General features: G+C 37.7%; 2 protein-coding genes across 2 annotated transcripts; both read right to left on the minus strand.

Annotated features, from left to right (window-relative positions):
• Positions 1 to 3,535: 3,535 nt before the first annotated feature.
• XB5809687.L (uncharacterized XB5809687 L homeolog) lies at positions 3,536 to 17,984 on the minus strand. The gene is made up of 6 exons (XM_018246350.2): positions 17,805 to 17,984; positions 11,740 to 12,401; positions 10,158 to 10,298; positions 9,009 to 9,070; positions 7,893 to 8,156; positions 3,536 to 3,866 (listed from the first exon to the last, which is right to left on the minus strand). The coding sequence occupies exons 1-6, from the start codon at positions 17,846 to 17,848 to the stop codon at positions 3,825 to 3,827; spliced, it is 1,215 nt and encodes a 404-aa protein (XP_018101839.1). The 5' UTR covers positions 17,849 to 17,984; the 3' UTR covers positions 3,536 to 3,824.
• A 12,775-nt stretch (positions 17,985 to 30,759) lies between these two features.
• LOC121399919 (transcriptional regulator Erg-like) lies at positions 30,760 to 47,371 on the minus strand. The gene is made up of 7 exons (XM_041581888.1): positions 46,908 to 47,371; positions 39,554 to 39,686; positions 37,258 to 37,422; positions 36,518 to 36,643; positions 33,212 to 33,343; positions 32,058 to 32,213; positions 30,760 to 31,192 (listed from the first exon to the last, which is right to left on the minus strand). The coding sequence occupies exons 1-7, from the start codon at positions 46,947 to 46,949 to the stop codon at positions 31,185 to 31,187; spliced, it is 762 nt and encodes a 253-aa protein (XP_041437822.1). The 5' UTR covers positions 46,950 to 47,371; the 3' UTR covers positions 30,760 to 31,184.
• Positions 47,372 to 72,089: the final 24,718 nt, after the last annotated feature.

Here is a 72,089-nt window from a genome sequence, read left to right on the forward strand (position 1 = left end):
CAGATGGATCTGCTACAGTCCCTGTCTGAGTTTCAAGTGAAGAGTGGGTGTATCCTAATGTATCCTAATGGTCCCTAGTAAGGTTTTTAAAGAAACACAACTTTTTAAAGCACATTCATTCTATATCTAAAAGAGTTTAATGCACATTCTTGTTTTTTACATAATCAAGATGGGTTTGTGTACATTTCCTCTAATTTCTCTCTATCATGAAAAATTCTGATGGTTCTGGCCACAGACCCAATTATTTCAGCCTTCTATGCAGGTCCATTGTTTAGCATTGGGTTGTCGCAAAAATTAGAGCATGATTAATAATTCATTTGATTCACTGGTATAACTAGAAGCCCCTGAGCCTTACAACAAAAATATTAAAGGACCCCCTAAACGTTGGTAATAAGACCATTTTCATAGACATTTCTTGAACTGTTCATTAGTTGATACTTCACTGGGCTCCTTGTACCTTCTGTTCCCCTCCCCCCGCAGTCACATGGTCTGCTTCCTCTAGTTACACCCTTGCATTGAGTCAATCAATTTCACACTGGATTGCGAGACCATTATGTGGAGGAAGTTAAAACAATATACATAAGCTAGGGAAGTCCCTGAAATAAGAATTTCTGTACAATTTCTATAAAATTGGAATTAGTCCTGGGACCTATGTAGGGTTGCCACCTGTCAGGTTTTGACCTGTTTTTTTGAAGGGCTGTCCGTGTCAAAACTGCCTGGCCCATTTTCCAAATTAGGAAAACTGGGCAGAATTCCCTATGATTGATGTGATGATAGGGCAATAGCTGATCGCCACTTCATAGCCCCCCATGTTGCAGCATGGCCCTGCCCCCATTACAACAAAGCCCTCCCCCTGCCGGAGTAGTCAACCCTGGTACATTTCTAAAAATCCTTATTAGAATATTACTTATTTGCAAATTTCCTCTTTTTAAATTACTTTTTTTACATAATACTTTCCCAAAGCACGCAGGTTGGAGTAAGAACACATCTCAATACATCTCAGGATTTCCAGAATTTTACCTTTTAATGTAACATAACTGCCAACCAGGTACCCAGGAAGTTCTGCCGCTGTTACCATGGTGTCAATCTCTTTTACCACTACCCTTGTGCGCTAGACTAACAGGTACACGTATAGGGTTGGGGCTATAGATAATCTATAATAAGTACATATATAGGGTTACTGATTCGGTCATCTCAGAATTACAGGAATGCCCATAGACTCCATTTTAAGCAAATAATTCAAATATTTAAGTATGATTTACTTTTTTCTCTATAAAAATAAAACTGTGGGCTACAGCATTGTACAGATAAACTGAATATCCAAATAGCCAACGTTCTGTATTTTCTTCCACACTTCTTCCTTTTACAGTTAGCAGGGACTGGATTTGTGGCAAGGCCACAAAGGCCCGGGCCTAGGGTGGCAAAAATTTTATTTTTTTTTCTCTAAATTAACATTGCTGTATTTCAGAGCTTTCTGGATAACTGATTTCTGTATAATAGATCTCATACCTGTAATTAAAGGATTGGGCTTAATTGTCAAGCAGAATATAGCTGTGTGGTTTTGAACTGGGCATCAACACTTTAAATCCAGCCAGTTGCATCTAAGTGATGCAATAACCTTGCCCTGGTGTCATAATACCACCAACATCATTGTGCCAACCTCTGATGTTGTCATGCCTGTTCCTACATCACTGTCCCACCCCCAATGTTATCTGCCCCACCCCCCGTGTTTGGGTTTAGCCATCAGCAAAGGTGGCAACCCTAGTCTGTACATTTTCTATACTGAATATTCCTTGATTGTATGTTACAGTGCATATTTTCCATAGAAATTTGAACAGCAAATAAAGTCATAGCATTTAATAAATTATTTTATTTTAAAACAGCTAAATTCAGAGGTATAATGAGAAAACAAAGTCCATGGAATGTAGAGGTTTGAGCAGTGGTGTAAATACCAGCACTGCACCCCCCTTTTCGACAAAAAAACATTTGAAGGGGAATGGTGAGCCCAGCAAACCCCAGCTCTACCACCTGCTCAAGAGTGCCTGTGGGCAAACTTTTCTGTTGGAAAGTGGCTGGGGAGGGGGGATTTCTGTACAGAAGACCCTGGGGTCTGGTCCAATGGGGCCTCCTAGCGGGGTCTGCTTCCTTGATAATTACGCTGCTCGGTATGAGATATCAATCAAAATAATTTTTTAGAAAAATAAATTAAGAAATGCAGTTAAATGCTTAGGGGCAGATTTATCAACGGTCGAAGGTGAATTTTTCGAATGAAAAAAATTTGAATTTCAAGCTATTTTTGTGTACTTCGACAAGGGAATAGTCCAAATTCTATTCGAATTTGAAAAAAATTTGAAAATTCGAACATCAAATTTTATCATGTACCGTCTCTTTAAAAATTCGACTTCGACCATTCGCCATCTAAAACCTGCTGAATTGCTGTTTTAGCCTATGGGGGACCTCCTAGAACCTATTTGGAGTCAATTGATGGACTTTTCTGGGAAAAACTTCGAAACAAATCCGATCGAATGCGCTATTCCTTTGATTCGTATGATTCGAATTCGGCCGAATACGGACCTATTAGATCAAAAACTGACCTATTCGACCGAAAATAAAAAACTTCAACTTCATTTCAGTTGGTCTTTTTGAATTTCGAAGTTTTTTCAATCGAAAATTCGACCCTTGATATATATGCCCCTTAAAGTGCATATGGGACTTATGGCCAGCAGAGGAAAGATTTTACCCAGTTTTCTTTGTGCATCGGTTTGCCCAGTGGTCCTTATTTGCATCTTTTTGTTTCACAAAACTGCCAAGAACAATAATAACTGCCACTAGGCTGCTGAGAATGTATAAATTGCAATGTTGTGCCACTGTCCCACTAATTGTTATGTAAACGAGACATCTCACATGCTCACATTGTCATCTATTCAAATGGCCCATTGGGCAAACATGTGGATTACTACAGAGTATATATTTCCAGGTTAGCCAATGCATCAATGGGCAATAATTAATGAACAACAGTTTCCACAAACACAATGTACAGTATTTGCCCCACATTTGATCATTCCAGATGATCCTGTAGTGGCTCATCCCAGTGTAGCCAGCTGGTCAAGTCTTTATAAGTTTGTATAATTGCCTAATGAAAAGTGCAGCACTCAGAGAACAAACAGCAAAACAAATACATTAAACAAGTGACATCATTATTGCTAACATATTGTCCACTGCAAATTGCCAGGTCCACCAGCTATGAACAGACAAGATAAAGCCTTCACATTTGGTTCAGCAGAAGTTCTTATGTTTCACAATTAGGTCCAGTGTCAGACTGGGATGCCAGGGGCCCACCAGAAAACCTAAAACCGTGAGCCCGCCAGAAAACCTTAGACAGTGGACCTTTCCAAACTATTATTCCTCCTCTACTCACTCGACCTCTTTATTCTCCTAGTCTTTTATATATAATTACAATATTCTCCCATTATTAAGCATTTTTCCCCATAAAGAAATAGGGAATGACCATGAAATAGGCCAAATGTTTAGAGACAAGAGGGCCCACTAACACCTGGGCCCACTGGGAGTTTTCCTGGTATCCCGGTGGGCCAGTCCGACACTGATTAGGCCTCCTGGGCTCCAGGCTGCACACTGGCTCAAGAGTATTTAAACATTTAACATTACAAGAGTAGAAATATTGCACATTTTCCACGTGTTTTGTGCAGACTGGAGTCACATTGGTGTAAACAGAATTTAATCTTGTGCTACAGATTCAAGGGTAGTGTTATTACTCCATATAGCCAATGGGCTCTTTTGATAGGTTAAATCTGATGTCTGTCTTTTCAGTCTGGGCTGATGACATCATCTTGATCAACATTGTTACTCTAAAGGAAAAAAAAGAATTTAATTGCAGACACTGCTTTTTAAATGCAAATTAATTATACAAACAATATGATGATGATGACACTGTCAAATTCAAATGAATTTCTCCACCTTATCCACATAAGCTCTTTTTCACAGGGGCATCATGTATTGGTTATTAATTGTTTTGTATGTTTTCTTGTATCCTTAATAAATACACCCATTTATTGTACAATGCTGCTGAATATATTGCCATCTTATAAATAAATGTTATTATTATTATTATTATTATTATTGTTATTATTATTATTATTACGGTTATGGGACCTGTTACCCAGGGAATCATTTTAAAAAATTAGAATTTTGGGGATAAGATGGAGTCCATGGGAGACAGCCTTTCCATAATTCTGAGTATTCTGGATAATGAGTTTCCGGATAACGGATGCCTTACCGGTATTATTATTATTACAGGTAAGGGACTTGTTATCCAGAATGCTTGGGACCTGGGGTTTTCCAGATAACGGATCTTTCTGTAATTTGGATCTTCATACCCAGTCTACTAGAAAATCATGTAAATATTAAATAAACCCAGTAGGCTGGTTTTGCTTCCAATAAGGATTCCTTATATCTTAGTTGGGATCAAGTACAAGGTACAGTTTTACTATTACATAGAAAAAGGAAATCATGTTTAAACAAATGGATTATTTGTATACAATGGAGTCTATTGGAGATGGCCTTCCTGTAATTCACAACTTTTTGGATAATGGGTTTCCAGATATCGGGTCCCATGCCTTTATTTTTATTATTTCCGTTATCCGGAAACCCATTATCCAGAAAGCTCGGAATTATGGAAAGGCCATCTCCCGTATACTACATTATAATCAAATAGTCCAAATTTTCAAAAATTATTTCTTTTTTCTCTGTAATGATGAAACAGTACATTGTACTTGATCCCGACTAAGATAAAATGAATGCTTGTTAAATCAGATTATTATTTTTTTTTTTAATATTTAAATGATTTTCTAGTAGACTTAAGGTATGAAGATCCAAATTATGGAAAGATGCATTATTTGGAAAAAACCCCAGGTTCAGAGCATTCTGGATAACAGGTCCCATACCTGTATTTTAATTATTATTATTATTATAATTATTATTATAATTAATTATTAATAATAATAATAAAAGTGTGTCTTTTTCAGACCTCTAAAATGTAAAACATTCTAACACAAAGATAATCAACTTTTAACACTACCTGAACATCAGCAACCATTTTAGCTTCCAAATATAAATATGCTACCTAATGAAAACAATTTCTGAAGCTACAGGAAGCAAATAATTTGCTCCACATGACTTATGCCTTACGTTGCTCCCGTTTGATCATGTGCTGTCATTTTTCCTTCATATAATCATCAATGTATTTAGTTAGTTACACATTGTTTACAACCTGAACTAAGGGCTAATTTGTTGCCAGTCTACATTCAACTGCTAATTATACTTCTAATTACTGTTAAAGTAATCATTGGTGACATAATGAAAAAAAAGAAATTGTGCCATAGCCATTGTGCCATTTATATTGTTTAATTTTGATATCTTAGTCAAAGAGGAAATACAGGTTCATCATCCACTTCCAGATTAAACATAAATAATTAGGTTGCACATGCAGAAGATATAACTAGTGGTTCTGTTTATACTGTGCAACACATAACTATTTTCAAGACGTGCCACTACATTGAGGGGGATATTTATCAAAGGTTGAGTTTTAGAGGTTTGCGAGGGTTTTTATACCTCACATTAACTCACAGCTCAAATGTTTCCCTAATTAAAGGAGAAGGAAAGGTTAAAACTAAGTAAGCCTTATCAGAAAGGTCTATATAAATATACCAGTAAACCCTCAAAGTAGTGCTGCCAAAAGAAACACTGCATTTCTTTCCTTCTATTGTGTACACATGGGCTTCTGTATCAGACCTCTGTCTCTTTGTCTTTAACTTACAACATGGCCCATTTTCAGTATTTTAGTTACCATTATCTTTAAAGGGGTGGTATATGTTTAAGTTAACTTTTAGGGGGAAATGTAATAAAAGTCGAAAACGGAAAAACTATTCGCAATGCGAAAAGTTATGCCTTTGCTTTGCGCAAACTTAATATAGCTTTTTCGAACCCGGAAACTGTTTAGCGACCACTTCCAACAGTGGAAGACCATTTGTGAATTTTAAAGTTTTTGCCATTATGCAGTAAATGTAATAAAACTTCTTACTGAAAAAGTCGTTATGTTTGCTACAAAAGATTACGACACTTTTAAGTACTTCTTAAGAGTGTGCAATTAACATTCGCAATGCAACAGTTTAAGGAACAATATTACATTGCGAGATGTGGATTTTTATTCTTATTTTTCTCTTTGCGACTTTAATTAAATTCCCCCCTTAGTAGTGATGGGCGAATTTATTCGCCAGGCGAGAATTCGCGGCGAATTTGCGCGATTCGCGTCCAGCGAATAAATTCGCAAAACGCCAGCGAAAATTCGCGGAAAAAATTCGCCGGCGTCAAAATTTTTTTTTCAAAAAACGGACGCCGGCGTCAAAAACGGGCGCCGGCGTCAAAAACGGGCGCCGGCGTCAAAAACGAGACGCCGGCGCCGTTTCGCGAATTTTTCGCCGTTTCGCGAATTTCGCACGAAATTCCCGAATTTTTCGGCGAAGCGAAACGGCGCAAATTCGCCCATCACTACCCCTTAGTATGTATTTGAATGGCTAATTCTAGGCCATTGCTCTTCATTTTTTTATTTTAATTATTTGACTACTATTATTTGACTACTTCTGACTCTTTCCAGCTTTCATATGGAGGTTGCTGACCCCATCTGAAAACAAATGCTCTGCACAAATGTGTTTTTTATTGCTACTTTTATTACTCATCTTTCTGTTTAGGTCTCTCCTATTCATATTCCAGTCACTTGTGCAGATCAATGTATGGTTGCCTTGGTAATTTTGACCCTCACAACCATATTGCTAAAATTGTAAACTGGAGAGCTGCTGAAGAAATAGCTAAATAAATCAAAAACCACAAACAATAAAAAAATGAAAACCAATTGCAAATTGTCTCAGAATATCACTCCACTCACAGCATCATACTAAAAGTTACTTTAAAGATGAACTACCCCTTTAAATTACCATTTTTCATGTGATAAAACTGGTAAAAATGGCATCCCCCTATTTCTGCACTCAGAATTCGATGCGTCAAAAAAATTCGATGCGTCAAAAAAATTTGGGAGCATCAGAATAGTCGCACGCATAAAAATTTTCTGCGCTGCAAAATTATTCGGACACCCATTGACTTTAATGCATTTGGACAAAATAGGCACGCGTATAAAAATTGTTGCGGGTGTCGGAATTGACACGAGTCAAAATAATTTTGATGCCCATTGACTTCAATGCATTTTGCAAATTTGTTGCAAAGAGCTGCAGGACAAATTCACCCATCACTAGTGGTGATCATTAGTGCAAATAGTGCAATTCTACAGTAAAAGGACTACATTTTATTGTGAGAATGAAAGCACTGCTCTTTAAATACTAGGGGCATATTTTTGCTTCCTCTATTAAAGAGCCACCTGAGGCATCTTGACTCATTAGAGAATCAGCCTATTCAAATGCATCATTATGTCATTAATGACACCGTAGAGTTGGAGATCATATGTGGCCCTCTATCTCTTTGTCTTTTTAACTTTCAAGATGGCCCCAGTCTGTTCTATGGGGATCATTATCATTTTCAGTATTTTTAAAAGACTAATTTTTATATGATAAAAACTGCATAAAAGGTTTGTTCACTACTTAATTGTTGTAGCATTTATTTAATAGCTTTCATTAAAGAAAATGTTTTCTCTTTCCTGTGACAGAGATTCACTCAGAGTCAAGGGCATAGACAATAAAAAGGCAGCTAGGCTGTAATTTAAAAATTGCAGCTAAAATTGAATATACACTTTCCAACAAGCCTTACTGTATATTATCGGAGACAATAAAGGTACAGTACATTTTGCAACAGTTTTGTATTATCCTTACCCATGCTTTTCTGTTGTATGAAGGACACGGAAACGTATCTTGAAGATACTGGTGGCCAAAGCCCATGATTCGATTTACTGGATGACTGGAAATACAAGCCACCTTAGCGGTGAAGTCAATAGAGTATGCAAATTTAATGTCTTCAGGCATCACATCTGAGACTTTGTTTTTTACTTCCTTGTCAACATAAACATCTGCGAGGTGCTTGAATGAGTTGTAGGAAATTTCTCTGAAGAAGGAAGACAGTGTGGGGTCGTCTTTAACCTGTTTGTTTAAAGATTTAGATCAGTTAACCTGAGCAGTATTATCAACAACAAGGCATCTTTCTTCTAATTCTCTATAATAGGAATTTGAATTAAGTCCAGTTTTTTGCAGTCGATTTTTTTGTCCTGAAAAAATGAGCCTTCACCCTTAAAACCTTGATGCATTTCTTAAAGCGATACCGACACATTCTTATAAAAATCAAAGAAATGTGTCCATATCTAGGAGCTGCTACACACCCAAAGCCGCCCCCAGCCATGTGAACCTTCGTTAACCCGACCCTCCGAAAATGTTAACGGATCTTCTGCATTGCTATAGTGACTCTGGGCTGGGCTTCCATAGGCTAATTACAAATGAAAACATCTATTAGCAGTGTCGGAGGGTTGGGTTACTAAGGCTCACAGGGCTGGGGGGCAGCTTTGGGGGGATTTTAGTTAAAATATTCGGCGTGCAGCAGCTCCTAGATATGGACACGTTCTCAGGGTCGGACTGGGCTGTCAGGACACCGGAAAAAAAACCCAGTGGGCCACGGCTCTTGTGGGCCCTGCTGGCCCAGATCCGCACTCAGATTCACAGGATTCTTCCTGCAATAACCTCCCTTTTTTGGCATGGCACTGGGGAGCAGAAGGGGCCCTGGCAGTAGCCCTGGTGGGCCCCAGGGCCCCCCAGTCCGACCCTGCATGTTCCTATGATTTTTATAGGAACATGTCGGTATTGATTTAAGAAATGCATTAAGGTTTTAAGGATGAAGGCATCTCACTTATTCTTTAGGGTGTGTATTTCCCATGCTTGTTACTAATCCTTGACATCACTCGAAGTTTTTAAACATCCTAAATCAGTCATTGCATTCCGTACCTTCTTATTCAGTTCATCTCCTTCTTTCCTTAAGATGGAGACTATTTTTTTAATTAGGACTTCTGTAAAAAAAAACACACAATAACAGTAATCATTTATGTGTACAGAACAAAATATCTTGACTAGTGAGGAATACAAAGCAATACAAACTACAAAGGATTTTTAACCAAGGTTAAAAATGCTATGTACCAAAGCACCCGAGGGCGGTGAAAATTAAAGTGCTTGAAGCAGAAAGTACTGGAAGTTACCCTTCAAAGAAGAAGTTATTGCATAGCCGTAGTCAGATTTCAGCCAGTAATATAACCCAAACGTCCTTGTTACATTTTAAAATCCTTAGTCACAAATTGTGTGTGATAATTCTGTTTCATACTGTATAATTTTTTCCTAAATGCATCTCCATACCTTATACCAGATAACATAGACGCATAATTTGAGGTGCATGTTGATCTAGGTAGTACAGAGCCTGTTGTAAGATGACTATTAAACTATAGAAAATTTGTGTATCTGTAATTTTGTCTAGGGTGGGACAAGGTTGCCCTACAAATAAATTGCATTGATGTTACCGGTAGTGACTGGTGGATATATTAGTCATCGCTAGATGCGGGCATAGAGTGGTGGGAAGCATTGTACCTTTAAAGGAGAAGGAAAGCTCCAAGACAGTTTATTGCCAAGAGATTAGCCACAATAGTGCAAGCTAGAACGCTATATTTATTCTGCAGAATGCTTTACCATACCTGAGTAAACAGCTCTAGACACTGTCTCTGTTTGTTTAGGATAGAAGCTGCCATATAAGCTTGGTGTGACATCACTTCCTGCCTGAGTCTCTCCCTGCTCACTTACAGCTCTGAGCTCAGATTACAGTAGGGATGGGAGGAGGAAGGGAGAGAGGAGCAAACTGAGCATGCTCATGCCCTGCCCTGGAGGTTTATGCTGAACACAGGAAGTCTGATACAGAAGCCCATGTGTACACAATAGAAGGAAATACATGATGTGTTTCTTTTGACAGAGGCTCAGAGCAGCATTACTTTGAGGGTTTACTGGTGTATTTATATAGACCTTTCTGATAAAGCTTACTTAATTTTAGCCTTTCCTTCTCCTTTAAATCATAATAGTATGAAACCCTTTTTCTTAGATGATCAGTTCACTCACCAGGATCCTCTGCTTGCTCGCTGGTTAGTTCACCCCCAAAACTCTCCTTCCTTGAATGTGCAGCCAGGTTGTCGCTTTCTTTAACAATTTGTTCAATCTCATCCGTCACTTTATCATAAAAGTGATCTTTATTTTTTTTACCTTAATAAACAAAACAAAGATAATTAAAATTTTATAGGACAAATAACGTGACTTTTGGTATTATTAATGTGCTTTATTCCCCTTTATTTTTCCCCTTACATTTGTCTCTCTCTCAGACACATTTTCTTTCTTTGAGGATAGTGTGTTGCTTTAATTGTTTTATGACAATATGCTTGGAATAAGCACGTAGCCTAAAGATCATAATCAATTTTATGTGCTTTCTAGTAAATCACGTCGTTTTCCATGTAGGCTAATTTTAGTAGCATGGGCTAAAGTGCAAAGTGCAAGAAATAGGTGCACAAAACCAAGCTTTTCACATGCTGTACTCTGTCCCATGATTAGGGCAAATACCCACATCACTTCAGTGAATACAGCAATGCCTTCCTTCAACAGTGCTGTTTTATGAGGTGCAGACTTGGTGCAGTGTACCCTTTGTGGACCCACTTGTGGGGGTAAATTGGTATGTGTTTTGTACCTTTGGTGTTATGCTTTATATAACTGGGGCAAATTCACTAAGATTCGTAGTTGCGCCAGGTGTAACTTCGCCGCACTTCGCCACACTTCGCCAGACATAGTTTCGCTAGCGCTCCGCAAATTCACTAAAATCCGAAGTTGTGCTCAGGGGTAGCGTAAGGTTGCGAAGTTGCGCTAGCGTTGATTCGCTAAGCGAAGCGAAGTTACGCTAGCAATGGTTAATTTGCATACGGCGCCAAATTCAAATTTCAATGGAGGAATATGTAGCAGCACTTCAAATGCCTGGGAAACCTTCAAAACATCAAATAAAATTTTTATTTTGCCCTACACATGTGCCCACTGTATAGTTAAGTTGCCATGAGTCAGGAAATGTAGGGGGGAAGGAGGGGAGCCCCAAAAATGTTTTCAATCTTTTTCAGCCTATCACCCATAATATAGAAAAAACGCCAGCGTTTTTTGGGATTTAGAAAAAATTTGAACTTTTTTTGAAGCAATCCCTATCTACTCTATTGCGCTTCGCCTGGTCTGAGGTGGCGAAGGAAGTCTAGCGTAAAAGGTAGCGTTCATTACAATGCGCGCGTTAGTGAATTTGCGTAGTTACGTCCGTTGCACAAATTCGCCAGGCGTAAGGGTGCGAAGTAACACTAGCGAATGTATGCCAGCGTTCGTTAGTGAATTTGCGAAGTAACGGAAATGACCAACGCTAGCGAATTGACGCTAGCGTTAGGCTCTTCGGTGCTAAGTGAATTTGCCCCACTGTGTGCTGAGCCCCTTTGAAATTTTTTTGTGAGGGGGCCACGTGCCGTGCCATTAAGCTGCTGCTCATGGGGCTGGAGCAACGGCCACTTAATTATTTTCCTGAGTGATACAAATTTACTCTATACTGAAGAGTTTTGCTTTGTTTGGGTAACTGTAAAGAGAAGTGGCATAGTTTATACATCAGACTTAATATTAAATGAACACCTACTTCCTCGGAATGAAGACGGCCTGCAAATGTTCTGCAATTGAAGGACTGTGGGTCTTTTTGGTTTACTGTTGCACTCGAAATCTGCTTCTGCATGGCTTACATGAACTTCTTCAGCAGCTTTCTTTTTAAAAGAAAATGCTTTTCTGATGCTATTTTTCCTTCCAATAGTTTTTTTGGGTGGCTGAGGACAGACGGCCTCAGAGGAAATGGTTGTGTTATCTTCTGGCACACAGCTAGTAGTCCTCTCCTCTTTTTTGTCATCTTTCTTTTTAAATAATAAACCAAAAAAGTTCTTAAACCAAGCATTTGCAGTGTCTGTGCTTTTGACCAGGTTTGGTTTTGCTGCTTCATCAGTCGTGCTCATTATTTTTACATTTTCTTCTGTCTGTGCTTCTTTAGTTTCAGTCGTTTGTTGTGCAAGTTTGCTTTCCTTCATTATGACACTCAGTGGGCTAGGTCTGGAAATATCACTAGCTGATCTCTGAACTTCTTTCTGCCTTTTCACAGTTCCTTTGTATCCAGTCTTTTCAGAAGAGTTGCTTAAGCTTCGTTTCACATACCTCTCAAGCACCTTTTTGGCTTCTTGTTTGTCTAAAGAGGAGAACTTTCCTCTTTGTTTGGTCTCCATCTTAAGACTGTTTGTTCTTTCCATATGATGATACCTGCATTAAGAAGATAAATTATTTTTTACTAACCAAGTCAGTCTTTGTGAAATATAAGTAATATATAAAATTTCCTTTATCAAAGACAGACACATAAAAAGATAGGGTTTTGCCTTCACACTTATTTATTTTAGATCTACTAAATAACTGTACAATTAAAAACATAAATCTGCATGTTCAATAAAAGTCTTGTCAATTAAGTTTTCCTTCACTCACACTCAGACAGTGACCAGCATTATAAAAAGTTAAGGCCTTTTATCAACAAGCCTCAAATAAATATATTACACAGTCTTTAACCAACCATCCTTTAGTTTACATAGCTCTTATCTTTATATACCCAACATTTAACTAAATGAATACAGTAGCAAATTGGGTCATGTATGATAGTTTGATTATTACAAAAGGTTGGGTGTTAATCATTTAACATGTGATTAAAGAAGTGGTTCACCTTTAAGTTACTTTTTAGTATGTTATAGAATGGCTAATTCAAAGCAACTTTTCAATTGGTCTTCATTATTTATTTTTTAGAGTTTTCTAAATAATTTGTTGCCTTCTTCTGACTCTTTACATCATTCAAATGGAGATCACTGGCCCCATCTAAACCAACAAATGCTCTGTAATGCTACAAATGCATTGTTATTGCTACTTTTTATTATTCATCTTTCTATTCGGGCCTTCTCCTATTCATATTCCAGTCTCTTATTCAAATCAATGCATAGTTGCTAGGATAACTTGGACCCTAGAAACCAGAATGCTGAAATTGCCCACCGGAGAGCTTCTAAATAAAAAAAGCTACATAACTCAAAAAAACATATATAATAAGAAATAAAAACCAATGGCAAATTGATTCAGAATATCACTTCCTAAATCTTACTAAACGTTAATCTAAAGGTGAATAACCCCTATAAAGGAGAAGGAAACCCTTTTGGCGCAGAACCCCTCCCACCCATAGGATCAGAGGGCAGGGTATACATTTGAAAACTGAAAAAATACTACTACAGAAGTGATAAAAACATTGACTTTTATTGTCCAGGGACCTGCTGCCCTGTGTACATTGTAATCATTTTATCGTAATGCCTTCATACTCAGAGACAGATGGCCACTATCAGGCACTGGAACAAATTAGTGTACATCCACAGCTTCTCTTCATAGGTCATAAAAACTCAAAACAAAATCATAAAAGAGTCATAAAATAGAGAAAAAAATGTTTTTATTTGAAAAAGATAATTTTGGGTACACCCTCACAAATACAAAATACTGGGCTAAATGCAGTTATGGCTCAATCTCCGGCTGAATAGCTGTTTGCAGAAACCAAACCACTGAGATACAGCATTATCTGAGCAACCAGAGTGACAAGTGCTCCCTAGCTCTTATCACTAGGGCTTATCCAAGCCAAGCAAGACCTGCTGCTGGAGGGACCATTGTGGCTGTGAAAACAACTAATGCTACTATGCTTTAGAGTTAGAGCAAACAGAATCAACAGAAGTAAGAGAAAACAGACTTACTTTTCCGGACAGATACTTTTGAGTGGCAGTTCTAATATACAAGAGAAACAGGCTAAGACTATTTGGAGTGTACTGTGGTGCCTGTTAAATAGCTTTTCTGGTAAGACACTAGTAGGATCCTGTGTTGGAGATAGCTGTAAGACACTCCTTCCCCTAATTCCTATCCAGTCAAATAATGTTAACCAAAGCTATGATTGCTAGCCTCTTTAGGGTAAGGTCACACCTGGAGATCCGGGAGACTAATCGCCTCTTCTTTGGGGCGACTAATCTCCCGCCTGCTACAATGAAAAAACGCCTGCAGCATGGCACTCCATTTTCCGAAGTCTCCAGAAGTTTCCTTTCCACCATGTGCTGTTTGTTTAAAAGGGGATAACCTGGGTGAGAGAGTCTCCAAAAAATCCCACAAGATTATCGACTAATGATCTCTAGTTGCTAATGAGAAAAAAATCCTATCTTCCTTACATAAACGTAACAGTGGCAGTCATGTCCATCAGCAATGGCAGTTATGGTTAACACAAGAACTCTATATCTATATTTGGGACAAAGTAAAGCTATCCTACATTAACTACATTTGACAGAATTGGACTAAAAATGTGACAGCTTTAGTATGTTTTGAGAAAGAAATTTTCTGCTTGTCTCCCTCTCCTTTCATTCTTGCATTCACCCACATGCATGTTTTTCACATTATCTAGTTATTATCTATTAAAAAAGGAAGTTCTATCATTTGAGATTAGAAGACAAGATGATACTGAATGTCTGGAAATCACCTGGCTGGTTTATTGCAATGACTTTTGGTTTCACTATTCAGTCCCTGAACTGTACTACTAGAAACATGTTTGTTGGTATTTGAACTCTGTGCACAGAACTGTAACCTGATACAGGTGTTTATTAGTGTGCCAGACGGACACCGATACTAGAGTTATTGATGTGCCAGATGGACACTGATACTCGCCTTCAGCTAATAGTACTCATCAATACAACACACTGATGTGATTATTCCCCTGAATTCAACTATACACAGCCTGACACTCTCTCTGAGTTTCTCATAAACGACAAGATTTCTCATGTAAGCCAAGCAATCAAAATTATAATCATATCATAATGTGGACTCTAAACTCTTTCGCATATGACACAATAGATCTTTCAGCGATCTTAGTAACTAATTGCATCTGAAATCACTTGGCACATGTAAATTGAACACGATACAGGTTATTCATTTCATTTAAGGTGAAATTTACTTATGTACTTGTGTTTCTGCAAACAGATTCTTTTGTAGTAAGGTGGAATGATTGTACAAAATCACCTAACAATGATGTTAAAAGTCACCTACCTGTATTTATTATGTATGTATATTAAATTAGAACCCCCTGTTTTGCATTTTTCAGGGGATCAGGAAAAAAATGATGTAAAATTTTCCCAGTATATGGGTAGCTAGTTTCACAAAAAGGAGGAGGAGATGGTTATACAGCTGATTATTATGCAGGTTTTTCTGCTTGGCACAATTAAAATTATATATTTTTACAAAACCAATCAAATATTTTTTTCATTATTATAACTGCACTAAGCCAGAAAAAAGCTAACTGCCCACTGTTGCTATAGAAAACTGATCAGGGCAAACTCTGTATCATTCTTACTACATAACCTACATACCCTATTACTACATAACCAATTAGTGTTATCCAGTTTGTATGGATTTTTGTCTGTTTCCATATTACATTACATTAGGACATGTGATTTATTCCATTAATTACTGCATTATACATTGTGCGAAATGCAGTTTCTGTTGACCATATCAGGTTTTGTGTGCACAGCACAGTTTCTCACATAACCCTCCACATCATATCATATGACTACTTATGTTGTTTTGCTTTTCCCATGAACAGTTTCAGTTTTTTAACACTAGCCTTTTGTTAGCTGGAATATTTATCATTCGTTTTTGCATATGTAAAATGAAATGTAAATGAATGATGTGTGTTAGTTATGCTCCATGTTGTGTATACCAAATTGGTCCACTAGAAAGCAGAGTTTTATTTCTATGTTGTTTCACTCTTAAGGTGGCCATACAAGCACAGATATTATTGCACTAAACAGAGCAAAAGACTTGGATATCGGTTGGCTCGTCGATCGGCCAAGTCGGAAAGACAAGCATTGACCAGGGTTTACTGCTGCATCATCAGATACAGGTAGAAATCCTGTATATCTGATGATTCAGGCTAATGCTTGCAGGAAAGTTTATAATTGTAACATGTATGGCCACCTTTAGTTTGTGCTATTCACTTGTTTTTTGCTCCACCATACAGGGTAGTTGCAATGGAGAAGTGAATTCTGCATGCCTGGTGATTAAGTACAATCCTTGTTGATTGTACGTCATATATGGTGGGTTGTAGAAATGAAAAGAAGTAAAACCCCTCTCTATTCAATTGACCACCAATTAAAGAAAATTCAAGTATTAGTGCAGCAGTGTCAGAGTTTATTAACAGTTTCGTTAACGGTTACTAACCCAGTGTTGCTTCAATTATTGGGCAGCCATTGCTGGGTTACCCAATAAAGTGCTATGTGCTAGGTGCTAATAATAATAAGCACATAGCACTTTATTGGGTAACCCAGCAATGGCTGCCCAATAATTGAAGCAACACTGGGTTAGTAACCGTTAACGAAACTGTTAATAAACTCTGACACTGCTGCACTAATACTTGAATTTTCTTTAATTGGTGGTCAATTGAATAGAGAGGGGTTTTACTTCTTTTCATTTCTATAACACATTATTTTGGTAATCACACCTCTTTCGTTCGGAAAACGTATTGCTTTTTTAGGAAGGTACACTGAACAATTCTTTCTTTATATATGGTGGGTTGGGCATTTTAGGAGCAATGCTTCCAAAGACAATGTTTCCCTGGCATGAAATGCTGCATTCAGTCTACTTACAAGCAGGTCATTTTCTATACAGATATTAGCTTAACAAGCCAATGAACCACCTCTATCAGTTTGGGAAAGGAATCATAGGCCAACCAAGACCTGCCTGGGGGCCTCACTTCTAGTTAGACTGATCAGTACAAATATACTGGGTATTATCTACCCACTAGGAAACATACACAGTTGCAAGTCATGTTAAACATCCAAGGCAAACTTTCAACTAAAAGCATAAGTGGTGTAGGTATGTACTTCCATCTAGTCGAAACAAAACATGCATTTTCCATTTTTCAAAACATTTGCAAAATGACAATTTTTCTGACCTAAAAACTGTTTTACTGACATTTCCTACCAGAAGCAACAGAAATAGAAATAGAAATAAAACTGTAAGTAAATTAGACCTCTGCAATATTTTATTCAATTATTCAATTCAAGAATAATGAGCATCACAATATGGGGGGACAGTATATATTAACCATCTATGCTAATAATGTCTGTTCTCTGTCTCTTTCTGCCTTAATAATAATTACAATAATAATAATAAATAATAATAAATAGTGCCATTTGGAAGGAATAGCTCATTTACAGTTCCAAGTGCAAAGCACTCAAATGGATGAATAATGAGCTCACATTGGTGCTATTCACAAAGGAGTTTGTATGTATACATGTTCCCATCGAACTTTGATGGGTTTTAAATTATTGTGACTATATTTAACCTGCAGCTAAAACTGTTCTCTGGATCACTGACAAAAAAGCAAAAACAATTGTATTTTTTGTGAGGATGTAATGTTATTGTTATGTGTATCCAGTTCCTCTACTATTCATCTAAAATTGCAAGCCCAACAGCTGCACAAAGAAAATTATTACAAAAAAAAAAAACGGTTGCAAATTCTGGTAGTATTCCACTGTCCAAGTTAACAATATGGTGAAGGATTGCTTTACAGTTAGTTCAGTGGTATATTCAATGGCAGTTAATGATGTGTATTACCTTAATGTTTCTTCCATTGCTGACTTCCCCGGCTGCTGGAACATCAACTTTACTACATTGTGGGAAGTACAACAGGTTAAGTATCAGAGAGCAGGTGAGCTCATGGCCTAATATTAGTCTGCCAATGGGCTCACAGTCTGATATTTCAGCACCGCCTCCACCTCACACAAACACCGAGAATTCCACCACGAGTAGATACTGTACATAATACAAGTACACTTCCTCGTCATGTGGCTTTGTTGAAATAAATGACTTCCTGTTTACAGCCATATCAGGGCAAAGTCCACTGTTAAATTGAAAGCTAAAATTATTCTTGGTAAATCCTGAGTTTCTTGTAAGGCGCAATGCAGAAACACAAGCAGAGCTAAACTGTAATAAACACTAATAATGCAAAAGTTCCCTTTCATAGAAAAAAAAAACAACCAAAAAAAGGTTCTGCAAACTGTGCTCCCTGTGTCATTTGGGTCATATCTGTTATAGAACAGGTCTTAGATCTGTTATCTTTACTTATGAAAGTATTCCATTCACAGAAACTAACAGGGAGGAACCTGACCATCAGGACTAATAGCAGAAGTGATATGACTTATCTGTTTTCTTTAAATAAAAGTCACATGAACCAAAGTCTGTTAAAATAACCCAGATCACAACCTGTTTGCTATTTTTTTGGAATTTATCTAACTAGCAGTTCAAAACAATTTGTTAGTCCAATGAGTTCTTGTTTAGGATGTTGAATTCCATAAAAGGGTATGGGCAATGCTGAATTGTTTATTTTTTTAATTACATCCACTTCCCTTGAAGAGCAGACACACTTGCCAGGGATATGGCAACATTTAATTCAATCTCCATAAATAATTACATTATTAAAGATTGATCATTGCAGTAACAAATCATGATTGTTATCTTTTGATTCTATAATGATCCTAGGTGAATCAGCCCCTAAGTTTTCACTGCTGTCGTTAAAACACTGGTGGCGAAAACCACACCTTGCGTAGGAAAAACTGACAGGCACAGCATCTTGGCTGGATTTCAACCTGATAATAAACACACATAATTTGTGTGTAAGATACCTTAAATGGTTCTGGAAGATCTGGGCACACCTTGCTGCTTTTTATTATTGTAATTGTGTAAGGCATCGACATTACTGATTAGATGGGTATGTCTCCTTTATTTAGTTATTTAGCTGCATTTTGCCAGTGCCAGGCCAAGCCGACTGGGCACCCTAGGCATCCCGGCAGGCCACTGCTCTCCCCTTCGTGCTCGCGTGAGTGAACACTCTCCTCTGTGCGTGCACCCCCAAACTTAGTGTGCGTATGCATGCACAGAGTGCCGGAGGGGAGGGCAGGGGAGAGCACCGGAGGGGAATGGCAGGGGAAAGCTCGGGAAGGGAAGGGAGAGGGAGGGGAAAGCGCTGGAAGGGAGAGCAGCAAACATGGACTGACAGTAGACAGAAGACAGGTACCTGCCCAGCAATCCCCATTCATTGCACCCTAGGCAGGTGCCTCTTCTTTCTACCCCTAGTTCTGACCCTGCATTTTTTACTCATGCAGTTTCTCCTATATTTAGCCATCCTATGTGGTATTTTGTGTCACCCTAGGCAGTTACATTCCTTTCCTGAGGTTAAAGGAACAGTTCAGTGTACAAATAAAACCTGGGTAATTAGAAAGGCTGTGCAAAATAGAAAATGTTTCTAATATAGTTAGTTAGCCAAAAATGTAATCTATAAATGACCCATGTGGCCCCCCTCAAGTCACTGATTGATCAGTGAAAACCAAGGGGCAAATTTACTAAAGGGCGAAGTGGCTAAAGCTAGTGTAAATTCGCCAGCGCAACGTCATTTTGCCACTTCGCCGATTTACTAACGGGTGTTGGCGTAAATTCGCTAGAGAAGTGGACCTACTATAGAGCTACTTCACACCCTTACTCCAGACGAAATTGCGCTCTGTCGAAGGGACGTGAACGTTACCTCTTGCGCCAGACTTTACTTCACCACCTCAGACCAGGCAATGTGCAATAGAGTAGATAGAGCTTGCTTAAAAAAAAAGTTTACATTTTTACTAAGTCCCAAAAAATGTTGACGTCTTTTACTTTTTTAAGGGTGATAGGCTGAAAAAGATCGTAATTTTTTTTGGGGGGTACCCTCCTTCCCCTACATTTCCTAACATATGGCACCTAAACTATACAGTGGGCACATGTATAGGGCAAAATAACAACTCTATTTTATTTTATGATGGTTTCCCAGGCTTGTGTATACGGCCATTGTACTTTAACTGCACGCCAAATGCAAATTTGCAATCACTAGCGTAACTTCAAAACACTGATCGTAACATCGCTAGCCCAACTTCGCAAACGATCGGTAACTTGTTCGCAAATTCGGATCTTTGTGAATTTGTGCAACCCTGGCAAATCTACGCCTGGCGAAGTGCGGCAAAGTGCAGCGAAGCCAATGCCGTGCAACTTCAAAGGTAAGTAAATTTGCCCCCAAGAGAGCTGCAAAGCAGGAAGTAATGTTCTGGCTATTATATTATCTAACTAACTATATTGAAAATATTTTTTATTTCACACAGCCTCTCTATTTTTTTTATTTTATTTACCCATCTTTTATTTTTATACTGAACAATTCCTTTAAGAGTAATTTGATGTTAGGTTAAGTAATGCCCAGTAGGTGGCAGTATTTTTCTGTATAAAAGGGAGAGCACATGTGTGCTTTCGGGGCTCTTCTGTTTCCCACCTAGTGGGAAACAAATTTGAGTCAGCTTGAATCCCCTGGCTTTAAATGGATGTAGGTGCACATTATGTCTTCCAGATATTTTAAATAAATGATCGGGTCTGTAACCTGTACAGGGTTAACAAGCATCCTACTACATCTAAAGACATTGTAACACTATGTGTGTTAAAAATGTATCCTTATGTTAATCTGTTGCCAGTAGATGGTGAATTGCTGTCTATAAAAAGGCTCTGCCATTGAATTTTGAATAAAGGCATTTTTAAACAACTTGTTGCTGTACGAAGATTTTTCACTTTTTTCACCTAGTGGGTACAGGATTGGGTCTGGGCAGGTGTCAGGCCTGGTTTGGGAAAGGTAAGTTAGCGATAGCAGACTGGCTATAGTCGTTCCAGAGCAAAAGGCAGTGATAGATTACTTAGTGAGCAGCTCTACGCTCCAATGAGTAGGTTAGTAAGGTTAGCACCCTTGCAATGACAAGGCTGCCAGTATAGGGACACAGGTGGGTGAGCTCAGGAGCAAGGAAGTGTTGAGGAGCAAGACACCACGGGGAGGTCGCTTGTGCTGGGGAAAGGATTAAATAGATAGGCTGTACTACCCTCTAAAAGAGATGTTCTCTGAAATATGTTGAGGTGTGAAGGTAGTTCACTGTTTGAGACGAAGGTGTATTGACCCTACTACATGAATACTGTGATACTGATTGAAGGCCTGCCTGTGTTTCAATAAAGAAGTTAATTGTTGCCAGCAACATATGGGGGCAAATTCACTAAAGGGCAAACTTTTGCCTGTGAAGGCTTCGCCACACTTGTGCCACTTCGCTAGGCACAAATTCGCTACCACTACTCTAATTCACTAAAACTTATGATGGTAGAAAATATATGCAGCTTTCAGGAATAGCTTATCTACAATAATTTTTTAGTCTTTAAAAGGAAACAATTAATCTGCCCCTCCATGTTTATGTAGGGACCCATAAGTTTAGTGCCCTCCTTATGGTTTTAAATCCTTGCACTTCCTCATTTCCCTACGTACTGGGCCACAGCTCATGTATCCATTTATTCATTTGCATATTTATTTTATTGGCCCAAAGGCTTATGACCACTTCTTTATCTTTGTCCAACTGTTGCTGGCCAAGCTGCCTGTGTTCTAGTGAGTCTGGGCTCAACAAGGCTCCAGTAAAGCTGTGCTGCCCTAGAGGCACAAACCCTTTAGTGAAAGTCAAAGGCCAGGGGACCCGTGAATGAGGCTTTAGTCAGTGACAGGTTATTCCATAAAATAGCACTTTCTAAGTGAGATATAGAGCATTAGATAGAAAGAGCATCCTGTGCCCCAACAAGGATTGATAACAGGGAGTTGCTCTCCCCTAGGCTCTGATTTGCCTAAAGTGAAGTGAACGCAGTTTGAAGAGGGATTCAGACATAGTCTTCTCCCTAGAAGGTGAACCTTAAACTACCCTAAGCTATCTCTACATGGTGTCACACTGTGTGTAAGGGGCCCGAAGGCACAGCAGTAAATTGTGGACCAAAGAGGAGACCAAACCAGGTTCGAAGTACAAAAAGGGTTTATCCAGAAGAATCGTCAAGGTACAGGCAAAATATCAGTTCAGGCGGCAATCAAACGGAGTCAGGGGAACAGGCAAAGATCGGTACACAGATAACAGAATATGGAAACACACCCAGGAACACAAGACAATGGAACCTATAATTGGGCAAGGAAGAAAAGGGGAATGGGGTTTAAATAGTCCATGACTTGGCGCCAAAATGTCGACGCGCTGGCGTCAGACGCGGACGCCAGCGCCTGATTCTGACGCCGGCGTCCGTTCCGTCGCCGACGACCAATCCCAGAGCGTGAAGATGCCGATGTCACAGGACAGTGCCCAGCAGGAGCCATGCGGTGGAGCAGAAGGTCGCCATCTTGGGTGAGTGTAACAGTTTCCATTACACTGTGCTGTCTCTGATGAACCTTCCTGACAATTTGCTGCATTTGCCTCTTTGGATGGTGTGAGTATTAAACCCATGAACATTGTCTTGGACAATAAAGTAGTTCTGTTGTTTGCTGCAAGAACTCCATGGCGAATTATTTTATTTTTTAACACAGTAGCCTGAGGTTGTAGTTCAACTACATACCTTCCACATAGTGAAGGCCCATTCCTATGCTTTATAGTCTACAATGATTCCCAACTAATGGCACGCAAGCACAAACCTCTTGGATGTTGTTCTCAGTGGCCTCAAAGCAGGTGCTTATTTTTGAATTCTTGGCTTGGAGGAAAGTTTTGGTTGCATAAAAACCATACGTACTGCCAAACATAGCATCTTGTATTCTGCCAGTCCACTTAGGGGCTACCAAATAGCCAATCGCAGTCCTAATTTGGCATCTCCTGGGACTTTCTTCATGCTTGTATTGCTCCCCAACTTTTTTATATTTTAATGTAGTTAATGGTATAAAAGATTGGGGACCCCTGGTTTAATGTAAATGATGCTTAGCTGTTACAGAGGTCTAACATAGCCAAATTAGGGTTACAAACTGTTACACCCTGACATTCCCTATTTACCTAATTTTAACAAATTTATCTAACTAGCAGTTCAAAGCAATTTGTTAGTCCAATGAGTTCTTGTTTAGGATGTTGAATTCCATAAAAGGGTATGGGCAATGCTAAATTGTTTTTTTTAATTACATCCACTCACCTTGAAGAGCAGACACACTTGCCAGGGATATGGTAACATTTAATTCAATCTCCAAAATAATCACATTATTAAAGATTGATCATTGCAGTAATAAATAATGATTGTTATCTTTTGATTCCATAATGATCATAGCGGAATCAGCCCCTAAGTCCTGAGTCACATGCAATGTTTTCACTGCTGTCGTTAAAACACTGGTGGCGAAAACCACACCTTGTGTAGGAAAAACTGTCAGGCACAGCATCTACGTGACAGTGCTTACTTGGCTGGATTTCAACCTGAAAATGAACACACATAATTTCTGTGTAAGATACCTTAAATGGTTCTAGAAGAACTGGGCACACCTTAATGCTTTTTATTATTGGAATTGTATAAGGCATCTACATTACTGATTAGATGGGTATGTCTCCTTTATTTAGTTATTTGCATTGCATTTTACTCATGCAGTTTTCCCTATATTTCACCACCCTATGTGGTCTTTTGTGTCACCCTAGGCAGTTACTTTCCTGAGGTTAAAGGAACAGTTCAGTGTAAAAATAAAAACTTGGTAAATAGATAGTCTGTGCAAAATAGAAAATATTTCTAATATAATTAATTAGCCAAAAATGTAATCTATAAAGGCTGGAGTGACTGGATTTCTAACATAATAGCCAGAATACTACTTCCTCAGATTCTAAGCAACAATTATGACCCATGTGCCCCTCCCTCAAGTCACTGATTGGTTACTGCCTGATAACCAATCAGTGGAAACCAAGAGAGCTGCAAAGCAGGAAGTAGTATTCTGGCTATTATGTTACATAATCCAGTCACTCCAGCCATTATAGATTATATTTTTGGCTAACTAACTATATTGAAAATATTTTTTATTTTGCACAGTCTTTCTACTTTTATTTTTATACTGAACAATTCCTTTAAGCATACTTTGATGCTAGTTTAAGGAATGCCCAGTAGGTGGCAGTATTTTTCTGTATAAAAGGGAGAGCACATTTGTACTTTCAGGGCTCTTCTGGATCCCACATAGTGCGTACAGGACAGGTCCAGACTGAGAATTAAAATAGGCCCTGGCATTTCAGGTACACAGAGGCCCAATCAGCCCACATAGAGGCCCAAACAGCCCCCACCAGCCCACCAAATACTGACTTTCTATGGCACCTCATAGCAGCCCCTCTGGCATTTTCCAGAACCCACAGATTGCCAGTCCGGGTCTGGTACAGGATTTGGTCTGGGCAGGTGTCAGGCCTGGTTTGGGAAAGTTTAATTAGCAATAGTACACTGGCTACACTTTTTCCAGAGCGAAAGGCAGTGATAGATTACTGAGCGAGAAGCTCTACGCTCCAATGAGGAGATTAGTAAGGTTAGCACCCTTGCAATGACAAGGCCTCCATATAGGGACAGGGGCATTTCTGTCATGAGGCAAGGTGAGCACCTTGCCTCAGACGGCAGCTCCCCAGAAGTTACCAGGGGCAAAAAGCCGCTCCTGGTAACTTGAAAAGCGGAATTTCTGTTTTTAAACCGGAAATTCAGCTTTTCTAGCACAGTGAGCGCAATTTCGCTCTCTGTGCTATTGATGTGGCCTCCACCGGACCCCCGTCCGATATTCTAAGGTAAGTGTGACGGGGCATTACTGCCAGAAACGCACCTGTATAGGGACACAGGTGGGTGAGCTCAGGAGCAAGGAAGTTTTGAGGAGCAAGACACCACAGGGAGGTCGCTTGTGCTGGGGAAAGGATCACGAAGATAGGCTGTACTACCCCCTAAAAGGGATGTTATCTGAAGTATGTTGAGGTGTGAAGGTAGTTCACTGTCTGAGACAAAGGTGTATTGACCCTATACGAATACTGTGAAACTGATTGAAGATCTGCCTGTGTTTCAGTAAAGAAGTTAATTGTTGCAAGCAACATATGGCGAACTTTCGCCTGTGAAAGCTTCGCCACACTTCGTGCCAATTCGTCAGGCGCAAATTTGCTACCACTACGCTAATTCACTAAAATGAGAAAGTTGTGTCTCTACAGACGAATACTGGCAAAGTTTCGCTAGCGTAAATATGCTAGTGGAGCATTTCATAGCGAACTTTTGCTAACGTTCATTTCTGCCTAGCGAAACTTTGCTAATACTCTTGCGATTACGTCAATTATAAATAGGGCGGGTACATATAGGTCTTATAGATGTCTTTATTAGAGATTGTGCAAATACTTAAAGTGGCCACTTATTATTACACATGTCCAAGGAAGCATAATAAAGACAAAAGAGATCCTTTAATGCTTTAGACATGAGCCCACCCTAAAACAAATGTGGCATGCCCCTCAATTGGTTGAAAAGAAGGTTAAAGGAATTGTTCAGAATACAAATAAAAACTGAGTAAATAGGCAAAATAAAAAATGTTTCTAATATAGTTAGTTAGCCGAAAATGTAATGTATAAAGGCTGGAGTGACTGGACGTGTAACATAATAACCAGAACACAACTTCCTGCTTTTCAGCTCTCTTGGCTTCCACTGACTGGTTACCCTGGTTATTAGGCAGTAACCAATCAGTAAATTGAGGGGGGCAACATGGGTCTTACCTGTTGCATTTGAATCTGAGCTGAATGCTATGGTTCAGTTGCAAACTCACTGAACAGATATGTCCTATGTGGACCCCCTTCAAATTGCTGACTAACTCAGAGTTAGAGAGCTGAAAAGCAGGAAGTAGTGTTCTGGCTATTATGTTACACATATAGTCACTCCAGTCTTTATACATTACATTTTTGGCTAAATAACTATATTAGGAACTTTATTTATTTTGCACAGCCTATTTACCCAGTTTTTATTTTTACACTGAACTGTTCCTTTAACACAAACATTTTTAACAAACAGAACTTCTGATGGCAATCCCGCTTTAAAATATGAAAAAACACCATCATTTTTTTAGAACTTTTATTACTTTTCAGCATACAGGATATAATGTCACTGACATATCAGTTCCCTAAGTCTGAGGTGGCAAAGGAAACTCTGGTCGCAAGTTCTTTAAAATTTAGTGAATTTGCAGAGTAGCACCTGAGTCAAAATTTGCCTGGTGATAGACCACAAAACTGCGATGACAGTTTATTACGCTAGTGGATTGTCCTCTGTGCCTATTAGTAAATTGTGGATCTCCCTGCGGATGGGATTTCTGATGAATTTTTGATGGCCACTTCACCCTTTAGTAAATCTGCCTCATGGACTTCAAGTATGTCCAAGTTGGTTGACTTTGGATCAAGAAATCATCCAAGAGTCTATCTGAGAGAGAAGTACTTAAGGTAATATTGCACCTTGCTGGGTGCAATATTACCTTATTGCAAACAGTTCCTGGTACACTGGCAGCGAGTTGTGCTACAATGGCATTCCTAAAATGGCACCCAGCTGCCACCTTGAATAGACAGCCTCCATAAAATTCCCCTAAAATGGGAAAGTGTGCGCTAAGCTGGCCTTACTGGAAACTAATGCCAGCTTAGTGTAGTTCTGGCTAGGAAAGGGTGCTTCATGACATTGGTAGAACTATAAATGAATTTGACCACCACACTTATAATGGTAGAAAATATCTGCTGCTTTACAGTCATTGCTTTCAGTGCACAAAGCATAGTTGCTCCAGGAATAGCATATCTACCAACATTTTAGTCCCTTAAATGGGAACAATTTAGCCTGCCCCCACCGTGTTCATGTGGGGACCCATAGGTTTAGTGCCCTCCTTATGACTTTAAATCCTTACACTTCCTCATTTCCCTACTTACTGGGCCACAGCTCATGTATCCATTTCTTCATTTGCATATTTCTATTATTGGCCCATAGGCTTAAGAGCACTTCCTGCCACACTTAGGCTAAGGCCACACTAGGCGATAGTGCCGCGATTTGACTCGCGGCGACTTTTCGCCGCGACTTTTAAGCCGCAATCGCTGGGGAAACTTTTGCGCTGGCGTCTATGGGGAATCGCGAAAAATCGCCAGCGTAAAAACACACGCGGCGATCTTTTCTCTACTGTCGCTCGAAATTGCCTCGCTAGGCGATTTCGAGCGACAATAGAAAAAAGATCGCCGCTTGTGTTTTTACGCTGGCGATTCCCCATAGACGCCAGCGCAAAAGTTTCCCCAGCGATTGCGGCTTAAAAGTCGCGGCGAAAAGTCGCCGCGAGTCAAATCGCGGCGCTATCGCCTAGTGTGGCCTTAGCCTTAGTGTTTGGTTAGGGGTGTTTTATCTTTGTCTACAGTTGCTGACCCAGCTGCCTCTGTTCCACCGAATCTGGGGTCAACAAGGCCCCCAATAAAGCTGTGTTGCCCTATAGGGACAACCCCTATAGTGAAAGTAAAAGGCCAGGGGCCCCGTGAACAAGGTTTTAGTCAGGTTATTCCATCAAATAGCACTTTCTAAGTGAGATATAGAGCAGTAGATAGAAAGAGCATCCAGTGACCCAACAAGGATTGATAACAGGGAGAAGCTCTCCACTAGGCTGTGATTTGCCTAAAGTGAAGGCACCACAGTTTGAAGAGGGATTCAGTCTCTCCCTGATCTATTTGTGCTGTATGGGATGCAGACCACAAGGAGCATTGACAACTTAGAATGTGAACATTAAACGACCCTAAGCTATCTCTACATAGTGTCACATTGTGCTGACAATTTGCTGCTTTTGCCTCTTTGGATCGTGTGAGTATTAATCTAATGAACATTGTCTTGGACAATAAACTAGTTCTGTTGTTTGCTGCAAGAACCCCCTGGTGTCCTTATTTTATTTTTTAACACAGTAGCCGAAGTGAGTTGTAGTTCAACTACACCTCCCCTTTATACCTTCCACATAGTGAAGGCCCATTCCTATTCGTTACAGTCTAATGCAGTGATCCCCAACCAATGGTACACAGGCAACATGTTACTCACCAACCTCTTGGATGTTGTTCTCAGTGGCCTCAAAGAAGGTGCTTATTTTAGAATTCTTGCCTTGGAGGAAAGTGTTGGTTGCGTAAAAAGTATATGTACTGCCAAACATAGCCTCCTGTAGTCTGCCAGTCCACATAGAGACTACCAAATAGCCAATCACAGTCCAAATTTGGCATCTTCTGGGAATTTCTTCATTGTGTTGCTCTACTTAATTTCGTAAACCCAGCTATCCAATGTTTGCTTTCAAACATGAGCCCATTAAATGCTACTTGGTCCTGGTACAAACATTGTAATTATACTTACATTATTGTATTTGTACAATGAATGCTGAGCAGAAGTTCTTTTTTAATATGTCCTCTCTCAGCTTAAGCCTCGCTATCGCTACCTTCAGGCCAAGGGCAGGTGCATTTTTTGCAGGCTGAGCGAAGCAGATCCTCTCCGTGCCCCATCTTCATTCATTTGAACCACTTTTGCATGCAGTCTGCTTTCTGGTATTTGGGCAGATCCCCGCTGTATGTGACTGCACGCAAGCCAATCTTAATCAAGTCAACAAAGATGGGGCAAAATGTGGGTCCATTTCCCTTGGCCTAAAAAAATATGAGGAATGAGAACATTCGTTGACATCTCATGCTTAACGCGTTTCGTGTCACACATGACATAGCCTATGACTAATTGTCATTACATGTTAGGAATGAGATGTTTATATAAATAAAATTGTTATATTTTTACTTACTATTATTACTATCCTTGCTCCAACATTTTGGTACGAATTGTCCGCTCCCTTGGGCTGAGGGCTCGGGGCAGAAGCACCTGGGCCACCCATTCAACTTGGTGAGTTACTTCATTGGCGAAGTTTTATGCTTAAATATATATTTGGTTTGCAGTATTAGTAGAAATAGACGTCAGCTGCAGAAGTCTTGTTCACATGGGGTTCTTATTAATCTTTATGTATTTTATTATGCACCAATATTTTCCAGAGACTGTATAGCATATAGTCCCTGACTTATTGCTGCAGGTTATGATACTTGATAAAATTTCCGTTATTATACTTTACATCTTCTGGCTCCAGATTGTAGTACAACAATTATTACAACAATTATTACAACCTTTAGCTGTCAGGGTATTCTTGGAATTATACTTCAACTGCTCAGAAGCTGCAAAGGCCTTTTTATATTGATTTATATTGTTATTGTTTACATACTGTATATAGTTCCAATATATTGTTTATCACTCAACACTGCCATCTTGTGGGTAAAGAAAGTATGGTAAAAGTCTGCTGAAAGAAACATACAAAACATTCCCAGCTGCCACAAGTCATGTGACTTGTGCTCTGATAAACTTCAATCACTCTTTACTGCTGTACTGCAAGTTAGAGTGATATCACCCCCTCCCGTTTTCCCCCCAGCAGCCAAACAAAAGAACAATGGAAAGGTAACCAGATAACAGCTCCCAAACACAAGATAACAGCTGCCTGGTAGATCTAAGAACAGCACTCAATAGTAAAAACCCATGTCCCACTGAGACACATTCAGTTACATTGAGAAGGAAACACAGCAGCCTGCCAGAAAGCATTTCTCTCCTAAAGTGCAGGCACAAGTCACATGACTGGGGGCAGCTGGGAAATTGACAAAATGTCCAGCCCCATGTCAGATTTCAAAATTGAATATAAAAAAATCTGTTTGCTCTTTTGAGAAATGGATTTCAGTGCAGAATTCTGCTGGAATAGCACTATTAACTGATGAGTTTTGGAAAAAAACATGTTTTCCGATGACAGTATCCCTTTAATCATTAAATAAATAGAATTGTTTTGCCACCAATATGGATTTATATAGCCTCATTACCAAGGTACTGTTTTGTTATTAAAAAAAGTAAATTTGTCAAAAATTAAGAATTGTTCTTTTGAATAGGATTCTTGGAGAAATTGCTGTCATTCTGAGCTTTAAATATATAAAATATACCTTTATAATACACAAAAGCTATGAATATCTTGTAAATTATATCCTTATAAACAGTGAGTTCTGATGTCATCAGTTATAAACGGTGAGTTCTGATGTCATCAGTTATAAACGGTGAGTTCTGATGTCATTTCTGTCACATGACTCACTGAAACTTGTGTATTATAATAAATAAAGTATCCCCTGTTGCAAAATATAAGGATATTAGAAGTTACCTTGGAGTTCCATGACCTGTATAAAAACACTTGGCCATTGGCCTCGTGTTTTTATATGGTCATGAAACTCTTCGGTAACTTATAATATCCTTATATTTTACAAGAGGGGGTACTTTATTCACTATATATATGCTAACAATATTTAATTGAATAAATTCTAATTGCATTAGAAATTTACATAGTTAAGGCCCATGTCATGTAATGGCAAACATGTTCTCTTGCTTTAAAGGGGTGGTTCTCCTTTAAATTAACTGTTAATATGTTATAGAATGCCCAGTTCTAAGCAACTTTTCAATTCATCGTTTGTGTTTTTTTTTTTTAATTATTTGCCTTCTTCTTCTGACTCTTTCCAGCTTTCAAATGGGGGTCCCTGACCCCTTCTAAAAAAAACAAATGCACTGTAAGGCTACAAATTTATTGTTATTGTTATTTTTTATTGCAAATATTTCTATTCAGGCCTCTCTTATTCATATTCCATTCTCTTATTCAAATCCATGCATGATTGCTGGGGTAATTTGGACCCCAAATTGCTGAAATTGCAAACTGGAGAGCTGCTTAATAAAAAGCTAAATAACTTTCAAATTCCTAATGGAATATTTTCAGTCCTTGATTGTTCATGAGTGTGGAAAGAGATCTTACGAATGCTCTCCAGTAAAAAAGGCTCCCCGTGGCCACGAAATCCATACTTCTTATTCATTAGCTCTGCAGTTTCAATGTGCCAGTATCAGGAAAAAAAAATCTAGTGCGTTGTAGGATCCATCATTCCGACCAAATCACATGCATAGAAAAAGCACATTTTGTTAGAACACAAAGGCCATGGATTTTCTAGAAATGGACTTGCACGTGTTTCGAGCGGTTCATTAGAAAAGACTTCTGCCTCACCATGCCCTGCTCACTGATCCATCCGAGCTGTACAGGGTATGAAATCTTCAAATACCTGAAAAAATATATGCACAGTGTAGGTGTTTATTATTAGGACACATAGCAACAAATGAGAGCTTTGCTTTTTGTTTTTAGCAACAGATAGTTTATTTCAAATTAAGTGACGTTAAAGAATCTTAACAAACTGGAATATAAATGTAAGTATATATTGCTCTTTTACATCTCTTGCCTTGAACCACCATTTTGTGATGGTCTCTGTGCTGCCTCAGAAATCACCTGACCAGAAATACTACAACTCAAAGGGTCAGATTTATTAAGGGTCGAATTTCGAAGTAGAAAAAGCTTCGAAATTCAACCATCGAATTGGATTGGAATTATAATACTTCAACTTCGAATATCGAAGTAGAAGTTTTTTTACATCGAATTTGGCAATTTGCAGTCTAAGTAAAATTTTACTTCAAATCGAAGTCGAAGTCGTAGTATCCTATTCGATGGTCGAAGTATCCAAAAAAATTACTTTGAATTTTGAATTTTTTTACTTCGAAAATTGCCTCAAATTCACTTTCGACCCTTGATAAATCTGCCCCTAACTGTAACAGGAAGAAGTGTGAAAGCAAAAGAATGAATTTTGTCTTTTAATTGGCTCATGCGACCTAACAAGTATGGTTTGTTTGTGTGCACCGTGAATCCTATGTCCCAGGGGATGGCCCTTATTTTTTAATATGGCAATTTTCTTTTTAGGATTACCCAATAGCACATACTACTAAAAAAATATATTATTATGAAAATGGTTTCTTTACATGAAGCAGGGCTATACACATGAGCTGTTTTATGCAATATTTTTTTTTATAGAGACCTACATTGTTTGAGGGGTATAGATTTCCTTTAACTTACAGGATAGTAGAGTATACATTATTTACCTGTTCTGGGTTTCTCCACATGTGCTGCAGAGTATTCATTTCTGTTCTCTGATTCAGGAAGTCTGTGCAATCTATGAGAAAGGTTTAGTGGTCCCTGCTGAGCGTCAGTCACAGGAAAGTCTTGGGATTTACTGTGGCATCTTATAATGTCTGCAGCTACATACACAAAATCAGTTCGACAAAAAGTATTATTAGGACTCAAATTATAATTAATATTATTATATACAATAACAGTGAAGACTACAGGAGGGTTTACAGATATACTTTAATTTAAGCTTAAGTCTGCAAGGCACTAAAGGGTTCAGGTCAAATTTTATAAAAACGAATGATCTGACACAAATATGTTGCTCAAACTGACCATCATTCTGACCAATACCTGCTTCATTTATTTAAAAAGACAAGAACATAAAACTTTTATCCAACAGAGTACTGAATTCTATCTTAATCATGGAACCATTGTCCGGCTGGACCAAAGTAAGAAAGGCAGTAATATTGGTTACAACCTTTAATTCTGCAAATGGGTAGTTCATCTTTAAGTTAACGTTTAGTATGTTATAGAATGCCAAGTTCTAAGCATCTTTTCATTATTTATTTTCTATAGTTTTTTTTATAAATGATTTGCCCTTTTCTCCTGACTCTTTGCAGCTTTCAAATGGGGGTCACTGGCCCCATCTTAAAAACAAATGCTCTGTAAGGCTACGAATGTTTTGTTATTGCGACTTTTTATTACTCATCTTTCTATTCAGGGCCTCTCCTATTCACATTCCAGTCTCTTATACAAATCAATGCATGTTGCTATGGTAATTTGGACCCTAGTACCCAGATTGCTGTATTTGCAAACTGGAGAGCTGCTGAATAAAAAGCTAAAAAAGTCCCACAAATAATAAAAAATTAAAACCAATAGCAAATCATCTCAGAATAGTTAGTTAGTTTATAGGTGAACAACCCATTTAACATACAATATAACTGGCATGGCAACATTAGCTTTCCTGAAATGTAATGTTTTGATTGACCAGGTGAGAGCTGGCTGCCCTTATATTTTGGTAGAGGCTTACACAACCTTCACTTGAATTGCTTTTTTAGCATATTTAGGAGTTAAAGCAAAGTCATACACAATTTTAAAGAGCTCAGTAGGGTTGATCAAATGAACTCACTGTGACTCTTAGTTTGTGTCTTTTTCTTCAATATATCTGTATTCCTTCTATCTGTGTCTTTAGTGCTGGGTGATGGCAACACCCCCTCCGATGGATTTCCCCACACATGCCCTGGGCTTGGAGCAGTAACACCTGAAAATGTAGTGGTAAAAAGAGTTATAAAAAAAAGAAAATGAGTGGTACAGGAGGGGGTTAAAGGGGTGGTTCATCTCCAGGTTAAATTTAAGTACTTATAGAATATAATTCTAAGCAACTTTTCAATTGGTCTTTGTGGTGTTTATACAAATGGCCTGTAGATGTCACATTATTTATTTTTTTATAGTTTATGAATTATTTGCCTTCTTCTCCTGACTCTGATTCTAGCTTTCAAAAGGGGGTCACTGACCCCATCTAAAAACAATTGCTCTGTAAAGCTACAAATTTATTGTTATTGCTACTTTTTATTCCTCATGTTTCTGTTCCGACCCTTCCCTATTAATATTTCATAAGGGGATGCACCGAATCCAGGATTCGGTTCAGGATTTGGCCAGGATTAGGCCTTTTTCAGCAGGATCTGGATTCAGCCGAATCCTTCTGCCTGGCCGAACCAAATCCTAATTTGCATATGCAAATTAGGGACGGGGAGGGAAATCGTGTGGCTTTTTGTTGCAAAACAAGGAAATAAAAAATGTTTTCCCCTTCCCATCCCAAATGTGCATATGCAAATTAGGATTCAGATTCGGTACGGTATTCAACCAAATCTTTCGCGAAGGAATGGTGGGTTCGGCCGAATCCAAAATAGTGTATTCGGTGCATCCCTAATTTCATATTCTCATTAAAATCAATGCATAGTTGCTAAGGTAATTTGGACCCTAGCAACCAGATTGCTGACACTGCAAACTGGAGAACTGCTGAATAAAAACTAAATAACTTAAAAACCACAAATAATAAAAAATGAAAACCAATTGCAAATTGTCTCAGAATATCACTCCCTACATCATACTAAAACTTTAATTACATGATCTCATATACCTTGGAGCAAAGTTATAGTAGAGTCTTAGGTGATGCCATGGGTGTTGATACAGTTCAGTTAAACTGTTTCCTTCCTAAATTAATGTTAATTTTGGTGGTGCTCCTTTTACATGGACTAAGAACTGGCTGAAGGATTGTATGCAGAAAGTAAATATCATTGGTACATTTTCTATTTGGAGTAGGTCTCTAAAGGAATTATGTAGTAAAAGGTGCAAAGTTTCCTACAGGTCTAAACACCAATAGCAACCAATCAGCATCTAGCATTCAGTGGTCACCTGTCTAGAGGCAAACATCTTATTGGTCACTGTTGGTTGCCACACCTCGACAAACCTTGTGCCTTTTATTACTTACAGGGGTTTATGTTTTGCCATAGGGTTCTGTACTGTTACACTTTTATTTATTATGTACATTAGTCACTTGCAGGGCTTTGAAAGCAATATATCTGTGTTTGTTGATAACTAGGCCATGGTCTAGGGCTCTAGGCAGTTATTATTGAAGGGAAATCTGGCCATAGTAGTATAGTAGTATTTGAGCTTAATAAACCTGTAGCAGGGTACAGAAAAACTAAGGGGCACCCTAGCAAGACCCCTGATTACCACAGAGAATGTATGAGCGGGGGGGGGGGGAATTGGCTTGATGGGGGTGATGAGCAGGAATCGCTGAAGTGCTATGGTAACAATAGGTACCCCGCTTCACCACTGTATCATCATTCCCTTTTCCAGCCAGGGAGCTGAAATAAAAGAAAGCTGAACTAGAGGTAGGTAGATGATGTATGTGCCTATTGTCCCCCCAGGCACGTGCCTCTTCTGCTTACCCCTAGTTGTAGCCCTTGTCCGCAGCAGAAAATGCCCGCCCAAAATTTTTTGTATTAAAACAGATATAGATTTAAGAGGGGAGAATAATTCTGCCATTTAAAAAGCAACTTCCAAAGCACAGAAGGACTGCTTAGAAATCTATACAATACATACAAAGTAGGAAGGAAGCACCGAATTGTAAAGAATGTTAATTGTTAAAGATAATATCTGTTTAGAGGTTTATTGCATGTTTGCATAAGGGACACAGGCGCATGCATGAGTAACTATTAATAAGTCCTTTAGCATGAGATGAAATATGAGGTATTTACTTTTAAATACATGAGTTGGAAGCTCAGCTGCAAGTAGAGATTTCTCCTGTTTGATTAAGCTTGTAATCCAGGTGAATTAAGTATATTTACTTCACAGCAGAAGAGCAGTAATGAGCCTGATATTGAGCAACATTTCTAAATTAAGCAATTTAAGTCAAACAATTTTCAAACAATTTTCTAGTGGCAGGGACTACTAAAACCTTGTTCTTGTGACACTTCAGTTTGTATTTTCTTGTTAGTGGAACTGCTTACATTATTTTTCCATTTGAAACCTATTATAATTATGAAGTTTGCACCCAAAGTATATTTTATTATACTATTATATTATAAAATATATAAATTCGCAAAACGGCCGTGAAAATTCGCTGGCGAAAATTCACCGGCGTCAAAAAAAAGGACACAGGCGTCCGTTTTTTGGATGCTGATGCATTTTCGGCAAAAAAAACGGACGCCAGCGTCAAAAAACATTCCGCAAATTTTTCGCCATTTCGCGAAATTCGCACATTTTTCAGCGAAACCAAACGTCGCAAATTCGCCCATCACTAATATTATAGTGTTATTAAACTGACCAATTACAGCATACAAAATGGCAACTTTAAGTTAATGTAAGGTCTTTTATGGTTTATTCTTAGCAACTTTTCAGTTGGCTTTTTCTTTTTTATAGTTTTCGAATTATTTGCCCTCTAATGCTTTCCAACTTTCAAATGGGGGGGGAGGGGGTCAAATGTATTGTTATTGCTACTTTTTATTACTCATCTTTCTATTCAGACCCTCTCCTATTCTATTCTCCTATCCTCCTAGCAACCAGAATGCTGAAATTGCAAACTGTAGAGCTGCTGAATTAAAATCTAAACTAAAAAACCACAAATAATAAAACAAGAAAACCAATTGCAAAATTGTCTAAGAATATCACTCTCTACATCATAAAAAAGTGAATTCAAAGGTGAACAGCCCCTTTAAATATCTTTAGCATTGGTGGAGATAGTTGAAGCAAACAACTTTCCAACACGCTAGGATACTAATGCTAGTATTCCATGGATCAGTGTAGGAATTAGACGATTGGTGGTGCACAAAGACAACCTAAGGAAGCTCCTCAACATTTAATGACTTTCTTCTCACTAACATCCAGTCTGTGTCTCTAGCTTCTCATTGCACAAAACGTATCCACTCACCTCTTTTGGGACCTTTATGTAGTTGTAGATAATCCATATTTATAAGTGATTTGCTAATGAACGGATGGTTCACTAGTGCTTTTCTATGAGTCTTAATGTGTTTTAGTAATTCATATAGAACATCACCTAAAAAAAATTAGAGTTTAAGCTAGAGGGATCTTGCACCAATCTTCAGCACAAAACAAAAGACTAGAGTTTCAATAGTTATGACAGCAATGTAAAGGGGACCTTTCGTCCAGACATAAAAAGCTGTATAATAAAAGTCCTTTTTTAAATTAAACAAAAAAAAAATCCTTTTTATATTAAAACATCCAACCCTGCTTTAAAGGTAAGTGTTAGGCCAAGCCAGCCAGACATAGAGATGGGGTAGGTAAGTCATTTTTAAAAACTGTATTTTAATTAGGTAAATACAATGAAGCAAGATAATTCAGAATCAATACAAGGATACTAAGGAGAACTAAAGAAGTAGCTAGAAATGTTGTACATTATGATTTGGGCTTCTGTACCAGTCCAAGGCAACCACGGTTTTTAGCAGTAAATATCTGTGTCTCCAAAGATGCCCCAGTAGCTTCCCTTCGGTCTTTTCTGCTGATTCACTGCAAATGCTCTGTGCTGCTGTCACTTACAGGGGGGTTTAGTTCTCCTTTTACTACACTAACACCATTAATGCAGTTTGGTACAAAAATTGTATGATGTATCAGCTCAATAGTTCAAACTTGAATAATAAATCGATGTTTCACCTGAGCTAGGAGAACGCTTCTTGAAGTCCTCCTTAGTAAGAATGCATAAGGCTTTGCCATTCATTACAAATTTCTTATCATCAGTTCTCCTCAGTGAGCATTCCTTCTCTGCCCATCTAAGCCACTCAATAACATCGTCTTTGCTCCACAGGGACGGATGTATTCCTGAAATCCACACAGTAAGGAAAATAAAATAAAACAGAATCGAAAATAAAATAAAACAAAGTCTCAGGACTTGGGTTTTTTTCGGGTAAAGGATCTTTCCATAATTTGGATCTCCAATCCTTAAAGGGATACTGTCATGGGAAAAAAATGAATGAAATGAATGAATGAATCGGTTAATAGTGCTGCTCCAGCAGAATTCTGCACTGAAATCCGTTTCTCAAAAGAGCAAACAGATTTTTTTATATTCAATTTTAAAAACTGACATGGGGCTAGACATATTGTCAATTTCCCAGCTGCCCCAGGACTATTCCCTGCAGAAAACTTCAAAAGAGGTTGGCACAAAGTAGTAAAGCTGGAGTCAGATTGTAAAAGGGTTAAAAAGGCTTACATTTTATTTTCCATAACTAAGAAACATAATTAAGAAACAAGGCCTGACGCATTTCGAGTCTACCAAGGACACCTAGTCATAGGCTGAACATTGAACAGTACATACAGGATCCGACTTGTTTCCCATTGGCCATTTTTCTTTTAAATATCCTGTATGTACTGTTCAATGTTCAAGTGTCATTGGTAGACACGAAACGCGTCAGGCTTTGCTTCTTAATTGTGGAAAATAAAATGTAAGCCTTTTTAACCCTTTTACAATCTGACTCCGGCTTTTCGACTTCTTGGGTCCAGGCTTGTGCCAGCCTCTTTTGAAGTTTTCTGGTCTTTTGCTCCCCTTGCTGAAGGTCTGGGGTGTGTGCACCTGGGCCCACCGTATACAGCGGTAAGCTCAAACAAACATATCTAAATTTCGTATATACTGGTTAAATAGATTTGGAAAACCCCAGGTCCGGAGCCTACTGGATAACAAATCTGGTATGTGTGAAAACAAGATGATTAAAATAATGCTTGTACGGGTGAGGCTTAATGGATACATTTCTTGTATCTGTAATTAAGCTTGGGATACCTGCTTTAACGAGCTAGAAGTATAAAGGTTTTAAGGGAACTATACATCTGTTTAACTTTACTAATGAATTCAGTAACCACTAAAATACACTATATGGACAAAACTTTCAGGGGACTTGCCTGTTCACCATCTTAAAACATTAATATTATGTTGGTCCTCACATATCTGCTGTAACAAAATTTCAAAATTCACACATTTCGAATTTTAATCCCCCCTATTCAAATGTAAATTCAATGTGAGATTGATCACACCTCGACCTTGGAAACAGTCTTAATTCAAATATTCACCACCTTAAACTTTCCTAGTTCATGTACAAGTCAATGTCAGAGGTCTGTTGAGCCATTTGGAGATGTTAATAGCCTTCTTGACATTCAAGACATTCGAGAAAAACTCGAATTGTATGAATCTAATTGAATTTGAATTTTTGGATCAGAACCATTCAATTCTTTTTACTGTCATTGATGCAAAAGAACATTAGTGAGATTTGATACTGATGTTTGACACAGGACACAGTTATTTGTTGTGCTACACAGGTGCTCAGTTGGGTTGAGGTTCTGTTTAGGCAGTCAAGTTCTACTCTCATCAGTTGCACTTTGCTTTGTTCATGGTGGCATTATTGTATTGATACGGGAAGGGTTTTTTTTTTTTTTCAAACATCTGCCACAAAGTAGGAAGCACTGACTTGTAAAGAATATTATTTGCTTTGACTAGAACCAGGGGCCCTAGCCCAAGCCATGAAAAACACTGTCAGACCATTATTTCTCCTCCACTGGTATTTCCAAAGCCGAGACTGCATAAAACTGTCAGATGGTGAAGTTTGGTTCATAATTTCAAAAATGCCATTTCTACTGCTTTAGAGTCTAATAGCAGAGACCTTTATACTACTTAAGTTGCAACTTTGCATTGGCTTGTGTCACTGCTCAGCCATGACAACCCATTTTGTTAAGCTTCTAATAAAAATTTCTTGTGTTGATTTTATTTTTATAACAAATCGGTAGTGAGTTTTGAGGTTATGCCAATTTAAATGAGTTGACTAGATACCATTAGCCATATAGTGTATGCTGCTTGCTTCTATTTCTAAATTACATCTAATACATTTTTTTTTCCAGAGTATGTATTGCGTCTAATCTGTACATGTTATGACATGCTCAAGTTGTTTATTACATGCTCATTACTTACTAAGACTTCCTGGCACCTTAAAAATCATGTCTTCAATCACGTCTTCAATTAAAGAAAAATCTGTGTCTGTCAAACTGTAAGTTGATCCCTCTAGTAGTGATACAGTACTTGACAAACTGGCTTGCAGCCTTGCCTGTGAATATCAACAAGAGAATGCTCAATAGAATAATAGCAATAATCACTGGAAACGTAGTTATATGATATAGTAGTTCATGTTTTATACTCAATATGGTCATCATTGCTTAAAAACATAGACATTATAAACAAATAAACATATAATAGATATTATAAACAAAACGCATTCTTTCCTTTCTTGGTGATTGTGAGCCCCCGTTTTATTGCACCAAGTAGTTCTATTTCTCTGTTCCCAAGCCTTGGAACGTGTGAATACAGTACAGGTATAGGATCCGTTATCCGGAAACCCCTTATCCAGAAAGTTCTAAGTTAAGGGAAGGCTGTCGCCATAGACTAAATTTGAATTAAATAATTCAGAGTTTTAAAACATATTTCCTTTTTCTCTGTAATAATAAAATGGTACATTGTACTTGATCCCAGCTAAGATATAATTAATCCTTATAGATAGAAAAAACACTCCTATTGTGTTTATTTAATATTTAAATGATTTTTAGCAGACAAAGTATGAAGTTTCAAATTATGGAAAGCTCTGGAAAACCCTAGGTCCCATGTATTCTTGATAACAGGTCCCATACCTGTGGGTTCATGTCCTATGTACAAAACTGGACATATAAATTTAGATTTATTTCATTTTTTAAGTACATAATTCCTGGGTCAGCATTTACTTTGCCTGGGCATAGCACAGAACATCTGTCTCTATCTGCAGTTTAGGGTCAGGGCACAAAGGTAGATTCGTGGAGATTAGTCCGGCGACAAATCTCCTCTTCTCCTCCTCTTAGCCCGGTGACAAATCTCCTCTTCTTCAGGGCGACTAATCTCCCCCCGACCTACCCCCCTGCCTTCCCGCCAGTTAAACTGTAAATCGCCTGGTGGGATGGCACTCAGAGCATTTCGTTTTCCAAAGTCGCCCAAAGTTTCCTCGTCGGGCAACGTTGGGCGACTTCGGAAAACAAAGCCATAAGGCTTGTCTCAGAAAGATTGTCACATGACAAGGGCAAAGTATGTATCTTTATAATTAATGTCACTTCTAAGGTATTTAATGGACTATGTCTTCACTTTAGAGTTGCTGGAAAAATAGACACTAGTAAATAACTGACAGCATGCTAGGGTCCTCTAGTGACCAAATAGAGGAATAGCCTCGAAAATTCCAAGAAATCCCAAAAAACATGCTGATTGTAATAAAAATATTATTTATTAATCCATATTAAAATGTATCAAAAAGTCCCCAAATGGCCTAACGCATTTCATACGTTTCATAGGCAATTTCTCTTGTCACATGACAAGGGCAAAGTATGAATCTTTATAATTAATGTCACTTCTAAGGTATTTAATGGACTATCCCTATCACTTATGCAAGCGATAAATCAGAGGGTTGACACGCACACTGGCCCTAAAAATTGAATAAACAGTTACATCTTTCCATAAGTGTTTGATGGGCTACTCTGAAACATAAAACCTACATAAATAGAGCTGGACAGAAATCTGGCAAGTATATGGAATTATTGAAAGTGTAGGAATGGGTGAATGGTTTGTACTAAGTAAATAAATGGTTCTGAAGCCGTTGGAACTTGTTTGCTAGTCACACCCCGTGGAATGTGCCAACTTAAACCAACTCAGATAAAGTACAATATGGGATAGAAACCTAGGAACAACGTTATAAAATAAAATAAGGAGTGTCAGAGCAAGGTTGGCAGGTGCCATCTTGATGTCCTCTTCAAAACAATCTGTCCCCAGCAGCATGTGCAGTTGAAACCGATCTGGACCTGACTTCATCTGCACATGCTAGTAGTCATCTCAATGCACTGATCTTCCTCAATGCACTTATCTTCTTATATGAGCAGATAATGCTAATGGGGCAGTCCTTTCGGTGGAGGGAGAAAGGTTATCCTAGTGTATTAAAAAGCCTATAGTTTTAATATAAAGAACCCATAAAGAGCTATAGCTTCACATTTGGGTGAGGAGTTGTGATGTCATCAGGTATGGTCACAGAAACAGGGCCATGTGGTTATTTTCTTGCCAACACACTGTATTCTTACTACCGTATACAGGAATCGTCTTTACAGATTTATACTTTATAATTATCAAAATTATTATTACAAGGCCAAGGATTCCAACCAAAGCTTTCCTCGTAGCAGTTGTTCATTATAATGAAAAACGTACCCCCTACTACAGTTTATAAAGATGTTAGAAGTCAGCTTGACGTTACATCAAGGTGAAAACTGCTTAAGGTTCCAAAATGGTTTTGCTACAAAGGGTCTTAGCAACTTCTAGGGTAATATCACACACTACCGTGGGTGTTTGAAGCTCCCCGTTTTTTAATTGCCAGAACATGTGATGCCCCAAGCAGCACCCTCTGTAGACTTGATTGTAAATCACCTGACAAGCACTCCTGTCAACACTTGTCAGGTAACAGAAGCCTAAGAAGTGTAGTGATGCATTTCCAGACTACCAGCAACAGTGACTCAGTAGCTTGTTAGGTGATTTATATTCATGTAACACAATATGAAATACATTTATTTATCTGGTAATGCAATATTATTTTGTCCTTTACAGGAACATATTTTGGCTGAACTGGCTTAAAGGGGTGGTTCACCTTTTAGTTAACTTTTAGTATGTTATAGAATGGCTAATTCTAATTCTATAGGTTTTGAATTAATTGCCTTCTTCTTCTGACACTTTCCAGCTTTCAAATGGGGGTCACTGACTCCATCTAAAAAATCCCAAATCCTCCTTAAGGCTACACATTCAGGGGGTTATTTACTAAACCTTGAATTCATCTGGTCAGTGTTTTGGGTCAGAAAAAAAAACCTTTATTTTTACAAGATTTATTATACCCCGATGCTGTGGAAAGCCCAAATCCAAAAATCTCCCATCTCAGACCTGTCGAGGTCCTGTACAAGTCAATGGGAGAGGCACCACTTTCCTAAGGTTACCAGTTTTTATAAAATTTTAAGAAAATTACCTTAAAGCTACCAGTTTACATTAACTTATCTCCCACATAACATTTGGTAACAAGATAAATCACCCTAAATATGAAGGCCAGAGGTCCACTAAACAGTTTGGTGCCAAATGTGCATAGGTTTACCCAAGTATGTGGCCTCCAGGGGCCCAAAAATGAAGACACTCCATATGCTTTATTATTTCTATCATTCCAGCTAATGCTGGAATTGCCAGAACATGTGATGCCCCAAGCAGCACCCTTTGTAGACTTGAATGTAAATCACCTGACAAGCACTTCTGTCAACACTTGTCAGGCAACAGAAGCCTAAGCCTATTGTAACACAATATGAAATGAATCTATTTATCTGGTAATGCAATATTATTTTGTTCTATACAGGAACGTATTTTGGCTGAACTGGCTTAAAGGGGTGGTTCACCTTTTAGTTAAATTTTAGGATGTTATAGAATGGTTAATTCTAAGCAACTTTTCAATTGGCCTTCAATTTTTCTTTTTTTACCTAAGTATGTGGCCTCCAGGGGCCCAAAAATGAAGACACTCCATATGCTTTATCATTCCTATCATTCCAGATACTGCTAAATCAGCACATTTACTTGCAGTTTATGTGGAGTAAAGCTACAGAAAATGTGGTAACCCCAGAAAGTCATATATTTTTGAAAAGTACACATTTCCCCCGGATCCACAATGGGTAAATACATATTTCTGCTCCAAAGTACCAAACGCAAAGCTTTCCTAAATTTGGTGTTTTTTCTAAAATCACCTGAAAGCTTCCATTGTGCAGCATCCTATTTCCCACATATCATTAGGTATCAAGATAAAACACCCTAAATATGAAGGCTAGGGGTCCACTGAACAGTTTAATGCCCAATGTGCATAGCTTTACCTAAGTATGTGACCTCTAGGGGCCCAAAAAGGAAGACACCCCATATGTTTTATCATTTCTGTCATTCCACAGCAAAAGCCACACACTGCATTTTATATGGGATAAAGCTACAAAAATGTTTGGTAACCCTAGTCATATATTTTTGGAAAGGACACATGCCTCCGAATCCAAAATGTGTAAATATATATTTCTAATACTAATTACCAAACTAAAAAGCTTTCCTAAAGTTGTCGATTTTGATGAAAGTTCAGAAATTCACCTCAAAGCTTCAACTTTGCAGCATCCTATTTGCCACATATCATTAGGTACCAAGATAAAACACCCTAAATATGAATGCCAGGGGTTCACTGAACAGTTTGGTGCCCAATGTGTATAGGTAGTGATGGGCGAATTTATTCGCCAGGCGCGAATTCGCGGCGAATTTGCGCGATTCTCCGCCAGCGAATAAATTCGCGAAACTCCCGCGAAAATTCGCGGAAAAAATTCGCCGGCGTCAAATTTTTTTTTCGAAAAACGGGCGCCGGCGTCAAAAACGGGCGCCGGCGTCGGAAAAACGGGCGCCGGCGTCAAAAACGAGACGCCGGCGCCGTTTCGCGAATTTTTCGCCGTTTCGCGAAATTCGCGAATTTTTCAGCGAAGCAAAACGGCGCAAATTCGCCCATCACTATGTATAGGTTTACCTAAGTATGTGGCATTTACGCTACCCAACATTTATCTTGTGAATACAAATTTACTTTATGAATACTAATTTTATCACCAGTTATATGTTTGATTAAACCTACAAAAAAGTACAGTGACCTCAGAAAACCATATATTTTTTGGAAAGTACACATTCTGACATCCAGCAAGGGTGAAGATGTCTTTCTACACCAAATGACCAATCTGCAAATCCTTCCTAAACATAATGGTTTTTCTGACATTTCTGAAAATCGCTTAAAAATGTTGCAATTTACCGCAATTTTTTACGTACAAAGGCAAATCACCCTCAATATGACTGCCAGAGACCTTCTGAACAGTCTGAAGCCCAGATTTTCCAAAGCATAGATTTACCAAAGTATGTGGTTTGTATGGACCCCAAATGAAAATAGTGCATATGAATTTTCTCTGCGTATTATGTGCAGCAAGAGCCCCTAACTTGTACAAAGACCCCCATAAGGAAAAGAAAGAACCATAACTGCAAATCTATGCTAAAAAACACATAAGGAACAATAATGCAGGGATAACATAGCAATAAAACCACAAAAATTACACAAACCAATGAAACAACAAAATAACTGATCCAACAGCATAATTGGTCAAAATACCTGATCCAATAGTCACGCTGCCAAAATAAACTGTTTTTAGGTGAAAAACAAAAGATAAAAGTGTAAAATCAATAAGTAAAAAAACAAAACCCTGTTTGTGAGTTTGTGTGTACACTTCTAAAAGTTGTCTGAGTGTATAGGTGTGTGAATATACACAAATACCTATGGGAGAAAGCCGGGAGAGCAGCAGACACGCTATCTGATCTCACCTGCTGTTTGGTGGTCTGCCAATTGTGGCGAAGGACTAAAATGGCAGACCTTATAATACAAGAGCACACTTCATGTTTCTTTTTATTGAATTTCTTAAATGGTGGGGGTACTATGTTGGAGAGCCCTTTATATACTGCAGATGAAACATCTTTGTTATTTTTAATTGTTTGAGAAAGAGGCATGAGCCCCAAAACATTGAAATAGTAAGTCTGTACAATGTGATTTTAAAGTGACTCTGAAGTAATCTATATTTTGCCTCTTGCCCAGATTTATTATATATTTTTTTTTATTGTAAAAGACATTCCATTTTACCCTGGTACGCTCACATTTGATTTTTATTCAATTAATGGAATGATATTGGTACTCTTTCTCTTTTAAATAGAAAGTGTTTTGTCATAATAGTACAGGTATGGGATCCATTATCAGGTAACCTGCTATTCAGAAGGCTCCAAAAAAGGCCATGTGTCATAGATTGCATTTTAAAATCTATAAAAATGATTTCCTTTTTCTCTGCAATAATTAAAACTGTACCTTGTTCTGGCAAATGATGACATAAGAAATCCGTATTGAAAGCAAAACCAGCCTGTTGGGTTTATTTAATGTTTAAATGATTTTTAGTATACAAAGTATGGAGATCCAAATTACGGAAAGATCCCATAACCAGGAAAACTTCAGGTCCCAAACATTCTAGATAACCTGTATTGACATAATTTTGCAGTGGTAAATATGAGTTATGTTGTATAAGGATAACAAAGATAGAGAATAATAACTAGTAACCTTCAAAATGTAAGGAATTAGGGAGAGTGGTGGTCCTGACTGATACTGAAGAAACGTTATGTCTTATTTTATTTACGTTTTGCTACCTTATGCCATATAACATGAACCAGCATAGTTTATATGATTATGCAGAACAGTCTGTTCCAATAATTTGTTCCATTCTAGTTAATTTTGTTGCTGGTTTGATAATATTGTCCTTATGAACTGAATCCCCAAATTGTCTAAATACTCAATACGTGGTCTTACTAATGATTTCTGTTTCATCTATTGAGTGTATGTTTGTTTTTATTCCTGGAAAATAATGCTTGCTTTCCCAGATGCTGACTGCATAGCGTTGTACATTATTTTATCCACAAAATCCCCCTCTTATATATCTTGTTAGATGATTCCTCCAACACTGTGTCATTTAGAATTATCATTTGCATGCATGTGTTTGTTAATATGTAATGCCTTTATCAGTACTGGATCGTCTGACATTTATCTATCCAGTCAGCCATGGAAACTAAACTCAGCAGGAAATTCTTGCATAACCACATACACACGCACCTGTATAATACATTCATCATAGAGAGACTCAGCATACACATGAAGGCGCTTCAAACAGTAACAAAACATAAAACTCTTAAAACCAGCACTATCTCCTGTTTGTAAATCTGTCATACCCTAAAGCTCACTGCCATCTTCTGTACAGTATTAACTAACAATTTACAGTTTATGTGATAAGGGTTGGTGTGCACGTCAAATAATCAACCATGTAAATATGCAGTGACAACCTAATGTATAAATACATACATTGCAAAATGTGCAATTTCTTAGCAACACTCCAGGTACTATGGTGGTGGTCTTCATCTTAGTTTTTTTTGACAGCTTTCTATTATCATATAGCTGACAGCATTTAGTCACCCCAAGTTATACGGCTTTGTCATATACCAGATGTTATACACATGTCACTCTGATTTGTGTAGTTTCAATCCTCTTACCAGTATCTTTGATTTTTATGTCATAAGAAAAACTGAAACTTTACCTGCAAATTAAGCAGGCACCAAATGCTCCTTTAAGAAGCATAGAACATAAACTGGGACTTACCTCATTCCTATAAGATGACTGAGCGTTTCCATTTCCTGACATATCCAAAGAATTCTTTAGTTATCCCTTACTTTTTGCTGGAGAAGAGAGCTTGGCAAGCTAAAAAAAAAAAAATCAAGGCACAAGCTAGGGCAAATACACAGTCTCTTCCCTAAAGATCGCTAAGGCTCTGCTGCCCAAATGTCAGCCTTTCTCCCCATATCATATGAGTAACTACACACAAACAGCTCACCAACCAAAAAAATATCTGTCCCAAGCAAGGTCTGCCTAAATAAAATGAGTCGCAATTCTAGAAATAGATTCAGATGTTTCCCAACCCTGCCATGAGTCTCCGTGAAAGGACAGTGCAAATTGTTCAGTAGAAAGTGAAACCAATAGTAAGATTCAAAACGAAGAAGGAAACAGAAACAAGGGAAAAAAATTACTGGAGTCGACGCTGTGAAATATAAACTTGGAGGAAATTGATTTGTATAACTACAAAGGCATCTAATGAAGTAAAACAATTTATAGGCTTTATAGGATACATTATAGGTGCATTCTTATAGCAGGTGAATTAGTTAAATAGATTATATTTATTATATTCTAAAAATCTCTGTCTGAATATATACAAAGGAGGGTCTGAGAATAGCAACAAAATATAACTAGCTACATACTAGGCTCATCTGACTATAGATACGTGTACATCAAATGAAATCTCATCTGCTGACCTACCTGCTGTCTGATGTCTCTTAACTGCAGTCTGATGTTGTGGAGTCTCACCCTCTCTTCTAGGTTTGTGGTTCCATGGGACTAAACAGTATGAAATATTGTGTTTCACAAGCAGATCAATGAAGGAGCCACATAAAGATGTTTGATCTCTGCCATATAACATTGTCCCTGTCTGCTAGTAATAATTACTGTATAGGTGTGGGATCTGTTAGCCAGAAACCTGTTATCCAGAAAGCTCACAATTGCAGAAAGGTCATCTCTCATAGACTGCATTTTATTCAAATAATCAACATTTTTTTAATTATTTCCTTATTCTCTGTAATAACAAAACAGTACCTTGTACTTGATCCCAATTAAGATATAATTAATCCTTATAGGAAGCAAAAACCAGCCTGTTGGGTTTATTTAATGTTTACATGATTTTCTAGCAGAATTAAGGCATACTACCCAACTGTCCCATTTTTAGAGGGACAGTCCCTCTTTTGATAGCTCAACCCACAGTCCCTCGTTTGTACTGGAAAGTTCCGTTTTTCTCTGCACTGAACAGCCAGAAAAAGAAACAATGTTTCTAACTTAATTGTCTATTGGCAGAGAGCTTAGAACAGCCACAGCAGCTGATAAGATACATTTGTAACAATTTCGAGATAAGCAAATAAGTAATTATAACAATATAAGATAACAGGTCCCTTGGGAAAAGTTATACATCATTAGCAAAACTGTAATAACTGAAAACAACCACAGAAATATGTTCAAACTTTCATAATTTCGTAATTAGAGGGTGTGGCCACAAAAATGGAGATTACAAAAATGATCACTAGTAGCCTCTTATTGGCCAGAACAATTGTGTCTTTTTGCAGCTTGTCATAGGCTGCACTAGGTGTCCACTGTGCATTAGCAAGTTCTCATCAGTGCACTCTGCAAGTGAAAGGATGGGGTGCATCAAAAACGTATACACACCTTATATAGGGCTAATGTACCTCTACATGGTAAAACAGCCAGCTCTCTAAGGTACAGGTATAGGATCTGTTATCTAGAAACCCCTTAAGCTCTGAATTACAGGAACGCCATCCCCCATAGATCCTATTATACTCAAATAATTCACAATTTTAAAAATGATTTCCTTTTCCTCTGTAATAATAAAACAGTACCATGTACTTCATCCAAACGAAGATATAATTAATCCTTACTAGAGGCAAAACAATCTTATTGGGTTTCATTAATATTCAAATATTTCTTTAGTAGACTTAAGGTATGGTGATTCAAATTACAAAAAAGATCCCTTATCTGTAAAACCCCCACATCCGGTGCATTCTGGATAACATGTCCTATACCTGTACAACATTTTTCCGACATTGGCATCTACCAAATAGTAGATCATAAAGGCAGAAACTTCATTTAATCTCCATACCAGTATTTAATCAAATCTATCCTATCTGCTATGTTATAAAATTATATCACATTGCAAAACAGTGTGACTTGGCATGAATACTTTTTCACATTTCCCACCAGTTTGCAATTAAACCTGAATCAGCTTCAGGTAGAGTAAAAATTGAGGCAAAAGCCTGTTTATAAAACAGTTATATATTCCATAAAGGAAATAATGCATTCCATTTAATAAAAAAATTTGACTAGTTTAAAATTGTTGCTATGTGATTACAAGCTAGTCTAGCTTAAAACTTTCCCTGTAGACGCTTGAGATCTTGCATAATCATTTTTATTCGTAATCATAATGATAGCTGTTGCTGTATACATGTACAGTATCTCTGTAAAACCAATGAAAGTAATTTATCAACTTCACAGAAAACCAGTCCTACCGTTGATAATGAAAACGCTGAATTGTGCTTGAACGCCACACCTTATACAAGCCTTCCAATGTGTGTGTCGTGCACAGAATGGTGTCATATAATATGCAGGCCATTGAGAAAGAAGGAGCTAATCTGCACCTCTTACCTGTACATTTGCTGCCCTCCTGCCCCCAAAACCATAAAGATGTCGGGGGGCTAAGCAGTGAAGGAAAGGTATAGAATGTGAAAGTATCATACAAAGCAAACTGCATAATTAAGTATGGAAATGTAGAAATCAATGATTGTCATCTGAGAGCGACTTTATCTGGTGCAGAGTAGAGTACATAAATGATATCAATGATCCACTGTGAATTGCTTATTCATGGGTAGCGATGGGCGAATTTGTCCTGTTTCCATTCGCCAAAATATTGGCGAATTTCCATTGAAATTCACTGAACGCCAAAAAAAACGCTTGTGTCAATTTTGACGCTGACATTCAAGGGTGTCCGAAAAATGTTAACGTGAGATGGTTTTGATGTGAGTGACTTTTCCGACGTGCAAAAATTTGATGCAAATTCGTGCCTGCCGATTTATTCACCCATCGATATTCAAGGGCATTGATCCCCAGTTAAAGGGATGGTTAACCTCTAAGTTAATTTTTAGTATCTTATAGAATGGCTAATTCGGAGCCATTTTTCAACTGGTGTTCATTTTTTTCTTTTTTAATTGTTTTTTTAAATGACTTGCCTTATTTCCAGGTTGAAAATGGGGGTCAATGACCCCATCTAAAAAAACAAATGCACTGTAAGACTACAGATGTATTGTTATTGCTACTTTTTATTACTCGGTTTCTATTCAGGCCTCTCCTATTCATATTCCAGTCTCTTATTCAAATCAATGTATGATTGCCTGGATAATTTGGACCCTAGCAACTAGATTGCTGAAATTGCAAACTGGAGAACAGCTGAATAAATAGCTAAATAACTCAAAAAACGCAAATAATAAAACATCAAAAGCAATTGCAAAATTGTCTTAGAATTTTTTTTATTAATTATCTGTTAATCATATAGTGCTAATAAAATGTAGGCAGCGCTGTACAGGTATGAGACCTGTTATTCGAAATGCTCAGGCCCTGGGGTTTTCCAGAAAACAGAACTTTCCTTATTTTGGATCTTCATACCTAGAAAAATCATTTAAACATAAAATAAACCCAATAGGCTGGTTTTGCTTCCAATAAAGATTCATTATATATCAGCTTGGATCAAGTACAAGGTACTGTTTTATTATAACAAAGAAAAAATAAATCATTTTTAAAAACTGAGATTATTTGGATAAAATGGAGTTTATGCGAAATGGCCTTTCTGTCTTATGGGAAATGGCTTTTTCTGGCTTTCTGGATAAAGGGTTTACAGATAACAGTACATCATGAGCATGAGGCCCTGCCTTAGAGGAGCTTACAATGTAAGGCCCCTATCACATTCACACACACTAGGGACAATTATATACCAGGAGCCAGTTATCCAGTCTGTATGTTTCTGGAGTGTGGGAAGAAACTGGAGTACCCCACATAGGGATACACAGTGGCGGAACTATAGAGGAAGCTTACCGGCGAGGAAGTGGACGCGAGTCAGGGCAGGATGTGGACAGGGTCGGGCGGGACATGGGTGGTGGCGGGGCTGGATGTGGGCGGGAGGATGGGGGAAGGTCCAGCACACTCTAGTTATGCCAATGAGGATACAATGTGTGCAAGGGACCAATGAACTCTGCCCACTTTAACTGTCAACAAAAGAGTCGATTAATCTATGTGTACTGAATGAGAGGCAGGACACTAAATTCTTATAGGTTGCTGTATCTCCATATAGTAAAGCAGCCCACTTGTTGAAGAGGTTGTTGAAAATATTTATAGACAATCTGCAATTGGTTTTCATTTTTAATTATAGTATTCGAGTTTTTTTTATTCAGCAGCTCTCCAGTTTGCAATTTTAGCAATCTGGTTGCTAGGATCCAAATGACCCTAGCAACCATGCATTGATTTGAATAAGAGACTGGAATATGAATAGGAGAGGGCCTGAATATTAAGATGATAAAAAAGTAACAATAACAATACATTTGTAGCCTTACATAACATTTGTTTCTAGATGGGGTCAGTGAATAATAATAAGAATAAGAATAAGGCAAATATTTAAAAAACAAATAAAGAATATAATATGAAAAGTTTCTTATAATTGGTCATTCTAAAATATACTAAAAGTTAACTTAAAGGTGAACTACCCCTTGAAGGTATGGTATTTTCTATGGACATATAGCTCCAAATATTTGTTAACATAATGTAACCTCTGCATGTTTACAGAACTGGTCTACCTCTGGCTAAAAGTTAATTGTAAGATGACCCTTTACTTTAATCATGCCCAAAGATTGCCCTGATGGGATATCTGTGTTTCCAAATAAATACTTTCTCCATTTTAAATAGTATCATTTGCAACTGACAAGCAGTTGGAGAATTATATCATTCAATTTCAGGCTGAAAGAACTTTACACTTTGGACTTTGGATAGATGAATTTTTCACTCCCATGATAACTGAAGTGGGGAATTTTCTGAGCCTGTGTTTATAAAGGAAGTGGTTATCTTCTAGCAATATAAATATATGTCAGTCTATGTGTATTCCTGAGTGTTACACAAATATTTCCCCAACTGATTGGAAGTAATAATCTTTTTCTGCAGATTCAAATATATATCCTCACTGTGTATTATGGGGAATTATACTAAATGAGTTTAGTGAATTACAGTTAGTATTTGTAATGCATATAGACCTCCCAGATTTTAGTAGGGAGTCCGCTAAAGGGAGGAGGAAAAAATATGAAAGCTGAACATTTTTGCATCACCACCCCCAGTCATTTTGGGCCTCATGAAACTCCTCCATTGTAACCTATGGTCCTCCTATGACTTCCTCCTTCCTGCCAGATAAGCAACACATACATAAGGGTGCATTCACTTACCCTGACGCAGAGAGTAAAGTGCAATTTCGAACACAATCGCTATGGTTTTTCCCACATTGCAGCAATTGTTCCCAGGATTACACCATCATTTTTGGCACAAAGCAGGTATTGAATCAGTCACAATTGCGCTGCATCTGGTGCAACTGCCTCTGATTTGTCAAACTGGATGTAACTGAACTTGCGGCCAGGCTGTAGCTCAAGGGTGCCCTTGTTTCAACAGGCACAACAGCACCCGATTAGGAAGAGAAGGCAGGAAGGACTGAGTGACGTTGAGCGTAACTATACAGAAGTGAAAAGAGTGAATTTTAATGAAAGTGGTTTTTCCCATTGTGTTGGCAGAAATACATGAGCCCTATAGTTTTATACAGACATTTTTCCAGTAACACACATGGGTAGGGGCTTCTGCTCACTCACAACACACAAAATGACAGACATAAATACACACATCAACATTTAACTTTTTTTTTTACAATATTAGGTGCTCCTTTATTGCCATAAATGAGCCCTATAGTGTATTTTTATTTCTTAAAAAGTGTTTTACTGTTCAGTGAAACTAGCGTAAGATAACACTGCATAACCGTCTTCACTGGGTGAAATAATGGTTTTTTTGTGCGTTTCAGGTAGTGATGTGCAGGTCAACAAATTGTCAACCCGCACCTGAAACTAACCCTGCTGCTCTGCTTCCCTTTATATACAAGCATTCGACCCGCCCCCCCTCTGATGTCACAGAAGGGTGGGGCAGGTAGGAGTGGGCCTATAAATAGACGCCACTGGAAGTGGAAGTGGTGCATTTCTTGTGCATGTTTCAGCCCGAACCAAACCGACCGGTCTCATGGCTATCATGCCGCCCCGCACATCATTAGTCTCGGGTGACCGGCATTTTTGGATAGGCTGGGGGGGCCCTGAGCCCCAAAGGTTAAGCCACTGCCCTAAGTGTTTACTTGTTTAGGATCCTTCTATAATGGTCATCCAGAGCCCTTGATCAATTCTTCAACTTCCAAATCAAACATGAATGCAAAAACGGATGCTCCAATGTCTGGTAGATGATATGATCAATAGGATTGCATGGCAAACAAGGATTCTCAGTTTTCCCCTATTGGAGGATCTCACACTTATATAAACAAATAAATATTCCTGTTTAAAGGCTTAGTGAACCTGCAGATTATTGCACAGGGATCTCAGATCTTGGCCTGCGGAGAAACACAGGCTGAGAATCTGCTGCCCCACCACTCGTCTTCTGCTGTGCTGCTTGCACCTGGAATCATTACCTCTGCTCGGGTGCAGGCACATACGGTGGGTGGATTTCGGATCAGAAACTCAAGATTTTGCATTTCGCTAAAATACAGCCTCAGATAATGCATTTGCTGTGGGCCCCACCACTGCTGAAGAAATCCTGGCACTTTTGACTCACACATGGGTGGCCCTCCAGAACACTGGTTCCTATGCTTTCATAGAATTTGTTTTACAAGCAAGGGGGTAACAAAGAATAAAATCATGGGGCACCTACCAAACCCTCCACCCTATCAACTTGATGGAGGTTTCGACCACTCACACCGGCCTGATGATTTTAAGTCACATTTTAACACCTTCATCTTAATAGCAGTAGCAATGGGTAGCAAAGGGAAATGAAAGCTGTGTTTGAATGCTGGAACTGCAGGACCCAATATTTGTCTTTATTTATCAAGGGACAAACATGCTAAAAAAGCAAATAGTGTAGAGCTAAATAAATGAAGCGCTGGAAAGCACCCACGAACATTGCACCTAGTTATGTGCTGTTAGGTAGTTTCCAAACTAGGATGTGTGTGAGCTCATATATTTAAAGGGAGAATATTCCCTTTTTATAAGGGTTTGTTTTCCATGTACTTTGCTCTAAACAGGCATTACATTAGCAGATACATAGCACTTGCCTCCACAGATTGCTCACTGCAACCATGATATTGTGGAGATAATTACCCATTGCTATTTTTTTTCTTGTAGCATTTGCAACAAAATGTTGGTATCATTTGCTTAGAATAGTAAAGGCTATAACTGTTGACACTATGATTTTTCCAGGCATGTGTACAATAGGAAATATACATTGATGGTCAGTTTACCCAAATTTTGTGCATGAAACCTAAAATTTCAGTGATACTCAGTGATAGCCATCAGTAAATACAGGGAAGGGATTATCTGTAAAGCCTAAAAAGCTTTGAAACCCAACAATGCCACTCGCCAGGGTCAAATTTAAAATGATCAGTTCTTAATTTTTTACTGATTTGAATCAAGTACAAGCTACTGTTCTATTATTACAGAGAAAAAGGATTATTTGGAAAAAATATAATCTATGGGAGATGGATAACTGGTTTCTGGATAATGGATCCCATACCTTTATTGAAGGACATGTAACCTTCCCCCCCCCCACAAACATTTACTCAGTGAACAGCCTCTTTGAAATCTTTAGATACCTTCCACTCTGGTTGTTAAAAGGTTAACAGTAAGGAAGCAGCATCCCCATAATCACTTAGAAATCATTCTACTCCTCTAACCTCCTCTGCCCCCTCCATCGGGAATTACCCTTGACTGTTGATTTATGAGCATGCTCAGTTCTTCTCAGCTCAGATTACTTAACACACCCTCCAGTCTAACACCCAATGAAGAGATAGCATTGCTAGTTCCCATAGAAACTCTAGGGGGCAAATCTATCAAGGGTCGAATTTCGCATTTGAAAAATGTCGAAATTCGAATACAAAAAAACCCCCAATATATATATATATATATATATATATATATATATATATATAACAGAATAAAATTGAAGGTTTTTTTTTGGCCGAATAGGTCTGTTTTCGTTTGAATAGGTCAGTTTTCAATCAAATTCAAATCGTATGAATCAAAGTAATAGCGCATTCGAATCAAACCTTTTTAAAGTTTTTTCCAAGAAAAACCTTTGATTTTTCAAAGTCCACTAATTGACTCCAAATAGGTTCTAGGGGGGTCCCCCATAGGCTAAAACAGCAATTTGGCAGGTTTTAGATGGCGAATGGTCCAAGTTGAGTTTTTATATAGACGGCACATGATAAATCTCGAAATTCAAATTTTCAAATTATTTTCAAATTTGAATCGAATTTGGACTATTCCTTAGATAAAGTACACAAAAATTTGCTTGAAATTTGAATTTAATTTGAATTTTCACTTTGACCTTTGATAAATCTGCACCTAGCTGTCTGATCCTATTTTTTTCTCCTAACCACCTTTCCTGAGCTCAGCTTAACCATTACAGTGTTCGACCCAAGCAGAACTTTTTATCTAAGTATGTTGTGCCTGTGTAAACCTGCATTCCGCATTGCATGAACTTTACAGCATACATGTCCTGTTTGCAGATGTCAATGTTACTGATGATGTGTCAGAGGGAAAATGGGCGCTGGGTGAAAGCTGCTATTTGTTTTAGGAAAATGTGATGTCGATGGTAAATGGAGGGGGTAAAAATAGTACAAATGATGTGGCTTGGGTGGGGAAGATATGCCCAACTTATATACATGATAGGAAAATGTAGGCTTTACATGTCCTTTAAAGATACACCTTGGATACAGACAACCCCTCCAGGGTTCATGAAGTTAGGATACTAAAAATAACAAATTGATCTTGATCACGGCTGGTCTTCAGTTCTTGACATCACCAAGCATGGTGTTAGCAAGTCCCAAGGAACCAAACTACTGAACAGTTCCAAGCAATGCCCTCCACTGTGGCATATGTAATAGCAACAAAATGTACCCGGGGAATGAAAGACTTGGGGGCCATGGAACCTGAAACATTTTGCAGACCTGTCTTTTAATGAATTTGTAAGGGTTTAGTCAATTCAAAAGAATGGAGAATGAAAAAGAACGAGTTGCCTCCAAGGAGGTTAATGGCAGAAAAGGCCTTTTTTGGGTTAAAAAAACACCCTGAACTCGCTGAATTGAGTTTTTGCCATTCAAGTTTTTTCTTAAATAAGAAACCATTAGAGTTGCGAGTTCATTCGAGGTATAAAAACTCTAAAATTCGACCTTCGGCCCCCTTAATGTCATTAACAGGATAAGCAAACAGAGGAAACAATTGCATTGTAGTTTGAAAATACATCATTTAATTTAAACTAGATTTCTTTGGAAATAGAAAACTGCCCAGAATTTAACAGACAAGCATACAAACATTATTGTATAAAAAGGGAACTTAATAGGATGATACTATCCCTTTATGGATCTTAAAGGGCTTAAAAAGGCTTTTTTTTGCACCCTGAAAAGTTCAGATTGATGTAATTTTATAAACTCGAGATATTCATCAAAAATAGCAGTGAAACATCAAAATCAGGCAGTGGCACAAAAGCATTCAGGATTGATTTGTTGGACTCTTTCATCATGTAAATAAGCTCCTGTTGTTGCAGAGGAATATCCCATATAATGGTCCTGTAGGCTCATGGAGCGTGATCTCTATTGCTACATAATGAACGAACATTATTTTAGAAATTCGCCCATGAACCACAGGCTCTGCATTTGATTAGCAGAAAACAGATAAGCAATTCACAATGTAATGCTTTCATTAACACCATGATGCATATACGCTATATACATTTATAAACTATGTTCACATAACTTCAGAATTCTACATTCACTTTAAAAGGCATGGTAGTTATAATTATTCTCTGCAGGGTTATGACCAACTCAGTGAATCTGCATTTTATTAAGTGATAGTCGCCCCACAGATAAGATTTTGAGAGAACAAGTGACCCTGTACTGCAGAGCTTACTGCAAACATACTGCAACATGCAAAGGGCATCACTATAACGGAGCAGGTTTCATCTTCTGGATCTTTAAATGTTGTTTAAAATGGGTGAGATATTCATGGGATAAAAAAAAAATGTGCATGTAGATAGGATTTATATCATATACACTGGCGAAACATTTTGAACAATTGTATCAGGACACAATGAACCTGCCTGCATGTTTTGCTATATTGAAAAAAAACAGAACATACAAATCCCTGCAATGCCCTGGTTGGAATCAAATCTAGGAATGATGCTGGATGGCAGCCATGCTACAGTCCTACAAAACTGCCTCCACTTGAATATGCCTATATGATAATATGTGTCTTCTTTTAACAGCTCTGTCTTCTGATGCACAATAGTTTTCTTCGTGCCAAAGCACCTCAGTTGACAAGGCAGTTCAACAGCCGGCCAAGTACTGCAAAGGACACACAAACCAATAAAGGACAGACAAAATAATAAAGGACAAAGTTAGTGCAATGGACTGATCTCTTTACATGGTGTGCAATACATACATACATGCATGAAACTGCATATTTTCTCACTGCAGGGCTATGGGGTGAGTCATAAATAAGTGTTATCTATAGGTAGGTCACTTTCCAATACTATCAAAAGAAGTGGGATCTTACAGTTACTTTGAGGTTAAATCTTCACTCGCCATCACCCATAGGCTCCACTGAACACACACAGGCCAGGTGCAGATTTGTTTACAAAAGAAAACAGCAGAGCTGATGGTGAACCCCTGCCATAGAATTTCCTAAAAGGGTAAATAAATACAAAAAATATGGATTTTCAAATGAATGGAATTGTTTAAGGCATATCGATGCATCGGCCACGGAAGGCTAAAGGCAGAAATTATTTCATGCTGTACAATGAGGAGAGCGCTCACTTTTTTGCTATTTTATAACAGAATTCAATTTATCAAGCATAACTGCAGATATGTTTCAAAATGACAAAATGCCAACATGCACCTAAAATGCAAAGAAAATAGAAATGAATAAGACAAAGATTTCTCAGAGGGTGTGTTTTGGGATGATCAGGCCCATTAAGGGGCCAAGCTGCCATAAGAAATAAATCCGCATGAATCCATGCTGCACATCAATGATTTCTTAATGCCTGGATGTTGGCGATTTATCCATTCTCAGCTATAATCGGTGGAATGAAGCTTAACAAGGAGGAGATGTTCTTCAGGACAGGTCCCTTTTAGAGTATCACTTTCTAGACATTTTCAACAGATACAGAACTATAAATAGAAATACTGAAGCTCAAGTCACTTCTGGGATGAAAATTTACGCTCCAAGGCCATGACAAAATGGATATCTCAAATTAAATGATATGGATTTATATATTGGTTTGATGAAAGATGGGAGAGCCCCCCATGCTGTAAGCCCTTCAAAGCGCTTGAATTTGTATAAAGACCCAGTCCTTGTTCTTGAACTCTGATTCTGAATGGTTGCTTACAACGCCTCGAAAGATCACATTACATAGGTGTATTCAAAGCAGCCTGTCTGTCACTACAAATAGTGCATTTTGGTTATGACACTAGATAAAGCATAAGCTGATAATATGTGTGTTGCATTATGTATTTCTGTAAATTGCTCCAGGTATAATTTTCAAGTTACATTTCATGTCATTCTATTTACTTGAAGGACGTAGCACTTAATGGGAGTGTGAAGTGTGAAGAGTCATTGTGATATACACCTCTAACTGGTACCAAACTAAACCAGAAAAACATTTTACTGGACTGCATATTTTCTGTGATTATCAAACAATCATTCTCAGAACCTAAAGACAGCCAGCAGCACTGGCAACAGCAACAAGTTGTTATTACCTGATCCAGTGTCGGACTGGGATGCCAGGGACCCACCAAAGAACATTAGTCCATGGGCCCATGCTCCAAAAGTTTTCTCCTCTTCCTCACCTCACTCTCTTTCTATATCTATTACTCTGTTCCCATACAGAAGGCAGTAATGGCCATGAAATAGTCCAAATGGTTAGAAGCAAGAGGGTCCACTTACACCTGGGCCCACCGGGAGTTTTCCTGGCATCCCAGTGGGCCAGTCCGACACTGACCTGATCACACAACCATAAGAATGTATTACCTGCCAAATAAGCACTGACTTTTGAAGTAACGACCTTCTTTCATATTTGTAAAGCAAAACTATATTAAAGGGGTTCTTCAACTTTCAAACACTTTTTTCAGTTCAATTGTTTCAGATTGTTCACCAGAAATAAAGACTTTTTTTTCAGTTACTTTCCATTTTTTTTTAAATTTTTTTACTGTTTTCCCAAAATCTAAAGTTTAATGTCCCTGTGTGGTGTTTCAATCTGACAGCTCAGTAATGCAGGTGCAGATTCTGAACTGTTACCATTTTCCTACATTTAGTTGATACATTTCTCCGCAGCATCTCCAGAATATTAGCAACTATTGTATCAATTCTTACAGCTGCCTGTAATGCAACTCAGGGATTCTGCTCAGCAGGGACAAAGATAAGAAATGTATCAGCTAAATGTATCCATTTAGAACAGTTTACAGGGTCGGCGACCCCACTCCGAGCAGCTTTAGAAGTTAAAAAATTACACTTTACACTTTAATATTAGAAAAACAGTCACACAAAGAAAATAGAAAGTAATTGGAAAAAGTTGTTATTTCTTGTAAACTATCTGAAACCAATTGAACTGAAAAAAGTGTTGGAAGGTGAACAACCCCTTTAAGCCACACTAGCCTTTTCCCACTGCCATGAATTGGAACAAATAGTTGATCACTTTGTACAGACAGTTTAGCTCCAGAAATCCAGAAATGCTTTGCCATTTCCTTCAGTGGGGAAGCAGCTAGTGTGAAACCAGCATTTGGTAGCTCAAAAACACAGGACGCCTAAGGGGCCAAGTTATTAAAATGTAAGATTAGAGCCAGCCACAGCAAAACTTGCCCACATTCTATTCATTCCTATGGGATTTTTAGAAGCCTATTTATTCAAATGGTGAATTATAACTTTCACCTATTGATAACGAATAGAATGTGGGTGAGTTTTTCTGTGGTGAGTTTTAATTTCAGACTTTGATAAATCTGCCCTTTTAGGTGCAACCCAAGAAAACCATAAACATAATTTACTCTGTGTGTGTGTGTGTGTGGGGAGCACATTACTGCACTGTGTTAATGAAAAGCTGCAGATTGTGGCACATATTGCGGGTTCTTTTGCAGTCAATGATCTGTTTGGGCTTTATTCCCGGGGCACTAGGCAATGAGCCACACTCTCTGGCCATGTGGCCATCTATAGCCACATGGCTTCCCACAATCAAATCCAGCAGCCCTACAATACCCCTGCCTGCATCCAGGTACGTGACATTCACATTTATATTAACACACAAATTTTTAAACTCACAATTTCTTTTTCTTGGAGTGATCATTTGCATGTGTGACACACACACACACACAATATATATATATATATATATATATATATATATATATATATATATATATATATATATATATATATATATATATATATATATATATACACACACATACAATTTCAATTGGAATAGCAGCAGGCCTTTCCCTAGAAGCAGAAATATATACATTATATACATTATGTATTATTGATACAGGTTAAAAATGGCAGCCACAATACACCTAGGTGAATACTTTTATCATATATCATATCATACCATATCAAATGGTATGTTATTTTCAGCTATTCTTGTGTGCAGCTCCTGGAAAAAATCAGTTCTCAATAAACTAAGTATGCAAGTTTGCTTTCAAAAGCTGGTCATTTATTGGAAGGCCCTTTCTGTGAGTTCTAGCACCCTATTAATACAGAGATAATTTCACAGAACATTATGCCCCTAGTTTAAATGGAAAACGTCACATAAGCATGGAAACAAAAACAGAGAGTTGCATTACTTTTTGCCTTGGATGAGCTTAACTACTCTATGGCCACATAATATGACTAAAACCCTAATTTTCATATATTTTATGCAGCAATAAATAAATATTAAAAATTAAATAAAAAATCCTCATCTATCGAGGATGGGCCCATGACCCCTCTGTATGGAGAGGTCTGTGTGACATTCAGCAACTAAATAGTGGACTATGTGAGGTGGAAGCGTGGAGGGGGGCTAAATGGAGGCTAGAAGATGGGGACTGTCTTTAGGAGGGGGCTTTACTCATCTTTTAAAGAGATGTAAACTAATATTCAAAGTAATTTTTTCTCTGTAATTTCGTCTTGTTGTGTATATTTTGTCTGCAGCATAGATGAAAATAAAAAACCTTGGACCTATACATTTTGTAAAATTAGCAGTTAGGGGGTTATTTACTAAACTCCGAAATGCAAAAATCACGAGAAATTTGTGATTTTTTTTTATATAATCTGCCTTTTAAAAAATCACAAATTTTTTGGAATTGATTAAACCCCGAGGAAGAAAAAGTCTGAATCTAAAAATCCGGCATCTCAGACCTGTCGCGGTTGCAATTAGAACCCCTTCACAGCCCAAACAAATAAACTGACGTGTGTAAGTTATCCATCTGACTAATCTAAAGCTCCGATCAAAGCAGGAGATATTAAGGTATTTATGACTTTTGTATATTTTGTATATATATATTTTTGTATATATTGTATTGTATATTTTTTCTTACCTAATATGTTCCCATTCACAGTCAACACCTTCAAGGATTTTTGTTTTGATTTATTCTACACTGGTAGCACCAATTCTCTGTTCCCATTCACAGCAGAATCTAAGGAACAATGATTTAATATGACTAACGTCACGGATGGTAAAAGTAACAGTTAACCTTCATGTCAGAGAAGCAAATAACTACAAAAGCCATAAATAAAAGTATTGTACAGAATGTTGTTAGTTAATAAGTCTATTCAACCTAAATGTGACAGATACAGATGACAAGGTATATTAAACTAGTGCCTAGTTTCCCAGGGGAAAAAGATTAGTCTACAAATAAGATGTTTATGTCTAATGTTGGGGAGGTCTAAAGCTGGTTTCAAAGGAACTAATTAGAGTGGATTTTGCACTAAATTGACAGCACCATGAAAAAAAACTGATATTCTAGAAAATCTAAACCACTGAAAGTCTCATATTTTTTTATCATCTAATCATAAAAACAGATCCTTGGCTTTTTCTGAAATCGGGACCTCGGGTAGAAATATCAGTGTTTCCTTCCAGTTTATGCCTTTCTTGTATGTCTCCTGAGGTGTCTAAGAACAAAATGGAGGATAACCTATAACAAAAGAAGTTTAGATTTTTAAGAGTTAACTAGATATAATAACAAAAGCGATATACAGTAGAACATCAATTTTAAGGTTTCCAGAGGACTATGGCAAAACAGCATCAATTCTGGGAAAGAATAAATTGCAGGGCATACAAAAAATGCAGTTTACCCACGTAGGTCAATTTGGGGAAAACAAATTCCAGGGACATGAAACCAGAGTTCTAACGTTTACTCAAACCTATTTAAATATCTCCTAAAAAGAAAGAAAAAAAATTCTGCAAACACAGTGTTAACGGACATGAATTTGTTCTAAATCAAAGGAAATCTTTAGGAATCTAATTGGGAATATTTAATAAAATCTGTGCACCTTTGAATGCTGACAACGTTGTGCTGGATAATGAAATGGATTAAACTTTTTTCTCCAAATCTTAGGCCAACCTAGAATCTATGTACAAGTATGGGATCCGATCCATTAGCCAGAAAGTTCAGAATTATGGAAAGGCTGTCCATTTTATACAAATAGTCCAAATTTTTTAAAAATGATTTTGTTTTTCTCTGTAATAATAAAACAGTAGCTTGTACTTGATCCCAACTAAGATATAATTAATCCTTATTGGAAGGACCAGTCTATAGGGTTTATTTAATGTTTAATTGATTTTCTAGTAGACTAAGGGGCCCATTTACTAAGGGTCGAAGTGAATTTTCGAATTCAAAAACTTCGAATTTCGAAATAATTTTTGGGTATGTCGACCATCGAATAGGCCAAATTCGACTTTGATTCGAATTGAAAAAACTTAGAATTGAAAAAACTTTGAATATTCTACCATTAAAAAATCGAAGAACTGTCTCTTTAAAAAACTTGGACTTCGATACTTCACCACCTTAAACCTGCCAAATTGCTATGTTAGTCTATGGGGACCTCCTAGAACCTATAGCCAAGTTTTTAGAAGTCAAAGTTTTTTTTTTTTCAAATCGTTCGATTAAATCGTTTGAATCGTTCGAATTGAAGGATTTAATCGATCGTTCGAAAGATTTTACTTAGATCAAATATGGCCATGTTCGATCAAAAAAAACTTTGACTTTGAATATCGAAGTATTGCAATTCGATGGTCGAATTTCGACGTTTTTTTCACTTCAAAATTCGACCCTTAGTAAATGTACCCCTTAAGGTATGAAGATCCAAATTACAGAAAGATCCGTTATCCAGAAAACCCCAGGTCCCGAGCATTCTGGATAACAGGTCCCATACCTGTATATTATAAAACAATAATGGAATTCTATAACCAGTAAAACTGTGTTTGACATCAAGGCTGCTACAGTTTAAAATAAATAGCATTATGATACTTTTATAATGCTAAAAAAACAAAACACATTTGTATTTATTTCATTCGTCTCTCTTTCATCGGGTGATACAATACACCCCATAATAAAGGCTGGACTGGACACTTGGGCACAGTGTTAAAAAACAAGATAGTCATGTGATAAAGCACTGGTGGGTTACACAGTTCCTGCAGCCAAATGAGCATAGAATCTGGTCTTTTCTTTGCCAAACACCAGCAATTTTTGCCAAGTCAAAAACTTTTAGGGGCAGATTTATCAAAGGTCGAAGTGAAAATTCGAATTTAAAAAATTTGAATTTCAAGCTAATTTATGTGTACTTCGACTAGGGAATATATTCCAAATTCGAAATTTTGAATTTGAAAAAAAAATTTAATTTGAAAAAAATTCAAATTTCTAAATTTATCATGTACTGTCTCTTTAAAAATTCGACTTTGCCCATTCGCCATCTAAAACCTGTCAAATTGCTGTTTTAGCCTATAGGGGACCTCCTAGAACCTTTTTGGAGTCAATTTGAAAAATCCAAGGTTTTTTTTGGGGAAAATACTTCAAATTGTATGATTAAAATGCGCTATTACTTCGATTCTTATGATTCCAATTTGATCAAAAACTGACCTATTTGATCCTACATGGACCTATTGGACCAAAAAAAACTTTGATTTCATTTCGGTTGGTCTTTTTGAAGTTTTTCAAATTTGAAATTCACTCTTTGATAAATCAAATCTTTGAAATGGTGAAATGCAACAGCGATGTATTTGGTCCATCCCTACTATAAAAAACAGACATGCTGATGAACTCTGCAGTCTGTAATTTCCCAGCAACACTGACAATAGTATCATCTTCCACTGGTGGCTATAGGTCTGCCCAAGTAATACACAAGGAGTAATTTAAGTACTGTCGGTGAAAACATTTCCAAATATGGAAAACAGATCATATAACCCTCTTTGGAAAGTTGAAACAGTTGAAAGACTTCCCAATTTACAGCTTACCAGATAATTTTTAAGACCAGGGATACTTCTTATGTATGTGAAAAAATTAATGGTGCTCAAAGACAAAAAGAATAATAATGGTACTACCAAAAAATATATAAAGAAAAAATATAGCAAGAAAATCAACAAGCACAGGAGGACATACTCATAGTTCACCCCAGTCCCATGGTGCCAATCCACAGTAATATTCTGATAAGTGTGAGTTCCTCCAAAAATAATAATGAACCAATGAATGAAAAAAATACAAAATGTTTATTAGGACATATTGGACAGATTGTCCAATATGTCCTAATAAACATTTTGTATTTTTTTCATTCATTGCATGGTTCATTATTATTTTTGGAGGAACTCGCACTTATCAGAATACTTCTTATGTATACTTCTTATGTTGCTTTGCTGCAGTGATTTAATGCAACCATTGTAGCCTTACAGCTAATTTTCTAGCTAACGATTTGGAACCTATTTTTAAAAGTAAATATTAGCTAAATGTAGAAGAGGGTTTTCTCCCTGGATGGCTAGAACACTTCTGTTTGTATTCAGAAAAAAACTTTAAAGCAACCTCTCTTAAATTGTCCACTCCACTACTGAACTATAGCTGCCAAGAGAAAGAACACACGATTTCTCCACCACATATTTCAGCTGGCTAAGTGGAGCCCAAATTCACCAAAAATGCTTAGTATGCATTATCCCAGTTATGTGCTTTGTTTTTCAAGCTCTTAATCTCCCCTACTGCATAAGCCTAATGGAAATATGATACGGTCAATTAATAATATTTTTTGTTGCTCTGTGTACCCTTGTTTCTATGCAAGTGTTACTAACATTTCATGCAGATTCTACACTGATTGCACCGTCTCGCGGGGGCCCAGTGCTCATACCCAGGCCTCCGACCACCAACTAAGTCCCACGCCCAGCACACCTGCCACAAATGGTAGTGGGAAATATTTTTGACGTTACAAGTGGCTGGAGAACTACCATACAGCAAACTCCAAGATCCAGCCCCCTTGCATCCCATGCTACATGGTAGTTACGCTACTGCATTAAAGCAATAAATCTTTATGCCTAGTTGTATCATATGGGATAAAATACTCTGTTGCCAATGAACTTTTCTGTGTGGATGTAGAAGTACTAGGTTACTGACAGACTAGGAACTGGCAGTAAACCTATTCATCTACACCTCATATAGAATAAGACTGGATGATTTAGGATTAGATACAATTGTTGCCAAACTACACCACGGGACAGGCCAAAAATGGAATCACCTAAGAAACCAGCCTATGTAATTCTGAAAAATGGTGACACTGTCAGATCTGTTGAACTTAAGAACTGAGAATCAGAACCAGTTCTCCAAAGGTAATTTATGAAGCAGTCTCTATCCCGGTTTAGAAAATTCTACTATGCATTTTCAGTACTCAGTCTATATAACATAAAATAATCTAACATGTATAATCCCACCAATACATTTTCAGGCCCTATCTCTAATGAGAGCTGCCATTTACATTACTCAGATTAATTGAGCCAGATGCATGTTTCTCACATATGTTGAAATTTGCTGCAAATTGATAAGACTGTTAGAATTACCTTGCTGTCTAGGAGAAGGTTATCAGGCTTAATATACCTGTGGATAAATCCAAGTTGATGGATAGAATCAATTGCCAAGAGTCTCTGCAATGTAAAAACTGTGTTGCTTCTTCTGTTAAAGTGCTTTCTTCATTAGTAAAGTCATCATATGCCCTCATGAGAAAAACAAATACATTATATTGGCAACTAAATCTTAGAACGTTATGGTGGCTTAAAGAAGTGCATATTCTCCTCTGTACCTACCTCCCCTATTTGAAGCAAATTCTTAAATGTTAATGTCATGACTATACCTTCCATTAAATTGTTGCCTGCTCAGTTACATATATTGACACTTTTCCTATACAGTGTAAAGTAAACATGGTAGGGGTAATTTCCAATGTCTGGGGGTCTGCTTATTCTCTGCATCTCACACCATATAAAAAATCTGGCATGAGTTGCAGAGCACAGTGCAGTGTAAGGCAGGCTGTAAGTACAGGGTCCTGTTTGTTGTGCATCCACCATCACTCCCAAATGCTGAATGACAGGGGGGATGTCTACATGCCTCCTACCCTTTAAATATTGCTATTGAACCCAGGCAGCATTATAATTATGGGGGTGACTACAGTCTAGACTCCAGTCTGGACTCCAAAATGGCACACCCCTTGCATGAGATCTGGCTGCAGTGTTCACATAACTATATGGCAAATGGGGAGATTTAGTCGCCTGCTAAATCTCGTCAGGCAACTCCCGAAAACAGAAGCAATGCTTATGCCATCCTGCTGGCGATTCACATTCTTGCCGGGGGAAGGCATTTTGGGGAGATTAGTCACCGGCAGTAGCAAAGATTTATTACAGGCAGCTAAATCTCCCCGTGGGGAAGGAAAGTGGGGCATGTGCAAACACTACAGCCAGTGCAGGGAGAACAACACATGATCAATATCGGCTTGAGCTTGTTCAGAGATAACTCATTGCTGCTGTAAATTCCTGCAAACTGCTATTCATGAGTAAATGAACATTTTTCTAGATTTAAAAAAATATAAGATGCCCATTGCTTTTATATTATCTGAGTATTATTCATCCATAATATAATCTTATCTCTGCCCTTAATGCACATATTCACCTTTAGCTCTGGATAGTTATCTTCCCCATTATATATTACACGCTCTTTATCTCCTCATGCAGAAAGATTAGGTTTCATTACTATTCAATTCCACAGTCTCGCTAGCTCCTTTTAAGAATACAATTTACCCCTCCCTGAACCACCATACATAATCATGCTTCTTTTAAAGATAATATTACATTCCTTACTCTTTGAGACCATATCCATTTCTCATTCAGCTGCTGAGGTACAAGCTCATTCTTTATACTAAAATTCAGTTGCCCACTAAACATAAATAGCATTGTCTCTCGCAACCTAATCTCGAGTTTTTGGTTTTCTTATTTTTTTCCACTAAACCAAATATTTATATATCAGGACCAGACCCAACATTATTGTAAATTATAACTTCCACGTGTTTAGAGACTGGATCATTCACTTCTGCCCGGACCCAGTGGAGCTTACAATCAACAGTGCCCTCCTTTTGTCTTTCCACAGTTTGATGTTTTACTACGTAGCATTAAACTTTATTTAACTTAGATTGTATGCCACTGATCAACACAAAATAATCCATAGTGTCAAAGTGAATGAAAAAGAAATTAGTTTAAAAAATTATGTACAAATAAATTCAAAAGAGCTGATTGCATGAATATTCACCCTTATTGATGTGAGGCCCCCAAATAAACTCTTGTGCACCCAATTGCCTTCTGGCATCATATAATGAATGATTGCAATTTATATCCAAGAAAAGTGTCACATGGTTTCAGTAAACATTATATCCTGTTTTTGGAAGACCCAACAGAGTTTGTTAGAGGAGATATCAAAGCAAACAGCATCATGAGGACCAATGAAAAACAAAAACAAGCCTGAAATTGTTCTGGAGAAGCACCGGACTAGGTTCAGTTATAAAAAAAGAGTTCACTAAATGAGAAGAAAAGTGACACAAAAGACCAAAATGTAGAAATACTCAAGTAGAAGAAATGGTCCAGGTGCAGCAAATCCTCAGGATAGACAGTGGCAAACCGTTAGCAAAAATAATGTGGATATTCAGGCACACAAATGATTCCACAAGGGTCACAAAAAAGTAAAAAGAGGCCTTTATTCAGTTTGCAGTATAATAGTATTCATGAGCTGAAGAGGGCCTCAACTGAGACAGGAGAAATGTCTGTAATCCAGAGTTTATTTTTACAGGACAGAGCTTTACAGAAACATGACAAAAAGAAAGCTCACATTTTGAGTTTGTCATAAAGCATTTGGTAAACACATTAAACATGGAAAATGGTTCTAATGAGGCCAAAACTGAACTTACTGTCGAAACAAGTGAAGCTAACACTGCTCATCACCCTGTGAACGCCATCTCCATGGTGAAGCTTAGTGGTGTTAGCATTATGTTGTGGAGATGCTTGTCATCAGCAGGGACTGGGAAGCTGGTCAGAACTACATGCTAAATAGATGGAGCCAAATATAGGACAATTGTAGAAGAAAAATTAGTTTCATCTGCAAGGCACCTGACACTGATATGAGGTCCTCCTTCCAGCAGGATAATGACCCTAAACATACAGCCAAAGCTACACTGGACTTTAAAGCCAAGAATTTATATTAGGAAGAAACTTTATTGTCCTATTACACCTTAAACTAGACTTTTCAACTGATAAATCAAGCACTGCATATAAACCTGTGATGACCCAGTGCAGAAGATCCCTAGCACTGTTGATATATCTGCAGTATCTGTTCTATTCCTCTGCTCTTTCTTATTATCTGGAGGATGTATTAGGAGGAAATCCCATGCATAAGCAGACTTTGGCCCATTGACAAAACCTGCTACTTTTTCCCTTGAAATATTGTCAATATTACACCCTTTCTTTTTAAAGCAACTGTTAAAATATTTGTCTGTGAAATAGACTATTGCAATTTACTGCTTGCCAGTCTCCGAGACTTCCTGCAATCAATTTTAAACTATGGTCATAGCATCCTCGTACTCTCTACTAAAAGGAAACCTGTTCATCACCTTGGCTGCCTGTTAAGCAAAAGAAAGGAAAATACTTCTGCTAACATTCAAAGCCTCCACTTGTCTCCCTGCCGTTTGTTGTCTTACACCTTTATATCTTGCTGCTCCTTACCTCCTGAACCCTCCCCAAGCTTCATCAAAATCCTGACCTATGTGCAGAGATTTCTAAAACTATTTGTGAAACTTGACTTCCCTCTAGTGTACAAAAGCTGAACATACAAATAAGAATGAAAATGTGTGAGTGTGTATATCAGTACATGTATAGACAATAAATATATCTGTATATATACAATATAAATTTACAATTTGCTGTTTAGACAATACATATACATTCATAAAAAATCATATCAATAAATGGCAGAAATGCAGGATTTGGAAAGTATTCTGTCTTTGACTGCCAAATTCCTTGAACCCATTGCAGAAAAGAAAGGTGGGACACATGGGCATGTAGAATGCTAGGTGTGGGAGTCAGGACTGATTTGGTTGAAAATAGTTGAGGTATATAGTGACTCTCTGCCGCATCTTACAGTAGCCCGTCTGGCAATTTTCAAAACTCACAGATTGCCAGTCAGAGCCTGTTGCCAGGTGGGAAAAGTGATAAAAAGTGCAGAAAGTATAAAGGGGTGCAGAATCTGCCCTTATGTTATAATATATTGTTATATTTGCTTCTGCCAAACTATCAGTTTCATTCACCAAAGTAAATAGTGTTCTGATAAGGTACTGATAGTGGGGTGGCTGCAGAATTTCCAAAATGATTTCTATAGATAGATAGATAGATAGTAGAAAGATAAATAGATAGATAGATGATTGATAGATAGATAGATAGATAGATAGTAGAAAGATAAATAGATAGATAGATGATTGATAGATATAGATAGATAGATAGATAGATAGATAGATAGATAGATGATTGATAGATAGAGAGAGAGAGAGAGAGAGAGAGAGAGAGAGAGAGAGAGAGAGAGAGAGATAAATAGATAGATGATAGATAGATAGATAGATAGATAGATAGATAGTAGAAAGATAAATAGATAGATAGATGATTGATAGATAGATGATAGATATATGGTAGATAGATAGATAGATAGATAGATAGATAGATAGATAGATAGATAGATAGATAGATAGTTAGATAGATAGATAGATAGATAGATAGATAGATAGATAGATAGATAGATAGATAGATGATAAATAGATAAATAGATAGATAGATAGATAGATAGATAGATAGATGATAGATGATAGATAGATAGATAGATAGATGATAGACAGATAGACAGATAGACAGACAGACAGACAGACAGACAGATAGATAGATAATAGATAGATAATAGATAGATAGATAGATAGATAGATAGATAGATAGATAGTAGAAAGATAAATAGATAGATAGATGATAGCTAGAGAGAGAGAGAGAGAGAGAGAGAGAGAGAGAGAGAGAGAGATATAGTAGAAAGATAAATAGATAGATGATTGCTGATTGATAGATATATGGTAGATATATAGATAGATAGATAGATAGATAGATAGATAGATAGATAGATAGATAGATAGATAGATAGATAGATGATTGATAGATAGAGAGAGAGAGAGAGAGAGAGAGAGAGAGAGAGAGAGAGAGAGAGAGAGAAATAGATAGATAGATAGATAGATAGATAGATAGATAGATAGATAGTAGAAAGATAAATAGATAGATAGATGATTGATAGATGATAAATATATGGTAGATAGATAGATAGATAGATGATAAATAGATAGATAGATAGATAGATAGATAGATAGATAGATAGAAGATGATAGATAGATAGATAGATAGATAGATAGATAGATAGATAGATAGATAGATAGATAGATGATAGATAGATAGACAGACAGACAGACAGACAGACAGACAGATAGATAGATAGATAAACAGATAGACAGATAGACAGACAGACAGACAGACAGACAGACAGACAGACAGACAGACAGACAGATAGATAGATAGATAGATAGATAGATAGATAGATAATGTGTGAGTGTAGAAAAACAAATATTACTTAGTATAAAGGAAATGTATATGGACCTTGACTTTTCTAGAACCCAAATAGATAAAGTAGTACAAACCTCAGTCATGCCAATTTTAAACATGTGGTAGACTGTGTTCTCATTAGAATGTGTGTGTGCAAAACAGTACCCCTCTGAAACAATGCAATATCTGTACTAATTTTTATACAGAGAACCCCAGAAGCTTTTGCCAAGTGAAAATAATCCTTGAAAGACAGGAGCCTGCTAAGCAGTATCCATAGTAGATCTGTTGCTTTCATGTTTGCAGTTTGCAGTGCAGAATTCACACCCAAAACCAAAATAGTTTTATATAGAGTATAAACAGTATTGCAATCTCTAGTCTCCTTTTGTATATACAAAACATAATTATTTGCAAGGAATGTTGCACCTCTCTAAATGGTAATGCCAACCCAGGGGAATGTAAAAACAGTGGGCAGGTCTATATTAGTTCCCCTCTGTGATGTAACTGTATGGAGAACGACTGAGGCTGCTTAAGGGGACAGGGGTCATGGTAAAGACAGGTGGGTGTTATGAAGGTGACCCGAAAGTACGTGTTTGTCACTGGGGACCTGCACACATATATGGGCATGTGGGGTAGGGGGATCAAAACAAATGTTTGCTGGGGGTCTGGGCCTCCGAAGTTATGTCTCTGCCATCT

This window comes from Xenopus laevis, chromosome 2L, assembly GCF_017654675.1.
Source record: "Xenopus laevis strain J_2021 chromosome 2L, Xenopus_laevis_v10.1, whole genome shotgun sequence".
In the NCBI taxonomy this organism is placed as follows: Eukaryota; Metazoa; Chordata; class Amphibia; order Anura; family Pipidae; genus Xenopus; species Xenopus laevis.

What these genes read in the sequence shown, in the direction of transcription:
- XB5809687.L (XM_018246350.2), bottom strand. Translation starts at nt 17,848, where the DNA reads ATGTTCCAGCAGCCGGGGAAGTCAGCAATGGAAGAAACATTAAG. An exon ending in GCAATGGAAGAAACATTAAG is followed by an intron (nt 12,402 to 17,804) that starts GTAATACACATC and finishes TTCTTAATGCAG; the next exon opens with GTATCATCATATGGAAAGAA. An exon ending in CATACAACAGAAAAGCATGG is followed by an intron (nt 3,867 to 7,892) that starts GTAAGGATAATA and finishes TTTTTCCTTTAG; the next exon opens with AGTAACAATGTTGATCAAGA.
- LOC121399919 (XM_041581888.1), bottom strand. Translation starts at nt 46,949, where the DNA reads ATGTCAGGAAATGGAAACGCTCAGTCATCTTATAGGAATGAG. An exon ending in AGTCATCTTATAGGAATGAG is followed by an intron (nt 39,687 to 46,907) that starts GTAAGTCCCAGT and finishes TGATATTCACAG; the next exon opens with GCAAGGCTGCAAGCCAGTTT. An exon ending in GACACAAACTAAGAGTCACA is followed by an intron (nt 32,214 to 33,211) that starts GTGAGTTCATTT and finishes TTGTGTATGTAG; the next exon opens with CTGCAGACATTATAAGATGC.